The 72,089-nt window shown below is 37.1% G+C and overlaps 1 protein-coding gene and 2 long non-coding RNA genes across 3 annotated transcripts in view; 1 reads left to right on the top strand and 2 right to left on the bottom strand.

Moving 5' to 3' along the window:
• Nucleotides 1–14,783, bottom strand: part of LOC120862868 — a 29,065-nt gene extending 14,282 nt beyond the window's left edge. Inside the window, exons 1-2 of the long non-coding RNA XR_005720867.1 lie at nucleotides 14,224–14,783; nucleotides 13,274–13,281 (exon numbers count right to left, since the gene is read on the bottom strand). This is a non-coding gene — a long non-coding RNA (uncharacterized LOC120862868). The remainder of the gene's footprint in view (nucleotides 1–13,273; nucleotides 13,282–14,223) is intronic.
• LOC120862864 (triadin-like) overlaps nucleotides 1–21,195 on the bottom strand; it is a 72,323-nt gene extending 51,128 nt beyond the window's left edge. Inside the window, exon 1 of the mRNA XM_040239002.1 lies at nucleotides 21,093–21,195. Within this exon, the coding sequence (XP_040094936.1) occupies nucleotides 21,093–21,135 (43 nt within the window). The 5' untranslated portion in view covers nucleotides 21,136–21,195. The remainder of the gene's footprint in view (nucleotides 1–21,092) is intronic.
• Nucleotides 21,196–23,909: 2,714 nt separating this feature from the next.
• LOC120862867 lies at nucleotides 23,910–67,652 on the top strand. Its single transcript, XR_005720866.1, has 3 exons — nucleotides 23,910–24,015; nucleotides 40,209–40,314; nucleotides 67,580–67,652. It is a non-coding gene; the product is annotated as an uncharacterized LOC120862867 (long non-coding RNA).
• The last annotated feature ends 4,437 nt before the right edge of the window (nucleotides 67,653–72,089 follow it).

Below are 72,089 nucleotides of genomic sequence, written 5' to 3'. Positions count from 1 at the left end.
CCCCTTTATCTCTCACCAGCACTGTTTTAATAGACTTGAACTCTATAGTATTTATCAAGATTGTTTTCCAACTAGTATTTCTCTTGGTCTTTCCCCCGACAAAATATTAACAGGTTAATATTTATGTTATGTATACACATATTTATACACACACATATGATCACATCAACCCCTTGCTTTTATACTTCCAGCGGCTCTCCACTATCTGCCAAATGAAGTGTAAATCAGTCAGGTATACACTCAAAGCTAATAATCAGTTTCCATTGTAATCAGTACCTGGCTTCCCAGTTTTATCTCCCTCTCTTTCCCCTTCTACTCTTTGTCTATGCTCTACATGGACTTTTCTCTGTCTTCTTTCCACCTAATCCCTCTCATGGGACCTCAGCCATAGGAGGAAAAACACGTAACCCAGTTCTGCCTATGCATCTAGTATGTGACCCAAGTTTTGCTAATCAGTATATTTCTTGGGCATTTTGAGTTACATGATTTTCCTTGGGATTTAGTATTTAAAGGAAATGTAAGCCTGAAGCTTACAAAAATAATTTTGCAACAAGGTGTAGAGAGATTACATGAGACTACAGATAAGGGATAAAATGATGAGAGATGGCGGGGGGAAGAAATCAAGATGGAAAGCCATGATAATACCATTTATTCCTCCCTTTGGACTCCCAAGAAAGTAATCCAATAAATCTTTTTGTATAAATTAGTTTGAACAGAACTCATCATGATGAATCAGAATTCAAATGCTCCCTACAAAACAGTGGGCACTCTAAATATTTTTTAAATAATTGATGAAGTCCCCATGATCGCCACATGAATATTGTAATGGCAAATCATTGCTGCTCACAGTTTACACAAGGAGTAACTTAAGATATAATAGTTGAATAAAATTGTACAAGGTTATATAGCAAAAGTTATGCTTCACAAAAGCAGCATTTGGTATTCTCAGTACTTACTACCTAAAGCTAAATCTAGATTACAAACCCTTCTAATTTCCTCTGCTTATCTCAATAGTGACAATCATCATAGGTTTTAAAAACTTCCTGGATCTATAATAGATACTGAAGATTGTAATAGAGAGGATATGTGTTTTTAAGGGCTGTAGGACAAAAATAGTAAAAAAAAAAAAAAAAAAGGCATAACAGGAATAAAGTACATTTAAAACAGAAAGGATAGTGAGCTCTTTCTCCTATAGTTACTAGAGAAGCTAGTAAATATAACAGCATTATGAGATGTTGTATTATCTCTAATTTGTCTTCAGCTGACTCACGGTGTTTATTAATAGCTTGGAGAGATAAACGTTGTTAATTTCATACTCCAGTTATAAAATGACATCTTTTCAAATTAAAAGTCAAAAAGAAAGGCAGGTTTAAACTCAGAATAAAATTAAAAGAGTCATTTGGGTTTTATTTTCTACTATTCTTTATAAAATAATACAAATGATCACCCTTATTTTTAATAATAAAAATTTTTTACTATATTAACATAAATGTTTTCTGGCAAGCAAGTGCTGAATTGATGAATATAGTTTCCTTTCTAGGTCTGATTAAAAATATATATATTTCTTCCATTCTCTAAAGCAGACTACCATTTAACAAGCACCTATGAACAAATATCAGAGAATTCTTTCCTATTTTAAGGCTTCATGTAGCAACACAAGATTCATCAAACACAAAATTCTTGATATAGTTTATCTACCTGCATGATTTGAGTTTTTAGAATGTTGTAACTATTCTAAACTTGCATGGAAGTTTCATTTGGTAATGAATATTTAGGTTGGAAACGACAGAATCCCAGCGTAAACTAACTTGAAAAAATGGAAGAATTAACAAGATGATGTAACCTAATGGCAGGAGGTCAGGAAAAGGCAGTTTCCAAGGACACCAGGACCATAGGTTTGAAATATCTTTAAAATTCTACCTTCATTCTTTGTGTGTCAGCATTATTTTCAAGACTGTCACAACAAGAGTGTAAATGTAACCAGTGACATGCCCTGGACTCACGTTACCTAGTTTCACCACCTTAAAGGAAGAGATCATCTTTCTTTTGTCCTTTGTAAAATATCCATAGACAAACTCTGGACCAGCTTGGGCCATGCATCCACACTCTTGGGTAGTATGGTAGGTACATTGGTGATGACAATTTGAGCTACATGGTCAGAGTTAAAGAGGACAACCATTCACCAAAGAGCATGATGACAAGAGAAGAGAAATCAGAGGGAAAAATTAACTGCCTGCTGCCAGATTTTGTTGATATAATATTTCACCAGGCAAGAATACTGAGAGGTTTTTTTTTTTTGGTCATTGTTCAGTTGCTAAGTCATGTTCGACTCTTTGCAACCCCATGATGCTGAGAAAGATTGAGGGCAGGTGGAGAAGAGGGCAACAGAGAATGAGATGATTGGATAGCATCACCACCTCTATGGACATGAGTTTGAGCAAACTCTGGGAGATAGTGAAGGACAGGGAAGACTGGCATGCTTTTAATTCATCTTATTTATAAACCTTCCATAACTGGATTCCATGGCATCTAAGGTTACTTTATGCCTAGGGTTACCAATCCACCGTTTAAATGCAACAGCATATTAAAAAGCAGAGACATAACTTTGCCAACAAAGGTCCATCTAGTCAAAGCTATGGTTTTTCCAGTAGTCATGTATGGATGTGAGAGTCAGACTATAAAGAAAGCTGAGTGCTGAAGAACTGATGCTTTTGAACTGGAGTGCTGCAGAACACTCTTGAGAATCCCTTGGACTGTAAGAAGATCCAACCAGTCCATCCTAAAGGAAATCAGTCCTGAATATTCATTGGAAGGACTGATGCTGAAGCTGAAACTCCAATACTTTAGCCACCTGATGCGAAGAACTGACTCATTGGAAAAGACCCTGATGCTAGGAAGGATTGAGGGCAGGAAGAGAAGGGGATGACAGAGGATGAGATGGTTGGATGGCATCACTGACTTGATGGACATGAGTTTGAGCAAGCTCTGGGAGTTGGTGATGGACAGGTAAGTCTGGTGTGCTGCAGTCCATGGTGTCGCAGAGTCAGACATGATTGAGTGACTAAACTGAGCTAACCAAAGCATCAAACTGGATGAAAGCTGTCTCTTAGCTCACAGTCTTTAATTCCTTCCTGACTTACCTCCCCTTCCCATTCCTAATTGGTTATTCTGGCCTACTTCTTTCACAGTGACTTTCACACATTTACGCTTTCTTACCAAGACTAAATCTTTCACAGCGACCATTTTATAATAAGGTTGAAATGCTGGTTTTTTCATCTGCATTATATTTTTACGGCTCGCTACAAGTAAGGAAGAATAACTCATACATTAATTAGCTTTCTGTCTGTGATTTTATTAAAACCACTTGCTAGCTAAAAGATCTCACTTTAACTGTAGCTGTCTTTTTGATAAAAACTTGAGTGAAGCTAAAATTCATTTGAAACAGCAAATTAAAATTTACACATACTTGTGAGTCCCAAATGCTGAAACTATTGGAAATAAAAGAAATATATTCAAAAAAACAAATGCTTAGAAATGGTGAGAACATATGGCTAGAATCTCAAGTTAATGACCTTGGCATACATAAGTGCTACCCTGGATTTATCTGGAGCCCTCAGCTCATGAAGCCTTTTACAGCTCTGTGGAAATTAGATTTTACTCGGAGTGAGATGGAAGCCTCAACAGAGGGAGAAGTAGATGGAGATAGGTCTCCATTGTCCTGGAGTCTCTACAACTATAATGAGTAGAGTCTCTTTTTAACATGTAGCATGAACAAGAAATAAATTTTGTCAAAACTGCTGAAATTTTTAGGTTTTCTGTTGTTATGTTGTTACAGTATGACTTTGCCTACAGAAACAGATGATGGTACCTGAATGAGGGTAGTTCCTAAAGACAGTGAGGAAGGGTCCTCTATGTCAAAGGTAAAATTTACAGGATTTAACATGGAACAACAGACTGGTTCCAAATAGGAAAAGGAGTATATCAAGGCTGTATATTGTCACCCTCCTTGTTTAACTTATATGCAGAGTACATCATGAGAAATGCTGGACTGGAAGAAACACAAGCTGGAATCAAGATTGCCAGGAGAAATATCAATAACCTCAGATATGCAGATGACACCACCCTTATGGCAGAAATTGAAGAGGAACTAAAAAGCCTCTTGATGAAAGTGAAAGTGGAGAGCGAAAAAGTTGGCTTAAAGCTCAACATGCAGAAAATGAAGATCATGGCATCCAGTCCCATCACTTCATGGGAAATAGATGGGGAAACAGTGGAAACAGTGTCAGACTTTATTTTTGGGGGCTCCAAAATCACTGCAGATGGTGACTGCAGCCATGAAATTAAAAGATGCTTGCTCCTTGGAAGAAAGGTTATGACCAACCTAGACAGTATATTCAAAAGCAGAGACATTACTTTGCCAACTAAGGTCCGTCTAGTCAAGGCTATGGTTTTTCCAGTGGTCATGTATGGATGTGAGATTTGGACTGTGAAGAAGGCTGAGCACCGAAGAATTGATGCTTTTGAACTGTGGTGTTGGAGAAGACTCTTGAGAGTCCCTTGGACTGCAAGGAGATCCAACCAGTCCATTCTGAAGGAGATCAGCCCTGGGATTTCCTTGGAGGGAATGATGCTAAAGCTGAAACTCCAGTACTTTGGCCACCTCGTGCGAAGAGTTGACTCATTGGAAAAGACTGTGATGCTGGGAGGGATTGGGGGTAGGAGGAGAAGGGGATGACAGAGAATGAGATGGCTGGATGGCATCACTGACTCGATGGACGTGAGTATGAGTGAACTCCGGGAGTTGGTGATGGACAGGGAGGCCTGGCGTGCTGCGATTCATGGGGTCGCAAAAAGTTGGACACGACTGAGCAACTGAACTGAACTGAACTGATGGAATAGGAAAGTGGATAGGTGAGTGTGGATCTGAGGGAGATATCAGAGCTGGAGACATACATTTGAGACTCATTATCCTCAAGACAGTATTAAAACCATGGAACTGTATGAGGTCATATAAAAAGTGAGTACAGAGAAAGAGACATAGGATTGAGCCCTGGGTTGCTTCCACTTTTCAATGCCAGAAAGAAAGGAAGGAAACCAGCAAAAATAGACCTAGAAGGAGTGACCAGAATGTTAAAAGGAGAAAATATTGTCCAAGAGGCTGAGTGAAGAAAGAGGGATCAGCTATTAAATGCTCTTGAGAACTGAGAACTCACATTTGGATGTGGTAATGTGGAGGTCAGTAGTGCCCTTAATGAGAATTGTGTAAGTTCAAAAGCCTGCATACAGTGAGTACATCCAAGACTGGAAGAAGAGTGTGGACAACCCATAACAAGTTTAGTTTCTAAAGGGGATTTGAGAAATGGGACAATGATCTGAGACAAATTGCTATCAACAACAGGATGTGTGTTTTAATGTATAAGAGATGTTATAGCACATTAAAGGCTGCTGGGAATGACCAGTAGAAGTCAAAATGAATTTTCAGAGCAAAGAATTGCTGGAGAAACATTCCTGAGCTAGCAGACCAAAATAGCTTATTGTGCACAAGTGCAAAAGTTGTTCTTGTATGAACATTTTACTGTATTGTATTGTGTTGCATTGCATTGAATTCAGCCAAGAAGGCAGAAGCTGTAAGGAGATGGATGAAGTATGTTAGTGGATTCCATGGTCAGAGTTCATGAAATCTCTCTTCTAATTTTTATTTTCTAAGGGAACTAGGAAACTAGATGTTCAGCTGATAGAGAAAAAGGGTGAAAGGGTGAAGAATGATTGAAAAGGGGAGAAAAGCTTGGAAATAGTAGCCTCAGAAAGTAGACAGTGAATTCTTAGGCTTCCGTTCCTAAAAAGGTAACAGAATCACTTGGCAGCACCATTTCAAAAGATTCAGTATTTACTTGAAAAATGTCCACTGAACCACTGGATGTGAGACATAATAGAGCAATAATAGGTAATATAAATTTCTAATCATATAAATATAATGAATATACTTATTTTTAGGAAGAAGAAGGTCCAAGTATTTCAGCTATTCTTTTAATAGACATATTTCACATATTTTATATTGCCCTTTTGGTTTTCTTTTTTTTTTCCTCTGTCCTTTGATTTGTGTAACTTGAGTATGTACCCAACTCTACATCAGCACAGTATATTTCAGGATAATTATTTTTATCTGCCTCTGATTCTGAGGTATTTTAGCAATAGCCTTTTCATTTGTTCATTTTTTTGACTTTTTGTTCTCTGGTAAGATAGCTAACAGGACTATGATTGACTTACATAATTGCTAACTTTTTCTCCTAAAACTGAAATTGCTTCGAGGAAAAAATATTTTTTTTTATTACAGAAGCATTATATATGCTCCACCATGTCTTCTTTATAAGTAACAGGCAAACTTCCTAAAGCATAATCACACTTCATATTTTCCAGCTTGAAAACTCTTGTTGTCTGAAAGCTTTATTTCCCCTGTCTTTTGCATCACAATTGTTATACTATCCTTTCTACTTTAAGTTCATTCTCATTGGAGTTTTCCTTCTGAGATGTTTCAAGATATTTCTTTACCCTGAGGGCAATTAATCATTTTTCCATATATGTTGCATATTTTACTTCCTTTTTTCATAGTGTCCTGGGTTTATGCAGACATTAATAAAACATACTCTGATTAGATTCAGAATAATGTTTTATGCTATAGCAGACAGACAGGAAAAAGAGTCTGAATTTAGGTTATATACAGTGAACATTTACTATGACCTCATTTCCTAGAATCAACTCTTGGCCAGTATTTTTTTTTTTTTAAATAATAATCAGCTTGGAGTTTGACAAACGGTCAAATTAAAATCGTTTAAAAAAAAATACTGCATTTCAAAAGTTAATTCAGACATGAGTTTAATTTAGCCTGATATTTAATTGTGAAAAAATACAATCTTATGAGTCTCCTTAAATTTAACATAATTATTCTCCTTGTACGATTAACCTCCACAAATCACAGAGACATACCCATTCTTCTGCTTGAACACGGAATGTTAGACTTCACTGACTGAAAAGACTTCTTATATTATCTTGAACATCCCACAGTATCTTCTTTTAATTTCAACCATTGAGTCCTAACCCTCAGGGGTAGTAAAGAGAAAATACACCTAAATAGGAGAGCACATTAAAGTTCTAAACATGGTGATGCCCACTCTGGTTTCTTGTTTCCATATTAAATGCCTACATTCCCAAAGTAGTCCAATATGAATATAATCCAGTTTATTTTTTTTAATCTTTTCTAAAATTAAAGACCCTTATCCAAGGAAGGTTCTAATATGATAAGATACAGTGGAAAGATTTCATTCTTTACTCTAGACCATAATGTTCTGATTTATGAAAACTGCCATTTCATTTGCTTTTGGGGGGCTACATTATATTACATTAGTCTGTTTTGAGTTGCTTTCTAAAACACTTAAGTATTTTCTTCATGGATGGTAGCTAAAAAAATTCCTTATACTATTATGTAAATAAATTAAAAAATAAAATAAAATTATCCATATTTCCACTAGCTAGAAATAGCTTCTTGAAGGGAATTCTTATGTTGTTGGGTTTTTTCCTCATGTAGTAACTATTCCATTTCATTGTGGTGTTATTATCCTAATTTAGCTTTGAAGGAATCAACTTCATCCTTCCAATCTCAGTCCAAATATCTTGGACAAGTTATTTAATTGTTCTGATTAAGGGATAGGACCTATGGTCTAAGCTAAAATAATCAGATTATTCCTTCACTCTCATCACAAAGGTTAGCTCAGGAACAAATCCATAAGGACCAATATGACTCAATTCAGGTTTTCTGTTTGAGCTCTCAGGAAGCCAGTCTATTCTTTTATAAGAGAGGATGCAGGGCAGGCCATATCTGATACGGCCAATTTGCAACCACATGGGCCAACGTCAAGGAAACAGAGTCTAAAAATGAAGCGAGATAAACCTCCTTCTAATGATATCATTTGACCCCTAGGTCAAGATGAACTCAAAGACACTTTTCTCTGAAACTGTATTTGCAAAAACCAATAAATTCTCTATTTCAGAGGGTCTGCCATTTGTGAAAGTAAGTATCTCTAGTGATAAACCACTATTAAAATTTTATGAGTTCCAGTCTCCTGGCTGTTTAAAAATATGATAAATGCATCTAGGTTATTACATAAGCCTGTGGCATCCCTGTTCTAAATCTCTAATGGGTACCAACATATTAAAAGAGGCACAATTTCTATACTTATACTCAGTGTGAGCTCTTATATTTGCCCTACTGTGACAGCGTTCACAAACCCTTATAAATATCTATCTGCCTCTTTTCTAAGGTCTTTGAGAACAAGTAACATTCAGAAAACGAAGATCATGGCATGGCATCCGGTCCCATCACTTCATGGGAAATAGATGGGGAAACAGTGGAAACAGTGTCAGACTTTATTTTGGGGGGGCTCCAAAATCACTGCAGATGGTGACTGCAGCCATGAAATTAAAAGATGCTTACTCCTTGGAAGAAAAGTTATGACCAACCTAGATAGTATATTCAAAAGCAGAGACATTACTTTGCCGACTAAGGTCCGTCTAGTCAAGCCTATGGTTTTTCCTGTGGTCATGTATGGATGTGAGTTGGACTGTGAAGAAGGCTGAGTGCCGAAGAATTGATGCTTTTGAACTGTGGTGTTGGAGAAGACTCTTGAGAGTCCCTTGGACTGCAAGGAGATCCAACCAGTCCATTCTGAAGGAGATCAGCCCTGGGATTTCTTTGGAAGGAATGATGCTAAAGCTGAAACTCCAGTACTTGGCCACCTCATGCGAAGAGTTGACTCACTGGAAAAGACTCTGATGCTGGGAGGGATTGGGGGCAGGAGGAGAAGGGGACGACCGAGGATGAGATGGCTGGATGGCATCACGGACTCAATGGACGTGAGTCTGAGTGAACTCTGGGAGTTGGTGATGGACAGGGAGGCCTGGCGTGCTGCGATTCATGGGGTCGCAAAGAGTTGGACACGACTGAGCGACTGAACTGAACTGAACTGAACCATGTCTTTTGGGGCTTCCTGGGTGGCTCAGTGGTAAAGAAACTGCTTGCCAATGTAGGATGCATGGGTTCTATCCCTGGGTCAGGAAGACCCCCTGGAGGAGGAAATGGCAACCTACTTCAATATTCTTGCCTGGGAAATCTCCTGGTCAGAGAAACCTGAGAGGCTACAGTCCATAGACTCGCAAAGAGTCGGATACGACTGAGCATGCACACACCACATCTTTTATATTTCTGTCTCCAATAGTTAGCAAATTTCCCTTGCAGATGTTATGCACTGATTAAATATTTGTTGAGTGAAAGAAGGAAAGAAGACATAACTTCTACAAGAAAAAAGAATCAGACTTACATCTTCTTTATTTCCTCCTTTCTTAATGCCTAGCTGCAATGTGATCTCAAGAGAATTAGGATTAAAAAAAAAAAAGAACAGGAAGAAGAAAGAAAAAAAAGTAAAAGACACTAAGGAAATCTACAATCAGCATTTCCTAGAGTTGGAAAAGATGTCAAGTGGTTATTAAAGACAGTGAGTTTTATCTGGTGAACTTCTTAGTGCCTTTAGTCTATTACTAACTAGTAAGCCCAGCGAAGATACTCAACTGCTCCAGCCCTGAGTTCTCTTTCTATAATACAGGTTTTATAATACCTACCTCAAGGGTTGTAAGGATTAAATGAGAGCACAGTGAATAAATGTAACTGTTATTACTATCATTTTAAAATGTTTTGATAAAAATAACTCATATTGGCTGTGCTAAGTCACTTCAGTCATGTTCAACTCTGCGATCCTATGGACATTAGCCAGCCAGGCTCCTCTGTCCATGGAATTCTCCAGACAAGAAGATTGGAGTGGGTTGCCATGCCCTGCTGAGGATCTTTCCACCCCAGGGATCAAACCCGCATTTCTTACATCTGTATTGGCAGGCGTGTTCTTTACCACTAGTGCCATCTGGGAAGCCCTTTATATACAGTATGTATATGTTAATCCCAAATGCCTAATTTATTCCTTCCAGGATTATTATTCAGAGTACTCTGTCTTCCATGGCTTCTTCCATTAATGTGACCTGATCATTCATGAGAACACTTGTGATGGGCAAGATCCTAAGAGGGTCTCCAAGATTTTCTGCTTCCTTGGTGTTCAGGCTTTGCATAGTCCCTCAGTTGGCATATATTGTAAATTTCCTACCGTGGTTATGTTACATGGCACATGCATGCATGTTTAGTTGCTCAGTTGTGACACCATGGACTGTAGCCCGCAGGTTCCTCTGTCTATGGGATTGTCCCGGCAAGATTATCGGAGCGGATTGCCATTTCCTACTCTAGGGGGTCTTCCACACCCAAGGATCAAACCCACATGTCCTGTGGCTCCAGCATTAGAGATGAATTCTTTACCACTGAGCTACCTGGAAAGCCCTCATATTGGCACAGCTTACTAAGTTATTTTGAATATCTGCTTTTGGAATTCCAAGAGAGATGGAATTGAGTAAGATATCATTTTGAAATGTTTTAAGCTTTACTTTTACTGAAAGAAAAATCTTGAGGATTTTTAGGATGCATGATACAAAAAAAATTACTGGGCATTTTGCATCTATATGCTAAAATCACAAGGGAAACTCAGGCTATATAATTTTCCAATAAACTGGTCAAAATCGTCCCATGTAAAAGAAACTGTTTCTAATATTTCACTTCCTGTTCCACTCCGTATAATCTCATTAAAATTTAATTTATGGTGTTTAGAAGAGAAAATGTTTTAATGTTAAGTTTTGTTTTTGTTTCTTGTTTCTTCACAAAATAATTCATTCTGAATATAAACTGTGATCAAAATAATTTACCTAATATGGGTACAGGAAATACTTAAATATCATGATATGGATGCATACAGGGAAGAAATAGTCTATTTATTTATTCTTTTTCTTATGTATTTCAATCCTTCTTGAAAAAACTTCACAGATCAGAACACAATTCCCTCATATTCAAGTTTAGAGTTGATTTTATTTCTGTCTTCATTGAGAGGGTAGTCTGGATTCTTCATAAGAAACATTTAAAAGATTTAAAAAATAGTCTCTTTGTATACTAGTTTACTTTTTCCAGGCCTGAATAACATTTTTTCCTGAATAATTTTTAATATGAACTTTTTCCCTTTCTGAGTTTTAAAAATTTATTTTAAAATTCTTTTTTTTTAAACCGAAACTCCTTTATGTCCTCTCTGCTTTGAGCCCAAGCACACTTTTGTACTGTTCAAACGAAAGCTAGAACATGGGGGATTATCTCAGAGATCCCACAGCATGTCATGACGTTAAATCCCTCTGAAGTATTTTAGCTTCTATCCAGCTAATCCAGATGTGATATAAGAGGCAATCTAGGATCATCAGAGGTAACAAGTCAGCTGACTTTCCAGTACAAAACTTTTCAGTTTTGACTTTTCAGTACAAAACTCATCCTCAAAAGAATGAGCAACTATTGTCTTACATGATTTCTGTGATTACAAAACACTGGAAAATAGATTCTCTTGACTTCAAAGCAATTCAAGCATTGTAAATGTTTTAAATATAGTCAAGCTGCCATCATCTGAACTCAGACTTGCAACCTAATCTATCTGGGAATGAAAAGCTTACTTAAAAGTCATCTACTGTTGCCCTATAATTTTGGAGCAACCTGAAATCAAGGCTTGGAATTACTAATTAGATTAGGTCCTATTTATGCCAGAGTCCCAATTATTTACTTGTCTGAACAGTTTTTAAAATAAGTTCATCTAGAACATTCAGTTCAGTTCAGTCGCTCAGTTGTGTCTGACTCTTTGTGATACCATGAACCCACAGCATGCCAGGCCTCCCTGTCCATCACCAACTCCAGGAGTTCACTCAAACTCATGTCCATTGAGTTGGGAATGCCATCCAACCATTTCATCCTCTGTCCTCCCCTTCTCCTCCCACCTTCAATCTTTCCCAGCAGTAGGGTCTTTTCAAATGAGTCAGCTCTTCACATCAGGTGGCCAAAGTATTGGAGTTTCAGCTTCTTTCCAATGTACACCCAGGACTGATCTCCTTTAGGATGGACTGGTTAGATCTCCTTGCAGTTTAATATAATTGTTCCAATATCACTCATAAGTGTGTGAAGTTATCTGTATAACTGATATTAACTGGTAAATCACCACAGAATACATAGAACCCTAAAAAAAAACGATTCTAGATTTCAAATTGTCTAACAAATAATGACAAGCTGATGCATTTGTCAAATCTTGCCCAAGTGGGTATGTACAACATACAAAATTCAAATACAAGATAACTTTCTACAATCAAGTGCGTTTCAAATATAAAAAAGATGGAGTAAACACAAAAGCTATAATCTTCTCAAAATACAAGTTTGGAAAATAGAAGGTTGCCCTTTTTAACTGAAACTTAACAGTGAACACATATGAAAGATATCATATATTATCTGGCCAACGATATCTATATCTACGTACAAAAATATTTTAAAATTGTTTTTAATTAAAAATAAATATGTTGTCACAGTCTGTAAATTATTTTGAGCTCTGGTAGGTAGAAAAACATATTACAAAAATTTCTTAAAGTAAAATGTGATAGCCTACATTTGGTAAGCATAGTTTTTAACACTATGTTCAAAGCAATAAGGTTCTATCAAGTATTTTCTGCAGCTTGTCAATGATAAAGGAAAATCCTCTATGGAGAAATCAAATAGCTAAAGGTTTTAGTTTGTTCAGAATTTAATAGCATCTGCCTCATGGGGCTTCCCTGGTGGCTCATATGGTAAAGTGTCTGCCTGCAATGTGGAAGAGCCGGGTTCAATCCCTGGGTCAGGAGGATACCCTGCAGAAGGAAATGTCAACCCACTTCAGTAGTCTTTCCTGGAAAATTCCATGGATGGAGGAGCCTAGTAGGCTACAGTCCATGTGGAAGCAAAGAGTCAGACATGACTGAGCGACTTCACTTTCTTTCTTTCTTTTTTATATAGTAACTGAAAATATTCTATGGAAATAGATTTGATTGTTTCATTTAAACAGCACAAGTTTGATTAATCAGATCTAGTTAACTTACCACAAAGGTATTTTAATGTAAGTTCTAATGGAGTAATATAACTGAATGATTGTTTAAAATTTATTTATTTTTAATTGAAGGATAATTGCTTTATAGTATTATGTTGGTTTCTACCAAAGATCAACATCAATCAGCCATATGTCTACCCATGTCCCCTCCCACTTGAAATGAATGATTCTTTAAATACATTGCTGTATTTCACAAACTTACCTTTTGCCATTTGGTCATGACCAACCTAGATAGCATATTCAAAAGCAGAGATATTACTTTGCCAACAGAGGTCCATCTAGTCAAGGCTATGGTTTTTCCAGTGGTCATGTATGGATGTGAGAGTTGGACTGTGAAGAAGGCTGAGCACCGAAGAATTGATGCTTTTGAACTGTGGTGTTGGAGAAGACTCTTGAGAGTCCCTTGGACTGCAAGGAGATCCAACCAGTCCATTCTGAAGGAGATCAGCCCTGGGATTTCCTTGGAGGGAATGATGCTAAAGCTGAAACTCCAGTACTTTGGCCACCTCATGCAAAGAGCTGACTCATTGGAAAAGACCCTGATGCTAGGAGGGATTGGGGGCAGGAGGAGAAGGGGACGACAGAGGATGAGATGGCTGGATGGCATCACCTACTCAATGGACATGAGTTTGAGTGAACTCCGGGAGTTGGTGATGGACAGGGAGGCCTGGTGTGCTGTGACTCATGGGGTTGCACAAAGTCGGACACAACTGAGCAACTGAACTGAACTGAACTGAAGCATCAAGGACACAAATTTTCTAAAACTGAGTCTTTCAATTCAGAGTGTATTACTATCGGAGTTTTAGTTTTAACACAACAGCCTCCTAATCTTAAAATTGTATATCTTGTAAATGTGTACCTTTCTTCCTAAGGCAATCTAGATGAATGCTTCTTCATAATTTGAAAATAGCAACTTTTTACTACTGGAGTGTCTGTGGTGCTATCTCTAAAAATGGCAGATTGTTTTTCTTTCCTATGAGCTTATCAAACAATTAATTCTAAATTATCTATCTCTAATGTTTTCAGTTATACCTCATCCCTTTAAGCATCAGTCTCTCACAAATCTGTTTATCAGGCACTAAATTCACCTCCGAAAGCAAAACTGAGGACTCTTTACTCCTTATACAGTCACACACACTCATACCACTTTCTTCTTGTTTTTGCATCTCCATTCCAATCTGGATTTATCCTTTCACTCCTCTTGTCTTTTCTGTCATCACATCACAACTTCTAAGTAACATTCGCCAAGTTGATAATTTTTAACTTCTTGAAACATCCATTTCTGAAATGTCTCTATTCCCAAACCCTTCTGCTCTTCTTTTAACCTCTCCAGCAATTCCTTTTAGTCCCTATTACTTTATTTTCCATTTTCTAATGTCTAGATGTTGGGAATTCCCCAGGTCTTGATTCTGTATTCTATTCTCTTCTTTTGACACAGTCTCTCCAGGTGATCTCATGTGTTCCCAGGACAATAATTGTGATCTATATGGATTGCTGTTTTTATAGTTTCACTTCAGTATCTGCTCTGAATTCCAGACCCAGCTCTCTGATTGTTTGGAGTATATGGGCTGTGGAGCCACACTGCCAGAGTTAATGTTCTAGTCCTGACATTTACTAACTGTGTGTCTGAAGCAAGTTACTTAATCTTTTTGTGTCTTGCTGTGCTGTGCTTAGTAGCTCAGTCAATTCCCAATCTTTGCAACCCCCATGAATGGTAGCCCACCAGACTCCTCTGTCCAAAGAATTTTCCAGGCAAAAATATTGGAGCAGGTTGCCATTTCCTACTTCAGGGGATGTTCCTGTCCTACGGATCAAACCCATGTCTCTAGAACCTCCCGCTTTAACAGGTGGATTCTTTACCACTGCACCACCTGGAAAGCCCCTCTGTGTCTTCACTGCCTCAATTTTATAAGGACTATTATAAGAGTTTGTTTATTTCTCATAAAGATTGAGTGAGTTAGTATGTATGCTGCTGCTGCTGCTAAGTCACTTCAGTCGTGTCTGACTCTGTACGACCCCACAGATGGCAGTCCACCAGGCTCCTCTGTCCCTGGGATTCTCCAGGCAAGAATACTGGAGTGGGTTGCTATTTTCTTCTCCAGAGTTAGCATGTATAAAGTACTTAAAATAGTTCCTGATACAAAAGTTGAGAAAATGAAAGAAATTTGGGGGGATTTCCTGGTGGTCCAGTGCCTAGGGCTCATCACCTTCAATGCCAGGACTAGTTCAATCCCTGGTCAGGGAAGTAAGATTCTTCATGCTGCATGGTGTGGCCAAAAATACATTAATAAAATTTTTAAAAATGAATGATGCTGTGTCACATATACCTGAAACAACACACTTGAATTCTAGTTTTTTTTCCATCACAGCTGTTTTCATATAGGCTTCCCCATTTCAATAAATAACACCATCTTTTCATTGGTGCACCTCTTCTCTTTTCTCCCTCTAACCCTATTATCTAAATGGGAAAGTACCTGTATTAAATACAAATCAAAACATTTCTCTCCACTGTAAACCCCCTTCAAGAGTTTCCTATTACACTTTTAATAAATTCAAACACCTATGCATGTCCCAAGGTAGTGCAAGTAGTAAAGAATCTGCCTTCCAGTGCAGGAAACTCAAGAGACATGGGTTTGACCCCTGGGTCAGGAAGATGCCCTGGAGAAGGAAATGGCAATCCACTCTAGTATTTCTTGCCTGGAAAATTCCACGAACAGAGGAGCCTGGCAGGCTACACTCCATGGGCTTGCAAAGAGTCAGACAGGACTGAGCACACACGTATACATGTCCCTGCATATTCTGACCCATTGTACATCCTCTCACACAAATCATACATATACACACTATCATATACACACCACGTGCACACATCACACATGGATGTTCTCATCAATGGCTGGGCCCTTCCAGTACACTGGATTACAAACAAATGTCTCTGAGAGAGGCCGGTGAACCCACTGTAACCGTTGTTATTGCCCCAGATTTGTTTCCTCCAAGTCACTTACCCTGTGTTGTACATGTGGACATTATGCTTTCTTAGTCAATGTATGCCTCCCATATCAAACTGTAAGCTCCATTAGGCCAGGGCTTAATTGGTTTATCCACCTTTAGGTATACTAAGCCCTTGGTACCATACAGGCATTTAATGACTATTTCCTGTAGGAATGCCTGTTAAGAATAAATGAGTGAATTCATCCTTTTCTAGTGGCTTATTTCAGAAAACTTAGTCTGGTTTTTCAGGATCCTTTTTATTATTTATACTTTTATTCAGATAATTCTTGAGGAAAAAATCATGTTGCTACAGTTTATGTAAAGAACAAACTACATTTGTGTGACTCGTGAGCACATTAAATTGCCCAGTTTTATTATGTTGTTTGATTGAGCCATCTTTTGTAGCTTTTAGGGGAACTCAAAGACAGGTTTAGTCATTGTACAATTCGGGTCTTCAAAACCACTTCATATATGAATTTTATCTTCTACAAAATTTCTGAAAGAATCTTTATTACAGACACATTGGATAGCCTCTTTCAACTTCCATTCTTCCCTCCTTCTAATTGGAAAAATTGGAATGCAAAAAAACAACAACAACAACAACAACAACAAAAAAAAAACACCTGTCTTCTGGACTCCCTTGCAGCATAATAAATTTTATAATTTAGATGCTCCTATAGGAGACTGAAAAAAGGCAGGAATGCTTCTGCAAACAAGGCCACTTTTGATGTGAGTAAGTGGCTGAGTCTGGCCTCAACACTTTCAGTATCTAGTCTGTGGGTGTGAAAAGACAGGCCTCGAGGCAGCTTTGAAGAACAAAGCAGTTTCCTGACCAAGTGATAATCCTTGTTGCTCCATAATCCAATGTAGTCTCTTGATACCAAGTTTTCCTGTCCTTACAACAATGTTTTGTGCATCCAGTTCCCTGTACATAACCCCTACCACTTCTATTAACTAGAGTGGTATGTATATCTAGCACTTAAGCCTGATACAAACATAAGGAAGATTTTAAGTTTTTACTTCCTTTCTTCTTTGCTTTTTTTTAAAAATAGTATTTCTTCAGGGTGAAACATATCTCATAACATTGAAAAAATATCTTGGTGATTTTTTTTTTCATTTCAGTTGATATTTTTAGAATGGCATATTTGGGTTTTTTCACTATGGACAATTTCAAATATATACAAACAAGAAATTATTATACTAAATCCCAATGTATCATTTATCCAGTTTCAATTCATGGACTGGCAACTTTATATCCTATAAAATCCCACCTATCTTTTCCCCAATAGATCACTAACAAAGTGTGATTTACCAGTTACATGCATTGGAAGCTCTCTTATGAAACAATAGAACTTAAGCCTTAAATTCATTTGCATCTATATAATAGTAAAATATAAATGTAATAAAATAAAATAACATATAAATATGCTATATAATCATACTAATATGAAAGTTAATAGAAATATTAAAAAATACTGTGATAAAACCCACATATTAAATAAGCCTCTAGGCATATTTTACATCTTGCAGATTTGCTACTATTTGGGACTAGAATAATGTTATCAGATGTTCTGCTGTGTTCTTCTAACTGTTTTAGGAAGAAATAACATATGAATTGCAGCTTTTTAAAATTTTAGGTTATTCTCAATTTCTCTCTTTATCTCTATAAATTTTTACTATTTTCATAATTAGCTTCAAACTGGTTATTTTTAAAGCATATTTCTCTCACATGAAAATCTAGTTGGAGAATTATTAAACTCTGAAAAGAAACATGGGCTTCCCTGATGGCTCAAACAGTAGAGAATCCACCTGCGATGTGGGAGACCTGGGTTGGGAAGACCCCCTGAAAGAGGGCATGGCAACCCACTCCAGTATTCTTGCCTGGAGAATCCCATGGACGGGGGGCCTGGGAGGCTACAGTCCATGCAGTCGCAAAGAGTCGGACACAACTGAGTGACTAAGAACAGCACAGCACAAAAAGAAACATGAGTTGAAGATCAACACTAACTGAATATCTCTATCTGTCTGTCTGTCTGTCTCTCTCATACACATACATACAAACACAGTTTTGAGTATGTAGAAGTTGTGTTACTGCTCAGTTGCTCAGTCACGTCTGACTCTTTGTCATCCCATGGACTGTAGCCCACCAGCTCCTCTGTCCATGGAATTTCCTAGGCAAGAATATTGGAGCAGGTTGCCATTTCCTCTTACAGGGCATCTTCTCAACCCAGGGATTGAACCTGGGTCTCCTGCGCTGGCAGGAGGATTCTTTCCCACTAAGCACCTGGGAAGCCATTTGGAGGTTAAGATCTTGCAAACAAATAACCTGTGCATATTTTAATCAGGAATTTGAACTGATTGGTAAAAGCCAATAGTATTTCATGTAATTAAATGTAAAAATGACATATAAACAAACTGAAAAATGATTCCAGGGACAAGCTTGATTTTTCCACACTTGCTGAACAGCCCTCCCCAGATACGCTGTGCAGTCACCTAGTTCAGTCCTTGCCTCAGAGGATGAGCACTGGCCTTGCAGGGAAGGGTACTGGCATAATTAGTTCTCCTGCCAGTGGTGTACAATCTCACTCTGACATGACTGCTGTGCTAAGAACACAGGTCTCCCATTAGCAGAGACGTATCAGATTTTCCCATCACTCTCTGAACAGAAAAGTGTGGTGCCTTTCCCTTCAAAAACAAAATTCAAATCAAAACTACCACCATATACACACCATTGCATTTTGCCGAAAGTATTTTTCAGGATTTTGCTTTTTCACACCTGTGATAAAGCCTTTGACAATTCTAATTCAAAACTTTCCTCTGCAAATACTTCAATAAAACTGATGGCCCAGGTAAAACCGCGTTTCTCTTTAGCACTCAATCATATAGCTGTCACAGATACAGTGATCCAAGCAATCAACTCTCAGTATCATCATGTGGTGAGAACTATGTTTCCCTTTCTTATGATAATGTTAGGGGAAGTTCACTGATTGAAATCACCTACCCTGGCCAGGCACCATAGTAACCATTTGCTTGAGTTGTTTTACAACAGGAGGTTCTGGTAAGGAACAGGGAACTAATAAGGCTCCACCAACCAGAAGAGTTCGGGAAAGGTCAAAAGGAGACACCACATGTCCAACTATCTCCCAGAATCCTTCTCTCTGGCATCCATCTTGGCTGTACCAACAGGAAGGACTTGAGTCAGAATGATTGGCTAAGGACAACCAGGAAACTAATCCCATCACCATAAAACCTGAGATTGTAAGCCATGTGGCAGAGTAGTTCTCCTGGATTCCCTTACCCTACTGCTCTCCAGCCGGGTGCCCTTACCCAATAAAATCTCTTGCTTTCTCAGCACAAGTGTCTCCTCGGACAACTCATTTCCCAGTGTTAGACAAGAGCCCAGTTTAGGGCCCTGGAAGGGGTCCCCCTTCCTGCAACAATAAGATATATATTTCACTAGAAGAATAAAGAATGCTTTAAACAAAACAAGATAAATGAATGTTCAATAATAAAATTAATATAATAATAATAATTGAAGTTCAAAGTAATTGGCACTCAAGTCTTCAAATCAGAGAACACATGACTATCTCTTCCTGGATTATTTCATAAGCCTAGCAGTCATGTATTTTACAACATTTTTACCCTACTTATAGCATGATGTAGAGGTTTTCTGTAATTTCTATTTACTACTTACTAAGAGTAATCAATGTCTAGTTTGTCATCCTATGATCTCCTTTTTCTCCTTTACCACATTTTTTTCCCCAACCAACGCTATTATTTCCTAAAAGAAGTCTTCACTAATGGCATCCAGCCCACTCTACTCTCCCAACACCATGTCTTACCTTGGAGCTCTCTTCAATTTCACCTTCATTTAAGCTTACCTACTGACTCATTTTCAATGGCATTGTTTTCAGCTTACTATCACACAGGGAAGATCAGAAAATCTCATTCGCTTTGTGTTAATATAGCTCAGAGGAATTCGTTTGCTACCCCATGCACAAAGGCCCTAAGAGATTTGCATTTTAATAGAGGACAATTCTTTCATAATTCAAACAAATGGAGTTTCTCAAATGGTGGAATTTCAAGCATCACTGACAGTAGTGGAGGAAATATTTGGGGTGAAAGTACTTACACCAAACAATAATGCTTGAGACTACTATCTTTTCCACCTAGACTTAAGCTTAACTGGAATAAAAGCAGATATTCATGTTTGAACAAGAGTAAAAGCAGAAATTTAAACCAAAAATCTACACTGTTGAACACTATTTCTTAATAGAATGCATTATTATCTTTGTGTTCTTCACTTCTCATCTTTGTAAAGTTATACTATGTAGCTCTTCTCAGTTTCGTTATGTCTTGACAAAGATGGCCTTAAAGTTCTCCTCAGCTTCACTAAACTTAGACAGGCACCTTTTGGTCCTTAGGCTCCTGACCTTTCTTTTCTTGCAGCATTTACTTTAGAAAACTTGTAATTGTAAATTTTTTCTCTACTTTTTCAAGACATAAATCTTCTTAAAAGCCTTCTTTCAGTTTTACAACCTAGAGTGCTTTTTTCAGAGATGTGGAAGCCACTTCTTTGAAATATAATCATCAAGAAAGATAGTACATCCATCTCCAGGTTCTGTAGGAGGGTAGGAACCTAATTCCCTTGGGAGCCTTGCTCCAAGTTGCAGAACTACTCTCTTGACTTGAAAAAAAGAAAAAGTTCACTCTGCTTCTGAGTAAGCTCAGTCAGCAAACACAGATGGCTTACAATCCTCCCACCCTTTTCCAGCTCTTAAAAACTCTCTTCCTTTGGTTTCAGTGAAATGGAGTTCAGAATGATTTCTGGTCTTTCTCTCCCATTGCAATAACTTTAAATAAAGTCCTATCTGTTTAACCTTGTACTGAGCATTTTTTGCTTTGACATCCTGTACGTGAACAGATTCAAGTACCTATATTAAATCTGTTTACACTGCCCCAAGATTCCGTCATTAACGAGCATCCTGAACATAATCCAAGGAAGCAAAGAAAGTGCAATACCTTTTTTTTTCACATCCATGGCAGTTTCCTTCTCAGTTTTCATTTTGACATCTTCTTTTTCTGGCAATAAAATGAGAAAATTATAAACATCTGTTTGCTAAGTTTGCTAAGTCGCTTCTGTTGTGTCCGACTCTGTGTGACCCCAGAGACAGCAGCCTACCAGGCTCCTCTGTCCCTGAGATTCTCCAGGCAAGAACACTGGAGTGGGTTGCCATTTCCTTCTCCAGTGCATGAGAGTGAAAAGTGAAAGTGAAGTCACTCAGTCGTGTCCAACTCTTCGAGACCCCATGGACTACAGCCCACCAGGCTCCTCCATTCATGGGATTTTTCCAGGCAAGAGTACTGGAGTGGGGTGCCATTGCCTTCTCCTATTTCAGGGCACATTTTACTGCTACTAACATCCAACATCCAATTTATCTCATATAGAGTGATTAGAGTCAATAGTCATGTCAAATATGAGTGAACTAGCATATTCAAAAGCAGAGACATTACTTTGCCGACTAAGGTCCGTCTAGTCAAGGCTATGGTTTTTCCAGTAGTCATGTATGGATGTGAGAGTTGGACTGTGAAGAAGGCTGAGCGCTGAAGAATTGATGCTTTTGAACTGTGGTGTTGGAGAAGACTCTTGAGAGTCCCTTGGACTGCAAGGAGATCCAACCAGTCCATTCTGAAGGAGATCAGCCCTGGGATTTCTTTGGAAGGAATGATGCTAAAGCTGAAACTCCAGTACTTTGGCCACCTCATGTGAAGAGTTGACTCATTGGAAAAGACTCTGATGCTGGGAGGGATTGGGGGCAGGAGGAGAAGGGAACAACAGAGGATGAGATGGTTGGATGGTGTCACTGACTTGATGGACGGGAGTCTGAGTGAACTCTGGGAGTTGGTGATGCAATGCTGCGATTCATGGGGTCGCAAAGAGTCGGACACAACTGAGCGACTGAACTGAACTGAACTGAGCACTGTAACAGAACAGTAGTTTTGGTGTGCTTTCCTTTCAGGGAAGGAACAAGTTTTCATTAAGTCAAAAAAATAATCTCTCATGATTGTACGGATATTAGATAGCATTGTTAATTATTATATAATCCAACAGTTTTTCTAAAGGACATTAAAAGGGATATATTGAATGTTCTCTGGGTTATCAGGCCACCATAAGCATGTCAAAAGCTCAGAAAAGTCTTGAGATCACTTGGGACTTCAGATGCACTATCTGAAAAGGTCATTCAAAAAGAACAAAATAGCAAACCAATCAACTAGTTTCTTTCCCATATATTCAATAATTTGCTCTTTTGATAGACTGTTTTATTAAACTAAATTGAATAGTAATAGTGACATATATATATAATCAAGAAAAGTAATGAAGTAGAATTGAGTATCATTACTAAGGAAGGAAAAATAATCAGTAACACACTTTAAGAGTGTTTAGGCTTGAATTTTCTATTAAAAATTATCAATCTCAACTTTATTTGAAATATTTGTTAAAAACAATAACTAAAATTGTTAAGGGAATTTCTTTCCTAGAAAACAACAGCTTTAACAGTAACATTACAAATGGATACTAATTAAGATATGTTAGCTTTAAAATTGGAGAAGGCAATGGCAACCCACTCTAGTACTCATGCCTGGAAAATCCCATAGACGGAGGAGCCTTGTAGGCTACAGTCCATGGGGTCACTAAAAGTCAGACAGGACTGAGCGACTTCACTTTCACGTTTCACTTTCATGCATTGGAGAAGGAAATGGCAACCCACTCCAGTGTTCTTGCCTGGAGAATCCCAGGGATGGCAGAGCCTGGTGGGCTGCCGTCTATGAGGTCGCACAGAGTTGGACACGACTGAAGTGACTTAGCAGCAGCAGCAGCTTTAAAATTGCTTACCTTTCTTTTTTGTTTCAGAAGTCACTTTCTTCTCAAGTTTCTTCTTTTCTTCTTCTTTTTCTAGAGAAGAAATTTAAAATATTCCCTTTAGGAAAATTTAGTACAAAAGGAAAATCAAGTTTTGAATGAAGGATTACTGTTAAAGTTAATTCTGCCTCCAGATAGTTTTGTGACTTTGAGCAAGTGATTTAATCTCACTAAGCCTTATTTTCCTCTTTTGTAAAATAATAGTACTTCCTTTAAAGTTATATAATGTTTACAAAACATTCTGCACAATGGCTGGCTCACAGCAAGTGCATGCAATGGTAGGCTGCTAATATTCTTTACAAAAAGTGAAAAAGATAGTTCAAGCTTTCTGAACCAAACAATTGTTTGTCTAGTGCCTAAAGTAAGATATTAATACTGGAAATTAAAATATAATTTCAGAGGAATGATTTTGCAGATAGGCTAAAAGAATTATTTTGTTTTCATATGTTCAGTCTCCTTAGAAATTATACATTAGGCTGTTGTGTGTGTGTTAGTTGCTCAGTTGTGTCTGATTCTTTGCGACCCCATGGACTGTAGCTCACCAGGCTCTTCATACTGGGGTGGGTAGCCATTCCCTTCTCCAGGGGATCTTTCCAACCCAGAGATTGAACCCAGGTCACCTGCATTGTGGGCAAATTCTTTACTGCCTGAGTCACCAGGGAAGCCCACAGTAGGCCATTAATGATATCTATTTTGATTTTACTGTTTTTCAAATCTGCCTCTTGTCAATAGACATTTGGAGTCTGGTGACATTTGTCTGGCACTGTACTGGGGACATAACTTCCACTGCCCTTTTTGAGTGGCTCTATCAATCAGTGTGCTCAGACTATCTTTTCACCCAGAGGTTGCAGTAAAACTGACTGACACATAGAATGGTTTGACAGTTTGTGGGGCCTCTAGACTTCTTCATGGAGGATTTCTCTTTCAGATATTTGAGAAAACCTTGGTCTGAGGGGCAGAGGAAACTCAAATGGTGGCCAGTGATAGCCATGTAACAACTAGACATCCCTGGACATTTTTCTGGTAAGTGATCTCATTTCAAATAACAAAGTCATGTAGAAGTACACAGTTTTTAAAATGGTATATCAGTACTTTTAGGTGTGAGGCAGCTATAAGCACAGTTAATGTCGGAAACTGACTGATTTTTATCTTCAGTTAGTAGTACGATTTACCTTATATTTGAAATACCTTTCTGTTTGTGATTTGTCTCCTCAACTCAAGTATAAATTCCAGGCATTCAAAGATTTTTATTACCCAGAACTATTATGAGATTGTTACTATGCTGAAGAAATTCAATGTGTAGTTCTAGTATGAATGCTTAAGTTGCCTACTAATGACTGCATCTTATTAAATACAGGAATTAATTCATTCCCTTAGGTATAGAGATTTTTTTACCTACAAGATCAAACACAACCCTTTCTTTCAGTGTCAGAAGTATAATTTATAAAGAACCTCTTTTCATGACTCTTAGAGATAAGTTAGTGTGGTAGGGAGAAATATATTCACACTCTGTCTAAATGTATCTACAGTGTACCATTACAGCTCATCTAATCAGAAGTAGAAAGTCAAGAAGTCAGATTTTGATAGTTCTAGAGTCAGAAATAAACCAAGTGAATTCTACTTTGCTTTTTCCTAAAGGTTTATCCATATTAAATATGTAAATCATGTTTAAAATTCTGAATAAATATACTTTTGATTTAAGTATCAGTATTTTCAGCTTCTCTGGGGAAAATTTTATGTTGCAGGAAATTTTCCATCTTATCTAAATAGATACATATGCCAGACAATTGAATTGGCATTTGCTAATAAACATTACCATCGGAAGCCACGTGTCAGAAAAGGAGTTAATTAACACAGAGACTAACTGTAAATATTTCTTAGCCTATCTTAAAAATCAATGCCATAGTCATGATGAGATCACAATTTAGTATCCAACTTAGTATCTGAGTCTCTAAGTTTCATAATGTAGATGAATAAATATTTTATTAAAAAGTTCATGACAATTAGTTCATCTTATATTAAACTTGGGAATGAAAGTAGGTATTTGAGGCCATAAGATGGAAGACATTCTTTTCATTTTTTTTTAAAGAGAATTACCTTGTGTAATAAATTCTACCCTTTATATTAATATAGCTGGGATTTTATTGTGGTGATACAGTATCCTTGCTTTAGTTCAGATTGATTAATGCTTCCATTATACACTCTTCCTATGATTATGGCTATACACTGAAAGAGTCATGAATAAGAACAGAAATCCACAAAAAGCAGGTATAAATAATGTACTTTAATAACATTTTTATGAATTAGACCTTTAAGCTGTCATTATGGGACTTACTTTATTCATGGTTAATTTATTTAAAATATCAACTTCTGAAGATCCCTGCATTTCTTCAAGTACTACCATCTATTCTCTATGTGATCTGGCAGCAGAGAAATTAAGTTTTTCATTTATAAAAGGTACAACAATTTAATTATCTCCTTCTTGGATATAAAAGTAATCCATGTTTCTTATATGAAGACTCTCCTTCCCTTGACATTTTTCTCCTTCAGTAGTCAACAACACTCCTTTCTTTCCACCTGACTATGCACCCACATATCCAATTTCCTCCTCATGCTCTCCTCCAATTTGTTTGCTGTTTTGTTAGTAACAGCTAGAGAAGAGTTAGGACATTTTATATCATCGGTTCTCAGAGGGTTAGCAATTAAGTGTGTCCATAGAGTGTGAACTTATCAGTATAGTGCCTTTCTCTGAGAAAGTGTCATAGGCTGGGAAATGATGGCTCTATCTGGTAGGGATCACAGGAAAGACTGGCTGAGAGAGAAATCCTCTCCACAATAAGCAGCTCTGAGCCACAAATATGTTATTAGCTTCTGCATAAATTAACATCAGATGAAAGAAAAATTAAATGACTTACTTTTTACTTCCTAAGCCCTTACAATGGGCTTTTCTCTTGCTTTTAAATGTTTTTATGCCATCTCAAAGCCAGAGAATGCACAATAGTTAATTATAATTGTAAAGCTTTTGAAGATGCCTGTTCCTAGCAAAACGAGCAAACAAATGCAAATGCTTCATTTTCATCTTATGTTTTGTTCTCCCCACTCATGCCTTTCTTGTGTAGAGATTATCCAAAATTTACATGCTTTTGTAACTCTCTGTGGCCAGGATTGATGTATTCTTGGTCCCAGTTAAATAAATGACATGCTTCTTTCATAACAATGCATTCCAACACACCTCGTCACTGTCACCTTGTTTCTTTAGAGTGGCAGAGGTTGACCTGGAGCCCCAGTCACAGTACAGCATGGAAAACTTCACATAAACAGATAAGTTCAGTTACACTAATGACTATCAGAGCTTTCCATTGTTATCTGCAGAGAGGAATGAAACAAGGGACGATGGAAGGGTGCTAGCACGGCTGACTTTGGTCTGAATTCTGTCTCTGACCCCTTCTGGTTGTGACATTGCAACGTGCCGTAACACACTGAATTCCATTTACCTCATTTGAAAAAGGGAACTAGTAAAATCTACCTCGCCAACTTATTGTGAAGAAACTGAGCCAAAGTGCTTGGACAAGAGTGGACGTTCAAAAAAAATACTGATAGCATATATTCCTATATTTTTGAAACAATCAAAATCTGACTACATAAAATCTTCAGTTTTTCTAAGTGTGACATTTGTTGATCTGAGTAAATGCACATTAATTCTGATTTTTCTGTGTTGAGGGAGACTATATCAGGAATATTATATATTGTGAAACTTTAAGAAACAAATAGGAATTAACATGCTATGAAGGGGCATTGTGTTGGAATGAAGAAGTGGATTCCAGTTATTCTATAAATAGTAGTTTCTGCATAATGCAACTGTAACAAATCTTCTGTCTTCAACCATAAAAGGCAGGGGGAATGAGTAGAATATACTCAAGTCTCTCTTCACTTGTCTATTCCTTTATTTCTCCAAAGGAAGTATGTCTCATCTTGCATCTATTTCCTAATTTTTCTGAGAATAGTTAACTTAAAAAGCTTTCAATTTGTAAATAGCTGCTTATGTTCTCTGATTGCTATGGCTTAAAATATTTTAAGGCTAGAGAAAAGTCCATTTTTAAGTCTTAATGAATATGTTTATATGTATGCATTATATATGAATACATATATACATGTATATAAAGTCATATGATAATAAGGGTCAGAAAAAATACAAATCTAGGTTTAGAGGATTAGAGTATGAGGGAATGGGAAGTGGCTTTTTTTTTTTTTTTTTTTTAAGAGGAATAGGGTTATACCTTTTTGAATGAGCACCATTTGAAAAGATGCTTGAACAAAAGTAGGCTCCTAGGGAGAACAATCTTCCTGCAGAGGAAACATATGTGCCAAGACCTTCAAAGAGGAGCATTCTAGCTATATTCAAAGAAGAGCATGGGGACCAGAGTGGCTGGAGCAGCAGATGTAGGAGGAGAGTGGGAAGAGAAATGGTCAGAGATGTAGCTGGGACAATCACATCGAATCTTGTTCACAATAATTTTCCATTTTATTCTGAGTAAGGTAGGAAGTCACTGACAGGTTTCAAGCAGAGTAACTGTATTGTGATGAGTCATGTTTTACGAGGAATTTTGGCTGCTGCTGAGTGGTGGGTGCCAGTGTCCCACTAGATTGTGTGACCATGTTGCAAGACTAAGAAAGTAAAAGGATTCAGTAATAATACTCTTCTTCATGTTTTCCTTTTTTTTCCCCCAAAAAAATTGCCTTCTAATTTTGTCTGGGATTCTTGAAGGAATGCAACACTATAGACACATGGTGGGAGTACCTCTCTTTACATTGTAATTAGGTTACTGTAATAGCAAAACTCTTCACTTGAGTTATATGGAGTAAAGGAAACTGGCTTTTCAGAAAAGAATCCAGTCTTTCCCTTGACTTTTCCTTTAGTGAATGCTGAATTTTTCTTAGAGGTCAGTTTTTCTCGTTATCAGCTACTAACAACAATTCACAACCAGAAATTCTAGAGCATTTTCCAGTGACTGCCCAGAGCCTTATATAAACAGTTGGTTTATGTCAACAAATCAATAAATGATCAGGTAACCTTAAGTCAAATCCTTTGCCAGGGTTTAAATCTTAAACTATTCCTTCAAGGAATTTTGGGTTTGATATTAACAAGGGATAAAGTTTACAGTTACAACATGGATTTAGGGGCATTATGGGTGGAGACAGGGTGGCTCAGATTGTAAAAAATCTGCCTGCAATGTGGGAGACCTGGGTTCAATCCCTGGGTCAGGAAGATACCCTGAGAAGGGAATGGCTAACCACTCCTGTATTCTTGCCTGGAAAATTCCACGGACAGAGGATTCTTGTGGGCTATAGTTCATGGGGTTGCAAAGAGTTGGACCTGACTGAGAGACTAACACTTCACTTTCATTAAGGGACGTAGTTCAGTTCAGTTCAGTTCAGTTCAGTTCAGTCACTCAGTTCTGTCCGACTCTGCGATCCCATGGACTTCAGCATGCCAGGCCTCCCTGTCCATCACCAACTCCCAGAGTCCACCCAAACCCATGTTCATTGAGTTGGTGATGCCATCCAACCATCTCATCCTCTGTCATCCCCTTCTCCTCCTGCCTTCAATCTTTCCCAGTATCAGGGTCTTTTCAAATGAGTCAGTTCTTCGCATCAGGTGGCCAAAGTATTGGAGTTTCAGCTTCAGCATCAGTCCTTCCAATGAATATTCAGGACTGATTTCCTTGAGGATGAACTGGTTGGATCTCCTTGCAGTCCAAGGGACTCTCAAGAGTCTTCAACACCACAGTTCCAAAGCATCAACTCTTCAGCACTCAGCTTTCTTTATAGATCAACTCTCATATCCATATGTGACTACTGGAAAAACCATAGCCTTGACTAGATGGACCTTTTTTGGCAAAGTAATATTTCTGCTTTTTAATATGCTGTCTAGGTTGGTCATAACTTTTCTTCCAAGGAGCAAGTATCTTTTAATTTCATGGCTGCAATCACCATCTGCAGTGATTTTGGAGCCCAGAAAAATAAAGTCAGATACTGTTTCCACTTTAATCCCATCTATTTGCCATGAAGTGATGGGACTGATGCCATGATCTTAGTTTTCTGAATGTTGAGCTTTAAGCGAAGTTTTTCACTCTCCTCTTTCACTTTCATCAAGAGGCTCTTTAGTTCTGCTTCACTTTCTGCCTGAGGTTATTGATATTTCTGAGGTTATTATCAATCTGAGGTTATTGATATTTCTCCTGGCAACCTTGATTCCAGTTTGTACTTCATCCAGCATTTCTCATGATGTACTCTGCATATAATGGAGGCAGCAGAGGCCCAAATCCAAGAGCACCACATGAAAGTGCAAAAGCTGCTCCTGGGAAAATGGTATGTGAATTCTGAGATGAGTATGCAAGTTACTCTCAATTCCAGCCGAAGGAGGTGCCTGCTGAGTGCCTACTCCTGTCCAGTAGGTAAAGGCTGACAACTCTTTGTGAAACAGTACCATTCATGAAGTAGATGTCCAAAGGCATGCAGAGCTAATTAGTGTAAATCCAAACATTTTCAAGATACCAGATTATGGACACTTCTTTAAGCTTCAAAAAAGACTGTGGAAACGTGTTCTCCATGTTGCAAGGAAGAGCCAATTCTGACTCCATGATGGATATATTTCTTTGATTTTAACCTTTGCTTTTTTTGCTTTTATTACTGTAGTCATACGTAATGCCAGCCTCAGGGAATTCTACTCCTCTGCCTGATTATTAAACTAAAAGTGCCTTTGTTCAGCCTTTGTTCAGCTCATAGGAAGATAATATGACTCTGTTATCGTTGTTCAGTCACAAAGTCCTGTTGGACGTTTTGTGATTTCGTGGACTCCAGCATGCCAGATTTCTCTATCCTCCACTATCTCTCAGAGTTTGCTGAAATTCATTTTCATTGAGTCAGTGATGTCTTTAATCATCTCATTCTTTGCTGCCCCCTTCTTTTGCCTCAATCTTTCTCAGCATCAGGGTCTTTTCCAATGGGTAGGTTCTACCCATCAGGTGGCCGAAGTATTGGAACGTCAGCATGAGTCCTTCCAATGAGCATTTAGGGTTGATTCCTTTAGGATTGACTGGTTTGATCTCCTTGCTGTTCAAAGGACTCTCAAGAGTCTTCTCCAGCACCATAATTCAAAAGTATCAATTCTTAGGTTTTTAGTCTTCTTTATGGTCCAACTCTCATACCAGTACATGACTACTGGAAAAACCGTAGCTTTGACTATATGGATCTCTGTTGGCAAAGTGATGTCTCTGCTTTTTAATATGCTGTCTGACCCTGCTCACCTGTGAATGGCTCGAAGAGTAAGTTCAGTCGCTCAGTCGTGTCCAACTCTTTGAGACCCCATGAATCACAGCACGCCAGGCCTCCCTGTCCATCACCAACTCCCGGAGTTCACTCGGACTCACGTCCATCGAGTCCATGATGCCATCCAGCCATCTCATCCTCGGTCATCCCCTTCTCCTCCTGCCCCCAATCCCTCCCAGCATCAGAGTCTTTTCCAATGAGTCAACTCTTCACATGAGGTGGCCAAAGTACTGGAGCTTCAGCTTTAGCATCATTCCTTCCAAAGAAATCCCAGGGTTGATCTCCTTCAGAATGGACTGGTTGGATCTCCTTGCAGTCCAAGGAACTCTCAAGAGTCTTCTCCAACACCACAGTTCAAAAGCATCAATTCTTCGGCGCTCAGCCTTCTTCACAGTCCAACTCTCACATCCATACATGACCACAGGAAAAACCATAGCCTTGACTAGATGGACCTTAGTCGGCAAAGTAATGTCTCTGCTTTTGAATATACTATCTCGGTTGGTCATAACTTTTCTTCCAAGGAGTAAGCGTCTTTTAATTTCATGGCTGCAGTCACCATCTGCAGTGATTTTGGAGCCCAAAAAAATAAAGTCTGACACTGTTTCCACTGTTTCCCCATCTATTTCCCATGAAGTAATGGGACCAGATGCCATGATCTTCATTTTCTGAATGTTCGGCTTTAAGCCAACTTTTTCACTCTCCTCTTTCACTTTCATCAAGAGGCTTTTGAGTTCCTCTTCACTTTCTGCCATAAGGGTGGTGTCATCTGCATATCTGAGGTTATTGATATTTCTCCCAGCAATCTTGATTCCAGCTTGTGTTTCTTCCAACCCAGCGTTTCTCATGATGTACTCTGCATAGAAGTTAAATAAGCAGGGTGACAATATACAGCGTTGATGTACTCCTTTTCTTATTTGGAACCAGTCTGTTGTTCCATGTCCAGTTCTAACTGTTGCTTCCTGACTTGCATATGGATTTCTCAAGAGGCAGGTTAGGTGGTCTGGTATTCCCATCTCTTTCAGAATTTTCCACAGTTTATTGTGAACCAAACAGTCAAAGGCTTTGGCATAGTCAATAAAGCAGAAATAGATGTTTTTCTGGTAGTCTCTTGCTTTTTCCATGATCCAGCAGATGTTGGCAATCTGATCTCTGGTTCTTCTGCCTTTTCGAAAACCAGCTTGAACATCAGGGAGTTCGCGATTCACGTATTGCTGAAGTCTGGCTTGGAGAATTTTGAGCATTGCTTTTTAGCGTGTGAGATGAGTGCAATTGAGCAGTAGTTTGAGCATTCTTTTGCATTGCCTTTCTTTGGAATTGGAATGAAAAGTGACCTTTTCCAGTCCTGTGGCCACTGCTGAGTTTTCCAAATTTGCTGGCATATTGAGTGCAGCACTTTCACAGCATCATCTTTCAGGATTTGAAACAGCTCAACTGGAATCCCATCACCTCCACTAGCTTTGTTCGTAGTGATGCTTTCTAAGGCCAAAGAGGTTATCATATCCCCTCCCTGAGGTTGGCCATTCCAGGAGATATTTGCAAGATAATGGCATTTTACTTTACTTCCTCAACTTCTCTGGCTCTCTGTTCTATAAAAGAACCTGGCATCCAGACCCTGACAAGATAGTTATTTTGAGACATTAACCTGCTATCTTCTCAATCAGCTGGCTTTCCTAATAAAGTTGTATTCCTTGCCTCAATGTCTTGTCTCTCGGGTATATTGGCTTGTTGTGCGGTGAGCAGAGTGTGCTTGGATTCGGTAACATAAATAGCTATTTTATATGATCAGAACAAGGCCAAAATATTGTGTTAGTTTGGTTTAATGAAACTGATTTTAAGGTGATATAAAATTACACTGCAGTAGAATACTATAACAGAATACAGCACATGACCTTATATGTGTTAGAGTATATACTTAGTTCCCAGATGAAAGTCTACATATCCTTTGTGGGATAAAACAGGCTTAGGAAAGATGAGTAACTTGCACAAATTCACAAATCATGTAAGTGACACAACAAGGATTTAAAACTAAGGATCACTGAAAACTCTGTTCTTTCCCCTACAATATGGAATATGAAGTTTGCAGTAGACTGACCCTAACAAAAACTTACAAATGAACTAAGGTGTGGGAAGAAAAGAAGTGCCAGCTTCTAACCTATCTTTGTGAAGCTTGTCTTTTAGGTCTCTCACATCCAAAGTTCTCTGACATAATGACAATTTTTTTGTTTTGTTGTTTCTGAATTTAGTATGCAAAAGAGAATGCAAAGGGAAAGATTATTTTATATATTTCAAATTGCAAAAAAAATTTGTTAATTAAAATTCACATTTGAAATGGATAGACTGCACCCAAACCTTTCAAAAATGAAAAAAACCTTTATAAACAATAAAATGATTGCATTATTTTTGAATGGATTATGTTTATATAGATAAAGATTGCCACATCTGTTCTTTTTCCTTCTGTATTTATTTTCCCTCTCAATGCTTTTACATTCTCAGAAGCAAATGCTCAATTAAAGTTTTTTGAGTCTTAGACTCAAATGAGAAGCTCTCGATCCACACACTCATCTCTGAATAGCTTCAAAGAGAGTATTTTGCATTTTCTTTTTTGTTCTTTTTTATTTTATTTATTTATTTTCTTGGTGCTACAATTATTTGGAGTTTATCTAAAAACTTTTTAACCCTTTTAAAATGTAGTTTTTATGCAGAATCATTGCTTGCTGAAGATATTTTAGGTATAAATTTTCTATTGCATCTTTCTACAAGGTAAGGAAAATATAAATATAAGATTCATTTCTAGTAACTGTCAATTTTCAAAATCATATTATTTACATATAATTACCTTTTCCATATTTTTATCTATATACATTTCCTACATTTGTCTGTAGCTAGAAATGAATTGCAAAAGCACTTTGTTGCCTTTAAAATGTCAAAAATACCTAAAAACATCATAGAATTGAGTTTTTCCTGTATGTGACTAAATTATTGATATTTAAGAAAAAAGTTGGTTATCATTTAAAATCAAAGTATACATTACTCTAAAGTATTATTTCAAAGATATGGCTATTTTTATAACAGATCCTTGAAAATTTAGGGCTTCAGTTACTAAATAAATTAGAAAGACTCAATAGTTATTTTGAAATAAAATTTGACTTTAACATTACCAAAAGTTACCGGTTATTGGGTACATTTATAAATGTGATTTTTAATTGAAGCCTTTTAATTACTGACATTAAGCTTAATGCATGAGAGTGAAAGTCGATCAGTCCTGTCCGACTCTTTGTGACCCCATGGACGTCCATGGAATTCTCTAGGCCAGAATACTAGAGTGGGTAGCTTTTCCCTTCTCCAGTGGATCTTCCCAACCCAGGGATTGAACCCAGATCTGCCGCATTGCAGGTGAATTCTTTACCAGCTGAGCACAAGGGAAGCCCAAGAATACTGGAGTGGGTTACATAGCCCTTCTCCAGCAGATCTTCCTGATGCCGGAACTGAACCAGAGTCTCCTGCATTGCATGCAGATTCTTTACCAACTGAGCTATCAGGGAAGCCCAAGCATAATACATATCAATATTTATAAAGGAAATAAGTACCCTTTCAACGAATGCAAATTTTCTAGTTGTAATTAATATATGGAATTCAACTTTATTTCAAATGATAGACCACATAAGTTTCATCATCATTCATAAATTATATGAAACCATTAACGCAATTTTGGTCTTCTTCCTAATATAAGGAAGGTCTAGTCTAGTAGATCAAATTTTTTTACACAAAATTCTTACATAATTTAAGCAAGTATCTGTCACCATTTATCATATGAACAATTGCCAAGACTCCTTACTCCATTTGGGTAAAACAGACCTGGCTTTGAGAGTGTAGCCAGTTTTTCCATCAGTACTAGAGAGAATGAATAATCTCAATGGGGATTCTAAGAAGTTTATAAAACAAAAAGAAACATTTAGGTTAAGCTGAAACAAATAGCAAATAAATGTTTTATGATGAAAAAATGGTACTTATAAACTAGAGCTTTGGAGGGAACCTGGCTCTTTCTTGTAAAATGCTTTCTAGGAGAAATTTGCTGGCACAAGAAGGTTCCAATTAAAATTTCATAATAAGGAAGCTATAAAAATCACATTCACTCTTATTCACAAAACTTCTCATCCCTAATTTTCTCTTTGGTCAAAATATAGGGAAAAAAATCTCATTCTTAATATCAGCATGAAAGTTATGAAAGATCTCTGAGCCAAAAAGCTGGCCTTCATCAACAGAAAGCCCCTTACTCTTCCCTGATTTTTGGTTGTCATCTCTTGATTTTTTAATTTTTTATTCTGGGGTTCTCCAGAATAAAAATATTGCTACTGGACTGTCAAATCAGATGACATTCCTTGCTATATTGTCAGATGTATGGGGGAAGAAAAACATAATTTCTTTATCTTATTATGGGTAAAGTTAATGATTTTCACAAAAAACATTTTCAATCAATAATGGGAAATCAAGACTATTATAACAAGATAGAAAAGTTTTAACTTTGGAGATGTAAGTTTCTTAAGAATATTTAATGTGTACTAAAAGACAAACCCAAGGAGCATATTAAAAAGCAGAGATATCACTTTGCCTAAAAAGGTCCATGTAGTCAAAGCTGTGGTTTTTCCAGTAGCCATGTATGGATGTGAGAGTTAGACCATATAGAAGGCTGAGTGCCCAAGAACTGATATTTTCAAACTGGTGCTAGAGAAGACTCTTGAGAATCCCTTGGACAGCAAGGAATTCAAACCAGTCAATTCTAAAGGAAATCAACTCTGAATACTCACTGGAAGGACTGATGCTAAAGCTGAAGCTCCAATGCTTTGGCCACCTGATGGTGAAGAGCCAACTCTGGAAAAGACCCTGATACTGGGAAAGACTGAGAGCAGGAACAGAATGGGGGTGGCAGAGAACAAAATGGTTGGATAGCATCATCCACTCAATGGACATGAGTTTGAGCAAATTTCAGGAGACAGTGAATGACAGGGAAGCCTGTCATGCTGCAGTCCATGGGGTTGAAAAGAGTTGGACAACTGAGAGATTGAACAACAACAAAAATGCAGATTTGTATTTCATGAAAATGAAAGTGAAGTCACTCAGTCATGTCTGACTCTTTGTGACCCCATGCACTATAGCCTGCCAGACTCTTCCGTTCATAGTATTTTCCAGGCAAGAATACTGGAGTGGGCTGCCATTTCCTTCTCCAAAGGATCTTCCCAACCCAGGGATTGAATCCGGGTCTTCTGCATTGCAGGCAGACTCTTTACCATCTGAGCCATTAGGCTATTATATTTCATATACGGAATATGTCCTTACATTTCCTTTTTCTTGACACTCTTCCACCTATTTGTTTTTTGTGTTTCTATTTTTTCCCCTTAATTTAGTCAAGTCAGTTGTTATGGCTTACCTACTTTTCCTTGATACTAAGCTGAATTATACTTGTTCCAGCATATTAGCTCCACATAACTGTGTTACCCCATGCCTAGCCCTGTACAGTGCTGCAATCAAAAGAAATGGCAGTTTAAAATTCAAGGAAGAGTTGAAGATACATTTAAATCTTTCTTTCCTGAGGTCTCTCAAAATAGCTAATGTTGTATGACCCAAAGCAAAACGTTAAAGGTTCTCTCTTTTTGGATTCCCCAGTCCTCTCTCATCATAGCAGCTCTTCCAAAAACCTTCTCTCTCTGGAAGTGTTAGTTGCTCAGCTGTGTTCGACTCTTTGGGACCCCATGGACCGCAGCCCACCAGGCTTCTCTATCTATGGGATTGCCCAGGCAAGAATACTGGAGTGGGTTGCCATTTTCTTCTCTAGGGGATCTTCCCAACTCAGGGATCGAACTCAGGCCTTCTGCATTGAGGGCAGACTCCTTACCATCTGAACCACCAAGGAAGCCTCTCTTTCTGGAAAGCACACTAAAAACTTACTCCAGCCCATGCTGACTCTCCTATTCCCTTCTCGAGTTCTTTTCTCACTGTCCAAATTTTATGTTTTCTTCTGGGGACTATCCCTTGTTCAAACATGAATTAATTTAATTATTTGAGCTTTTTCCAATTTTTTTTTTCTCAGCTAACATATCCTGAGTCCTAAGTATAATATAAGCACTCAGGAGCTGCCCAGGCATATCTAGAATATTCCTTCAGCATTAAGGTGGTGGGGAAAAGCTATGAATACTTCTGTTAATATTTGTGTCCTCATCACACATGTAAGAAAGAATAATTTAAATTATTTTTTACAAATAATTGAAAGGTGAAAGGTGAATTCAGTCTGTAGTTCAGTGACTAGTGTACCAAAGTTTATTTCTTAGTCTTGGTAGGTGAATCATGGTTATGTAAAATGAAAACATTAGAGGAAAAATATATTTGAAATCTGTATATTATCTTTACAATTATTCTGTTAATCTAAAATCATCTGAAAATAAAGAGTTTAAAAACAACAAAATGTTGGAAAAATTTTAAGACTGAAATAGATGGTTCATTTTTCCCTCAGAAGTAGGGATTAGCCCTTGTGTAACACAAAGGAAATGAAATAAATATGTAGGGAGGAAAATGAATGAAATAAAAGCCTCAAGCATGATAAAATTGTGGAGATGAAACAGAATTTGGAGATTATTATGTTGAAAATAAAACTTTTTAGATGAGGAAGCTGAGTCATTTCAGAGAGTTAAGAAACTAATATGAACCAGTGGATCTTTAGTTCAGACTCCTGATTGCTATACCCTCATTTATGGGTAGGGTATAGCAGTAGGTCACCAAGATCTTCTAATCAACAAATCTAAAGGACCCTGGCCAATTTTTGTCATATCCATCTCTCTGGGGCTCTTGGCTTTGTTGTACCCTTTCTTTTCTCATTATTTTTTCATATTTGGCTTTCTAGTCTGTCTTCTGCTGATGTTTTTGATGGTTAATCTTATGTGATGACATTTGGTAAGGTTCATTTTGACTAGGCCATAGTAACAGTTACTTGGTCAAAACCATTCTAATTGTTGCTCTAAGGTATTTTTTAGATGTGATTAATATTTAAATCAGTAGACTTTGAGTAAAGTAGATTGCCAATCAGTTGAAGGCATTAAGAGAAAAGAATGACATTTTCTAAAAAGAAGGAATTCTGCCTCTAGTCTGCCTTTGGACTTGAGAAAACAATATTAACTGTTCCCAGACATGCCCGATGCACTTCAGACTCACCAGCACCCCAAATCACATGATTGCATGAACGAATTTATTAGAATAACTGTCTATTTCTCCCCTCTCCCTGCCCTGCTGGGTGTGTGTGTTTGTGTGTGTGTGAATAGGGGGGCAGTATGTGTGTGCCCATGTATTGACTCTATTTCTCTGGAGAACTCCAAGACAATGTTATTCCCACATTTTCCTTCTTGGATGCCCTAAACCTCACTCAAACTCATGACTGGCCTGCCATTTAGTTATATTCAAAATGAAAGTTTACATGACATAGGATATTTTTAAGATCTCCTGTTCCTTGGGAGCTCAATAAGTATTACTGGGAACAGTAATGCTTCTTCGATCACAAATTGTGAGCATCACTGAGGTTAAAAATAATTAAATAGTTTTCTAATAAGAATTTCATGGTTCTTTTTAATATAATTGTATACATTGAAATGAAGTGAGGTGAAAGTCGCTCAGTCGTGTCCGACTCTTTGTGACCCCAAGGACTGTATAGTCCAAGGAATTCTCCAGGCCAGAATACTGGAGTGGGTAGCCTTTCCCTTCTCCAGGGGATCTTCCCAACCCAGGGATCGAACCCAGGTCTCCCACATTGCAGGCAGATTCTTTACCAGCTGAGCCACAAGGGAAGCCCAATTATATACATTAAGACTGTCCAAAAAGGAAAACAACACATTATGCAGACCCAAAGCATTACACTATGATTCTTTTTCACCAAGAATAACATGGAACTAGAATTCCCCCTGACATGCTTCCAGAAATGCTATGCTCAGATTAAGTTTATGACTGCAGTGTCTGTAGCTCTCTCATTTTTGAACTCCAGACTCCTAGCTTAAGTTGTCTGCTGGAGATGACCACTTATGTGAATCCCACTTAACATGCTGCTCAACACATGGCAGAGTCTTCATTTTCTCTCCAGGTCCAAAATCCACCCTCATCTTTATGGATTGTGTTAACCAAGGATTAATACAATCTCTGGATTCAGGTTAGTTTGGCCAATAGGACGGAGAAGGCAATGGCACCCACACCAGTACTCTTGCCTGGAAAATCCCATGGACAGAGGAGCCTGGTAGGCTGCAGTCCATGGGGTCGCTACTAGTTGGACACGACTGACTTCACTTTCACTTTTCACTTTCATGCATTGGAGAAGGAAATGGCAACCCACTCCAGTGTTCTTGCCTGGAGAATCCCAGGGACGGGGGAGTCTGGTGGGCTGCCGTCTATGGGGTCGCACAGAGTCAGACACGACTGAAGCGACTTAGCAGCAGTAGCAGTAGTGGCCAATAAGAACAATATCAAGAGATAATAGAACAGGAAAAAAAAAAGAGATAGTTGAATATTTATTCTCCAACTACCTCCCTGGCTCACTGAGAATATTATATACATAATTTTACAAATTGTCAATGATATGTTCTTCTACTAAAGGACATAGTTCTGGCTGGGCATATCTCTCTTAGAGTTACAATGTTTGGGGATTTGTAAACCTCTCCATTTCCATGACTCCTCAGGCCTGGGACTGATAAAGGCATCCTGAGTTGGTCAGGCTTGGGGTGCTTCACTATAACTCTGCTCAAACCTTTATAAACACTACATTCATTAAACACTCTTAATCATCCATTTTGAATGTTCCAGGGACCCTGATGCACTAAGCAAGTCTGAAACTGAACGCCTTATTGTCTCCCCAAACCTGTTCTTATTATTAAGTGCCATTCATTTACCCAGGTCAGATAAGACTTTAGCAATTATGCTCAGCCCTAACTTTTAATTGCTAGCTCTAGATAATGGAATAGACTGATCCTGGGCATGAGACATTTGAATTTCAATTCCAATTATACCATTGTTAGGATGGCGTTATCTTAGGCAATTTATTTGATTCCTCTGATCTTCTCTTGAAATGATATAAATCATATTCACGCTTGAAATTGTTTTGAGGGTTCAATGTGATTGTTTATAACAAAAGTAGCATGATTTTTCCTCATAAACAGTAGCCTCCTACATTTTTCTTACCTTTAAACCTTCAAGCTCTACCCTTTGTCATCCTCCCTTACTATCGCCTTACTTATTGATGACTCAGTGATCTAAAATGCAAATCTAATTGTACTACTCCTCTGCTCAGTTGTTTTAGCAGGCTCATGCAGTCTATGGGTGGGGGCGGCGGGGGGGTGGGCCCGGGGAAGGTAAATGATTCAGTTTTGTGTACAAAATTCTTCAGGATATGACCAGAGTCCTATATTAAGAAATTTTATAGAGTTTCACAATTGCTGACTAATGACATTAATGCAGTTACCATATTAATTTCTACAGATATCAATAAAAATCTACCATGAAAATTAATTATTTACTATATGTACAAATTTGCTGATTAAAAAAATGATAATGATAATAGGAACTAATAGCTAAGTACCTAATTGTGCTAAGTTGCTAAATACATTATTTCAAGCAGTCCTCATAGCAACTTTCTAAGTAAAAGAGGCCTCAAAAGTAGTATGGTTTACCTATGTTATCAAAATTTACAACTAGAGGTCAATTACATTAAAAACTGCACAAAGATATGAGTTAAGTTCACCTCAAAGCAAAGGAAAATATTGTATTGCCCAAAAGTTCAACAAGATTTACTGTGTCATAGAGTTAATGGAATGAGAACCTGGGCCAAATTTCTATTTTATTATTTTATGCTTTTTGCTTCTCAGGATCTATCTCAATGAAGAGCAAAGATGATAAAGTTCCCAGTTTAATAGAACTGTAAATAAAATGTAACTAGCTCCTGTAGAACACTGTCCTCGAATGCATCCTACGGTAAGAAATTATCTCATAATAAGTTTCTTATATTGCTCCTTTCTCCTCCATACAAATACTACCAACTTACTCTTTATGGCCCAATGCAAGCCTTGTGATTTGACCACATAGCCTTGCCTCAATCATATTTCATCTTCCTCTTAACTTTCACAGCCTTTATGACCTGTACAACTCACTTTTGAACTTCAGAAAATAATGCTTCATAGTATTATCCATTTCACGGGGACATGCCTGGTTGCCCCCAGTGTGACATCTGTATCCAGACCATGGTCACAACCTTACACATCTACAGCAGCTATTTAAACACTGGGCCAAACCATGGAGTCTTCACTCTGCTCTTAATTCAGCTTACTACCAATCCACCAGCCTGAAAAAAATAAGCTTGAGATCTCTCGGCGTGAAAGCAAATTATCTCTGAGATTATTTAAGTTCAGTCTCCACAGTTGACAGTAGAAGAAATGGAGGCCCTATAAAGTCAATCCATTTGTCATAGATAATATAACTGATTAGTGTCAAAGCTGCAATTGGAAGCTGGGACTTTAGTCTTCTCCTGAGAGTTCTCTTGCCCACTTTTGTGTGATTGCATTTATAATATTATTCACAACTGCAGTACTAAGTTAGTACCAGTTATACGTTTATTCAAGAAGAAGATAGGGTATATAGTAGTAGTTCACCTTACTTTATTTGGTTCCATTACTGCAAATTATGTTTGTAATGGAATATTAAAAGTAATTTAAGTATAAGACATATACCCAGTAAGAGATCATATAACATCTTCTTTCCACATCTTTGCCAGAATAGATGCAGTGCGGCCAGTTTACATTAAATATCCAGTAATCAATCATGTGGATTGAAGTCTTTAATTCTTCAGAGATCATTGAGAACATAAAACATGATTTTTGGTAGTGGTGGAGGGGGTTGTGTTGAATAGGAGGAGAGAAAATAATATCCAGCAATGTTGATTAAAGAATCAATTCAGTTCAGTCGCTCAGTCATGTCTGACTCTTTGCAACCCCATGGACTGTAGCACACCAGGCTTCCCTGTCCATCACCAACTTCCAGAGTTTACTCAAACTCATGTCCATTGAGTCGGGAATGCCATCCAACCATCTTATCCTCTGTTGTCCCCTTCTCCTCCTGCGTTCAATCTTTCCCAGCATCAAGGTCTTTTCAAATGAGTCAGTTCTTCACATCAGGTGGCCAAAGTACTGGAGTTTCAGCTTTAGCATCAGACCTTCTAATGAATATTCAGGACTGATTTCTTTTAGGATGGATGGGTTGGATCTTCTTGCAGTCCAAGGGACTTTCAAGAATCTTCTCCAACACCACAGTTGAAAAGCATCAGTTCTTCAGCGCTCAGCTTTCTTTATAGTGAAACTCTCACATCCATACATGACTACTGGAAAAACTGTAGCTTTGACTAGATCAACCTTTGTAGGCAAAGTAATGTCTCTGCTTTTTAATATGCTGTCTAGGTTGGTCAGAACTTTTCTTCCAAAGAGCAAGCATCTTTTTATCTCATGGTTGCAGTCATGATCTGCAGTGATTTTGGAACACAAAAATATAAAGTCTGTCACTGCTTCCACAGTGGAAACAGTGATTAAAGAATAACAGGATCATATCCAGCAATTGTACTAATATAAAGATTTAATGAAGCAGATTTTTTTGATGCTTGGAAGGGGATGGAAAATGTTGCTTGAAGCTCTTTTGTTTCATCACTGAGGACTCTCTCTTAGAGCAGTCGGACTAATCTCTCCTAAGAAAAACAGCTCTGACAAACATGATAAATGGGCTCTCATGTTAAGGGTTAAAACCACCTGTGATGTTAATATAATAAGGAACCATTTGGTGAAGCAGGCGAGGTACTCACATAGACCTGTCCCACTTGTGGAATGTATGGGTAACTACAGTAGCTTGAACTTGCAAGCCTTTCAGCAGCAATGAGAGCTCACAGTTGATAGGAAAACTAATTCATCGCAAAATTTAACACTGTTTGAAAAATCATAAGAATTAATACTACATTGAACATGGTTTTCTGTTTAAGTTAGTTCCAGGTAAATTGTGTCCAAAATTAAATGCAAATTGACAACAATGACTGAAATGATTGCATAAGATTGCCATTATACAAGATCTTTTCAATGATGCTTATAGTTAATTTTCCTGGACAAAGGCCAAATGTATTCTAAAACATATAGTGGTAAGGGCTTTCCTGGTAGTTCAGAAGGTAAAGAATCTGCCTGCAATGCAGGAGACCCTCATTTGATCTCTGGCTCAGGATAATCCCCTGGAAGAGGGAATGGTGACCCACTAGAGTATTCTTGCCTGGAGAATCCCACGGTTGGTTTTTGTTCAGTTGTAAATCATGTCTGACTCTTTGTGATCCCATGGACCCTCTAGGCTTCTCTGTCCATGAGGTTCTCCAGGCAAGAATACTGGAGTGGGCTGCAATTTCCTTCAGGATTCAAAGAAAACAACTGATTTAATATATGGTTAGTTTTTACATCTGAAGATTCAAAGCAATATAATTTCATTATGGTGTACAAAGTGTGTGGTGTGGGGAGAGGCTGAAATTCTAGGAAGACCAGAGACACCTTCGGGCCTTAGAGAAGTGACCCAAGATAAGAAATGAACAGATACTTCACAGAATGAGAAGCAAGTGTTGTGAGAAATTCATTGCTTTAAGCGCTATGAAAGCACAAAGGAAGCATTTAAGGGCTTCATGGATGTGCAGAATGCTCTCGCCCGTAACAAGGTCTTTTTTTTTTTTCGATTTCGACTGATAAAACCCTAAATTGTTTCCAATCTTCTGTGAGCAAACTTAATAATCTAGTCTATATATAATCCCTCCTCTTTTAAACATTAAAATGCAAATATGTTTAAGCTCCTACATTTTGACCTGTTTTAACTGTATTCTCCAAATCGAAGAGCATAGGTTAGTGTCACATGTAAGTTCCTTTTTACATAATACCATTTTCTTGCAACTTGGTCCTAAGGAAGTTCCAGACTAAAATAGTGCATCAAGGACTGTGCATAATCAGCCTCACTAAAAACAGCTTGATTAATACTAAATATGTCCTAGTTCCTAATCAATTATGTTAATGAAGTCCCAGGCAGCACATCTGCAAGCGCTGACAAAGCCCATGATCTCAGCGTTGCCTGATAATGTGGGCTCCTTGGGAAGTTGCTCAGTGGCAGCATGCTCAGGGCAAAGACTGCCTTTCTGTAGACAAAAAGTGGATACTACTAACAAAAGTCTTGGAATCCTGCAATATTGCTAGATTATTCACTTAAACTGTATTGGGCTCCAGGATGAAATGTCAAATAATATTTCTCTTTAAATGTAATAGCAGAACCTAAGCTTCCCATTTAACAAATGACATGTTCCTTTCCAAGTGACAGACTGATAGGCAAAACATTTGCTACATGATGGTTTATGAGCCTCTTCCAGGAGCTAAGGTGGAGTCAAACATTTGAATAATATGCCTATCAGAAACTGCCTTAGATTAGGGAATTGGAGTCCCCAGATTTATGTCCATCTCACAACAGTAGAATTAGAATCTGATGAAACATAAAGGCGACAGTATTATTTACAGGCTATCTCTCGCTCTGTGAACATTTGGACAGTGAGATGGTTACTTGTCTGTTTTTGTCTAATTATCTCAAGTCACATAAGCTATTATAGTCCAAATGTCAGAAGAAATATAACTCTAATCTCCCTCCCTTGCTTTTGGACTATAAATTTCTTCTTTCTTACTAGCTAGGTAAATTGATATATATCTATAACCAAAAATGAGAGTGATTTTTTGTTGTTTTATTACCTTCAGTATAAACTCAGTTATATTTGAGTTCAGTTAAGAAAAATTTTTGAAAATATTTAACTCTTATCAGTTATAAGCATGTATAGAAGATGATGCAAGTTAGGGATTTATGGTGTTAGGAAGACATATATGATAGAAATGAAAAAGGGAAAATCATTGATTGCTAAAAAAGAAATACTTAAAGAACTTATTAAACTGAACAAATTATATGAGGTAAACATTCAAGTTGCTTTACATTAACTAAACTTAAAGGTTACCAACTGCTATGGACTGAACTGAGTCCTTCCAAAGCTTGTATGTTGAAGCCCTAACCCTCCATGTAACTAGATTGGAGACAGGGGCTTTAGCAGGTAATGAAACTTAAATGAGATCACAAGGGTGGAACCCTGATCTAATAGAAGTTTCTTTGCTAAGAAGAGGAAGAGACGGCAGCGCGTGCTCTCTGCCATGTGACAGCACAGCAAGAAGGAGACCATATAAAGCCAGGAAACAGGCTCTCACTGGAATCCAATCTCAGGCACCCTGACCTGAGACTCCCAGTTTCCAGAACTGTGAGAAAATACATTTCTGTTGTTTAAGCCATCCAGTCTGCAGTATTTTGCTATAGCAGCCCTTGCAGACTAAGACACTAAGGCTGATAGGGAATTTAAGAAATGATCATATCAAGAAGCTGTCCTCACCTAATTGTCTCAGACACAAAGGAAATCTGGACCCAAATGAGTGATGGGAGAGGAGATGTGAAAGTCAAGGGAGGCAGTGAGACCATCACCCTATCAAAATGATCACATTTAAAGATTAACAAATAAAAGACTTATGTGGACCAAATAAATTTGTCTTTAGCTTGGTTGGATGAGACAAAAGTTTCAAACCTTGGACTATATCTGGATCATTCTCTAAATATTCAAGAAGTGTTGCTTATTTGGACTCTTGGAGTAAGACTTTACATGAACTTTTCATTAAATCATGGTCTCAAATAACCAAATTCTTTTCTTCAGATTGGTACTGATACAGTACTGACTTACAGATTGTATTTTTATTTGAAATTTGCAACTGCTAATTCATTCAATTTGTAGCTGACCAACTCAAAATATCTTGCATACAATACCTAATAGGTTGTTATAATTTACAAGTATAATGTAACCTTTTCCTCAATCCCAATGGCATTTCTCTTGCTCTCTTGCCTTTCTCCAATGCTTAGGTATGTGGCTTGAAACCTTTTGCTTTTCCCCCACACAACTAGCAATCAAAATTTTTCCATGTGTGCCATTCCAGTTATTCTGAAGGACATTTGGCCAGTAGTAGGTCATTTAGGTGATTACTACCAAGTTGAAAGTATTTTGGGGAATATTCAATTGCTCTCTACCTGCCTCCTAAATCAGGTGGGACTTTACTACTCAGATGAAGTACTGAAGAAGCAGCAGCAATATTTGGGAGCTTGGTAAAAATGCAGAATCTCAGGCCTTACCCTTGACCTAGCCAATCAGAATTTTCATTGTCAAAGATCCCCAGGTGATCTCTGTGTATATTTAAATATTGATACACATTGCTAGGGTACTCTTGATTGACATCAGAAGATGATACATCTATCATAGAACTGCCTGAAATCTGAAGCACAAAATGTTATGCCTTCATGTTACCAAAGCTGTTGATGTCTCAGAAAATATTAAGTTATAATCTTCAAACTTCAAAGTCTGCATAGTAATGTGATAGAAAGATCCTTGGCTATAGATCTAGAAAGTCAGGGCTAGAATCCAAGTCCTTCTGTTTACTAGTTAAAAAAAATAAACTCCAAGTCTAAATTTGTTAATCATTGATAATAATATCTACAGGGTTTTGAGACATCGAATAAGAAATGCATATACCCACAGCCAACATAAAAATATTATAAGTAAATGTGAGTTGAATACAGCATAGCCACAGGCATGATTTGGTCAGAATCTGACCAGAAAAGTACATAGAACATGCTGGTATTTCAATCTAAACCTAGGAAAACTACACCTGCTCAGCTACTCAAATCCTCCCCTGGCTACTGACTGTAACATAAATAAATGTATTGACTGAAATAGAAATGTATAGCCAAATGACTTCTGGGTCTGTGGTCAAATAGACAATGTATCTTTCACCAAGGCATTCAGATTTTATTAAAAAATAAAAATAAATTTAAAAACTATTTGAAGCAGGCTACTAACTTTATGTGTTTGGTGTAAAATAATTACTTGGATTTGTAGTCATTTTTACACAAAACATAAGTCAAAGGCTCTTAAAACTTAATGTATATAAGACTCAACTGAGGAGTTTGTTAAAAATACAGATTTTCCTCTCTGAATTGCCAGAGAATCTGATTTACTAGATCTAAGATGTGGTAGGAATATGTATTTTTTTAATGAGCTTTACAATTGACCTTGATGCTGGTGATCTACAAACTATTCTTTGTGGACAGTTGTAGTAAGCCAATAAAATGAAGTTAAAGAAACTCCTAAGTTTATCACTGTCAAATACAAAAATAAAATTTTTGCAATTGTTACAGTTTTATTCTACCTTTACAACACTTTCTGTGGTAGTATTACTATTATGAGCATCAGTATTTTACTAATAAAATGTCTGAAGTTTAGGTATCACATTTAAGGTCATCCAGGTAGAAAAGGGCAGAACCAGAGTCTGGACCCAGGTCTGTGCGATTGTAGAACACAGGCTATTAATCACTATATTATTTTCTAAGGCACAAAGTTAACTACCGTCTTTCTAAGTAACAAGAGGTTATCAATAGGGCCTGGGTCATCTTTGTAGGAGGGGCTTGGAGGATACATGAGATGAACTGAAAACCTCCATCACTTTCTCCTAATTACTGGAAATTTATTTGGGAGTGGATTTAGGGGATAGAATATAAATAAGGTATAGAGGAGAGAATAGGCTAACATGAGTGTATAATTCCTGATAATGAGCATACAATGTTTTCTTGAGTTTCCTATTCAAGAATTACAAGGTATTATCTGTCCCTTTAACCGTATACTTCCTGGCTTGATTTCTAGAGTATGAAGCTGGTTATCCTTCTGGAAGCTGATGGCTACCAATGTATAATCTTAGGAGGAAATTTTTGGTGTTCTAAATAGGAGCAAATTGTACTTTTAGGAAGAGTAAACTGTAGCTTAGACATACTAAAACTATGAGAAAAAATGGATTTTGTTGTTGCTGCAACAACTATTTTGCTTTGTTTCTCTATATTCTACCTACAATAGAGATGATCTTTGGAAAAATAAAATACTTGCCTTCAAGAGTAGGTGATGCCAGAGTGGGTCTGGAAGCTTGTTCTGTTGGTAACGGAGGTGGTATGGCTGGGCTCTGCCCTGTGCACACAATGCAGGAATACGTATTGAAAAAAAGTATTAGTAAATTTAATATACACAAATAAAATAGCTAGATCTGTCCCCAACATGCATAATTCATAATCCAAAGTATAAATTCATATTATTATGCAATATGAAAATTGATATTAGGTGAGATCTTTAAGTAGATACATACAAAGATTCAGTTATCTTCAGAGTCATTTCTGAATATATTTCTTTTCTTAGATATATATACAATGTCAAATATATCTACTGGAATTTATTGATGAAAAACCTACATGTATTCAAATAAAGCAATTTATTTCAATATGCACTTCAAATTATCGAAACTGAAATCACAGAAGCTAAGAGGAACCCTAATACATAGAAAAATCAATATTTTCTTCTTTTAACTAAAAATTCTCAAGTGATATAATAAGGCAATAAAGGAAAATTAAAATTCATAGGCCTTTTGATATTGAACAGGTATATTTTCTCCTGCCAAAATAAATGACCTGCGTTAAGTAAATAATGGGCCAAAGGGAAAATATATTCAGTTTTATAGAAACTAAGAAGCCTCCCTCATCTCTGGCTTATTGTGAACCGTAAAAATCTCACAATTGTTCTGAGTACTTTCTTATCCCAAGTGATTTCTTTAATTAAACAAAACCATCCAGGCCATGATCTGTAAACATTAACTAACGTATGATCCCATATGAAATGCTTGCAAAATCTTTTATCATTCATTTTCATTTCATAAACTCCTGCTTGTGTCTCTTTTAAATCTAAGAATCAACACGGGCATATATATCCACTTTCTAAAATTTCACGGACAACTAGATATTATCGAATGCTAGCAGACCTGCCTGCTTACTGGAAGTCTTCCTTTTTTAGAATTTGTCAAAATTAGTTTGCTCTGGTGAATTGTGGATTAGCAGCCAGAGCTGGACACACAACATCTTCTGTGGTGGCAAGAAGGGAGGAACTCCAGGCCCTCAAGCTGAGTAGAAGAGGTTAGTCGCTATTTATTGAAGGATTTACTTTTAGCTGTTAAACCCATCCAGATGGATTACTGATCATGCCCATATGCACAAAAGCAAAGCATATTTTCATGCAGGCCATGCTATATATCTAGAAAAGTATACATCCATATTAGTACTGATTATTTTCCTAACGAAAGCAAAGATGGAAACACAATGTAACACGGAATTTCATTTTTTAGTAAGCAAGGACAAGGTAAGGATGGGGGGGCACATTAAAAATGGAGTGTGTCCCACATTGATTTTCCCTAGCTAATATTTATACAGTGCTTACTATACCTATGCCTACAATGATCCCAAACAGTTTTGACGTATGAAGTCATTGATGCTTAGAATGCAGGGATAATTTTCATTTTGCAGTTTAAACTGAAGTGAACAGGGATTCAGGGGCTCAGCTCCTAAGAAGTGGACTTGAGGTGCTGAAACTTCCTCTCAGACTACCTAAGGCAGGTAAAGACAGTCACATGTAAAGGGCCATCACATGCAAGGATGAAGAGAGACAGAGGAGTGGAGTTTCCACCCTGACTTTCCACCATCTTTGTAAGCCAAAGGGATGTACACTAGGGAGTATTCTCTCCCAAATTTTGCTTGAGAGCTGTTCTTGAAAAAATGTTTCTAAAATAGGATGGTATTTTGTAGCTTTTAAAATCTACAGAGAATCTAGACTGAGGAAGGAGTCAATTAAATAACTAAAGCTTAAATACAAGTGACCATGAACATCCATGAATCAATTATTTCTAAATAATAAGGCTTTCAAAAATATCTTCAAGGGATCTTGCTTGTTCAAACTAAACTGATTTCTCTGCTGTCAACTACTTCCTTGAACAGCAGTAATGTATGATCATAGTTTTGATCAGCCATTTAGGAATTTATTTTTGAACATATTCAATTCTTTCCATAGGGAATAGTTTATCATTTAGACTACAAAATCTTCGTATATTTTCCTGGTGGAACTCTGAAGTCATTATTTTATTTTTTAACCTAGTGAGTTAACTTATAAGATATAATAAGTTAACTTATTATATCTCAGCATATAAAAACCATTAATCTCCAACTCTGCTTGTAAGAAGTTCCCAATATCATGGCTAAAACGGATTTACAGACAGATTATTATAACATAGTGTGATGATGGGAAATAACATATACAGAGGAGATGTCACAGAATGATTCTTGCATTTAAAAGCCTGAAGAGAGTTTCTCAAGTAAAGAATGGAGGAGGAGAGGGAGGGATAGCAGACAGCGATTATCTCTAGTGAAAAAAAAAGCCTGGATGCCAAGATACATAGAACTATTAAAACAATCAAACAGGTACTTCTGCAGCATAAAGTACAAAGTGCAGTTTATATCAGAAATTCTCTACAACTGTAATAAATGATATCATACTCTCTAGAATGGACAACCACATGATGGTGAGACAGTGGACCTAATAGGAAAGTAGCACCAACAGAAAAAGAAAAAAAAATTTTTTTTTCTTTTTTTTTGCCTCTAGAGTGACAGAGTTAGGTAGTTCTGGCAGGGGAATTATTAGCTCAGGGCAAGTTTTTGTTTTGTTAAGGGTCACCAAAACAAATCAGGCATGTCATAATTGAGAATGACACCTGACTCTCTGGTACTGACTTACAGAAAAGGCCTTTTTTATGCTCAAATAATGTAAGAAAATGCTATTGAAATTACAGGCTATTTTTTCTATATGAATGAATATAAAATTATATGAATATAATACATTATGGATATATTAATGATATTTATAATAAAAGCAAGCTGTTTATTACAAAGGCTACATGGTTGGAATCAAATAAATATGAGAGTTTCAGCTCCATTGCCTCCTCCACTCACATAATCTGTGTGAATTTGAAAATGTCATGAAGTATCGAAGCTTCATGGCCTTTATGAAATGAGGAGAGTTTCTGTCGGCTGTTGTGAGGATTAAGAAATGAAACATCTAACACACAGTAAATACTCAAAATATTCTTTCTCCTACAATGTATTTACAATTTGTATCCCACCTAATTACACAAGAGGACTTGAAACAGACTTTTGAAGTAAGACAACAAAGACATAATAACAGATAAAATTAAACGTGACAGACATAGCAGAACTCATTTACAGGAAAGAGGCTTATCATTTTATTAGGAATATATTTCTTGGGAATTTCTGAGGATTGTTACTCTCTAAAGGAAGAATTTACGTTGTTGAAATTTACATTGGATCTCTAAAGGTGCCCTTCATTTTACAAGCTATTACCTGAAAATCCCTCTGACATTCAAACACAGTGAATTGGCTTTATTTTTGTTCCGTGAGTGATTTTGACTGGCTTATTTCCATAATACCTGAATCTCATGTTTGTAAGCTGCCAATATTTTATTGTTCTGAGTTTTTTCTCCCTCAAGTCAATATGATTGCTTTCAGTTTAGTCAAATTCCACTGGGGATGACATACAGTATGCATTCCTCCTAATGATCTAAGTTACTGATGTTTTCTTTACTTTACTAGAAATAATGAATGGAATTACTCAGAATCTCAAATCAAGAAGGAGGCTATGAGCAGAATTCAGGTAATGTAAAGGAAAAAGCAATTTGCAATACTGAAGCTTAATTTATCTAGTTTTTTAATCAAAGGAGATTTCCTAGTTCTAAACCATCTCTAGATAACAAAAATCTACCTCCTAAATCTTGAAACAAATACTGAGGATATTTTTTACTCTAATGATTGATAGCTATTTTTTTTCCCCTTGGGCCCCCACTGCATTTTCAAGGAGGTACCCAGTACATCCAGGAGACTACAGACTTTGAAAGGCCTCCTGTGCCACAATGAAGTGATAGATCTCATGCCGGAAGGAGTGTCACTCCTGTAAATGACCACTGAGCTAAAATTCATTTACATCTTGAAAAAGTACAAAATGTGATTAATTACAAACACCTATCCCAATTCATTCTGTCAATAGTATTTAAAGTATTTGCGCATCTATTGTTGTCTGCTAGGTTGCTAAGTCGTGTCTGACCCTTTTGTAACCCTGGAGCCTGCTAGGCTCCTCTGTTTACGGGATTTCCCAGGCAAGAAAACTGCAGGGCTTTGCCATCTCCTGCCTTCTTCAGGAGATCTTTCTGACCCAGGGATTGAACTTGTGTCTCCTGCATTGGCAGGCGGATTCTTTACCACTGAGACACCTGGGGATCTATGATGAACACAAAATAGGAAAATTTGAAATTAGTTAAGAAAACGATTGCCAAGTAGGTTAAAGCAATAGTATTGCTTTTATTTGTTGGCACAAGTTTCCTAGACTATTTCTGTAACATATAGAATAATATTTTCAAAGTTTAGAATTGAACAAATATTAAAATTAAATGAAAATATGGTTTATATTTTAGGCTGAGACATGTAGTAATTGTGTACCTCCAAAATGGAGGGAATGGAGTAGAGGTGTTTAGAGTGTCAGTCACTCGTCCCTTTTCCACCCTACTTATTTAAAAAATTAAGATATCACTCATACAATAATCCCAGACTTGGTGAATTTGCCTATGAAATGAAGAATAAGGAATCTGAAGCTCAAGAGTTTGTATGAGGTGGACAGATCCAAGGTTTTTACTTCCGCCATAGGTATCTTTATAACTCCCACTTGTGTATCGCTAAATTCTACATATATAACTTTGCATCCCTTGTACTTGATCTTGTGAGGATACATGTAAACAGGCAATTACTACTTAACTGAGGACTCAGATGTTTCAGGGTGAAACAAGAACAGTAATGTCTCTTCCAGCTGGGTTGTTGTGAGGGTTCCTGGGCATAACAGTACAAATAAAATCAGTGAGGGACCACAGGGAAGATAGGGAAGGGCTGTGTTGTTATAAAGTTTACATTAAAGATGAAGGGAGACAGGCAGCAAACAAGCAAGACTGATAATTTCAGATCTCAGAAATGGAGGGACATCAAAACAGAGTGGTGAGGCAGACAATGACTGTGAGAAAGAGATGACACTAAATTGGTTAGAAAAGGAAGAACTGGGTTAGCACTGAGCAGAACTCCACTAACCTATGGCGCTTTGCTCAAATTGTCTCCTTTCTATGTGTGTGCTGTCCAAGGTGGTCAGGTTTGAGGAGGAGGGCTTACTTAGTGCAAAATTAGGAAGCAGCTCTTCCCAACGGGTCAGGTCACTTGCCATTGCAGTCCAGATCTTGAGATGACAGAAGAGCAGGGGGCCTTTGTGTAAGTACACAAACTGCAGGACAATTACACAATGTATCAGGGATCTCTGTCTCCAAATGGGAGACACAAGTTCTGACTTGAATACAAAAGAAGAGGCCGGATGAAAGGATTCCTGGCAGGGAAAGGCAAGCTAAAATGTCTATGCTAGGAACAGCTTGGATTACAGCTTGGATTACTCAAGGTCACTGGTGCTAGAGAGCAGTGACAGGCTCCTATCAGAGCATTCTGGGCTGTTCTTATGAGTTTGGATATGTTCTATGGGTAATGGTAAACTTTGAAGTGTTTTAGTATGACATATAGGGTTTTAAAAACTCACTGGCTGCTGTGTGAACAAAAATAATGTTTGCAGAGGAAAAGATATGAGAAGCAGCAGAAGATCAGTTGGAAACTGTTTGAAAAACCCAGGTGAGAGATGACATGAGCTTGGTCTAGGTGTTGCAGTAGAGATGTAGTTGTTCCTGCAAAAAATGCGCCTGAGTGCCTATTCAGTTCTAGGCACTTTCCTAGGATATGGAGTTAAACAGTACCAATACAGATAAAATCACCTGTTTCACAGAGCTGAGATTCTACTGGTCAGAGAGAAAAAATATCAACTAAATAAGTAAAATGAAAATAAGCATCTTACTTAAAATGTATCAAGGAAGAGTAATAAAGAGTGTTATTTAGAATAATAGATGGGACTTGTAAAGATATGGTCAATGAAAAACTTAGAAACTGTAGATAAATGGATGGATTTAGAGTGTATTTTCATACAAACTCAGTAGGATTTTTTTAAATGAATTTGATACGGTAAGTGCAGGAAAGACATCAAAGATGACTGACAGTTTGGCTTGAGCATCTGGGAATGAATGAGAAATATTCAGATAAGAGCAGGAAATTTCCTGTTTACACAGCTAGATGCTATTTATGGACTAATTGCTTAGTCATTGCTGTCACTTGAATTACATAGTTTTCCATTTTGCCAAAGGATTTATATAGAAGACATTGAGGTATAAGTCATAGTTGCTTTGTTGGATTATTCTAAAAGGACAGCATATTGGTAATTAATTTTCAAGATTTTTTTATGATTTTAGAAAACTTTTAAGCAAATGGATTATTTAGTATAATTTGGTAATGCAACCCTACTATAAGGGTGTTTAAAACACCAAAAGCTTCAACTACTTAGATCAAAGAACATCCTCCAGGCCAAAATGTTTCTACTGGAAAGGTTTCTTTGCATCCTGATAAAAAGTTTCCCTAATATTTCCATGTGCTATTACATATTTGCATATTTGCTTTGATGGAAAGCAAGGAATAGAAGTCAAATACATATTTCATAATTCCTTTGATTAAAAATGATAAAGGTAATATTAGTGTGTTTTCGTCTTCATCTCCAGTTTATAAGTTAGAAATAATTCTGCCATGGAAAGGCCAACTAAAAAGGGAAATGAGATTCATTCAAGATCATATCATTGTTTCATGTATTCTTATACCTTGTTATGACAGAATACCTGATATCCAGGATTTAATAAAAATAGATGCGTGGAATCACAATCATAGAATTTAGGGTATGGAAGAGACCTTTGAAATCAGTTATTTCAACACCCTAATGCTTCAGGTGGACAAAAATAGTCTCTAGACAGAAAAGTGGCCTAATCAAGGTTATACTTCAAAAGTATTTAAGATCAACATTTTTCACTTCATTTTATTTTTCTATTTATTTAATATTTATTTGGAAGGTCAAGATAAATGACAATTATTTTACCCATTGTCATCAATGACTAATAACTCTTAGAGGATCTTTAAAGATTCACTTCCTAAGATTAAAAGTCTCACAGTTTTCTACATTGGTCATATTCTACTTAACATTAGATATTAAATTGATCTCAAGTACCCATCTTGGTCCCTGATCTCATTTTGACAATTCTAGATAGACTGTCAACTTGGAGGTTTTCAAAACTTACAAAATCACTATTTCTTCACTTTTCTTAAATATTTCCTTCTAAGCTATCCAAATTATATATCTGTCAACCCCAGAGCAAATCATATTTATACATAAGATGAGGCAAAAGGCAGACAGTAAAGATGGAAAAAATAGACAAATAGGTAATATGAACTGCAAATTTTTCTTTTAGTACAAAGGTCAGAGCTAATATGAAAAGAGATTATGAGGCATATTAGATAGAGTACAGTCTCAATTTACAAAAATAAAAACTATCTCATGTACTTAGGATACAATTATCCTACTTGCCTTGGAGTCATCCAATTAAATGCCTTTAATCTCTTCCTTGATTCCCTTCCAGCCACACCCTTCACAACTTTTATGTTCCCAGAATAACCAGTGTATACTTATCTTCTGATTCTCAATACATTTGTTTATTTACAAATCTGTGCTGGGATTTTTTGTTATTGCTATTGTTTCTGTTTTTAATCCTCATTTGACTATGAGAAACTTGGGAACAGAGTCTGGAATATCCATACATATTTAGTTAAGAGAAATGAATACCTACAAGAGAAAATGATCCCATGAATAAGTGAATAAATGAATGTTACTACATGCTATTCTGTTACTCTGTTTCTAGAGTGTTTGAATATGAACAAACCAAGTTAAGTTAAAGTCACTCAGTCCTATCTGACTCTTTGTGACCCCGTGGACTGCAGCCCACCAGGCTCCTCAGTCCATGGGATTCTCCAGGCAAGAATACTGGAGTGGGTTGCCATTTCCTTCTCCAGGGGATCTTCCCAACCCAGTGATCAAACCCGGGTCTCCTGCATTGGAGGCAGACGCTTTAACCTCTGAGTCACCAGGGAATACAGTATTTTTAGATCTCAATAGAGTACAGAATGCTTCCAACAAAACACATGATAAAATTTATTTTTTGCTTTCTATTTTTCAGTTATTTACAGTTCCAGGCCAAAGTATTCATTTCTTTCTGTCAGAACTTTTACCAATTTATTTATGAGTACCAATCTTTCCATGAAAGTGAAACTTTAATAGTTTTATCCATTAGTGGGAAAAATTGAGCTTAAAGTTCAAAGGTAAAGAAAACTAGCTTCATTAGCCCAATCAAGATATAACACATGCAATATATTCTGAATCTACAGTTACCCTCAAGTGCAAAATCTATGTAAATTACCCATTGCGGTATGCTTCAAGCCTAAAGAATTACACACCTACACATGTAACTTGAAAAGAATATTAGTACCAGAAGAAACTTAAGAATTTACTGAGAACCCTGAAATTCAAAGAAGCTAAACAACTTGCTACATTGACCTAAGTGACACATAAGTATGATACATGAATGCAGATTCTCAACTCAGTGTTCTTCACAGCAAAATGTTGTCTGTTTGCATTTATTTTAGAGACAGCAATGAGGCACAAGGAACAAATAAAATAAAAGATGAAATCCAGAATAATGGTAAACAATTTCAACTCAGTACAAATGCTTTTTTGTTAGGCTTTAGAATTCTATAGCCAATGATACTCATAATAACTGAGAAAAAAATAGATCTTAAGTGCAGTATCCTATAGTTCAGCATAATGATATTTGTAATGGATATGTTAATTCTTGTTTCACTTGAAGATGATTTGAAATACAAATAGTACATGCTTTTGACCATCAGTTATGTCAATTCAATTTTCAAAGTTATAATTAATTCAAATTAGGTCTCTGAAATGCTGCTCTCCAATGTGAAACATAGTTTTATCAAAACGGAATCGCCTATTCTCTAAGGAGTTGAGTGATAGAAATATAACAGTGACTTATTTTATTGGAAATCAATTTTTTCAAATATGATAAATGCTTAAAATATTATATTTATGCTTAAAACTTTAAGGTATAATTCAATAGAATTAAAAAGGGATAATTTTTAAGAAAAACTACAAAATTTCAATACAATTTTGAGTTAAAAATCTCAAATTTTATTTACATCCCTAGGCATGGCCCTCCTCCTGGCACATGCTAACTTACTGACTAATAAGTGATGAGCTATTATTCATTTAGTTTAACTGATCATTGCTACTGAAATAGAAGTATCAGTTGTAACAAGGCTGTTGTTTACCAACCTGGTCATTGTAACATGGTATATCCCTGAATACATTATTGTTGTTGTTTAGTTGCTCAGTTGTGTCTGACTCTTTTGCCACCCCATAGACTGTAGTCAGGCTCCCCTCTCCATGGGATTTCCCAGACAAGAATATTGGAGTAGGCTGTCATTTTCTACTCCAGAGAATCTTCATGACCCACAGATCAAACCCGAATCTCCTGCAAGTTTCCTGAGCTTCAGGCAGATTTCTTACCACTGAGCCACCAAGGAAACCCCCCTAAAAATGAGTACATTTAATATATCATAGACCATCCCCAAGAAAAAGAAGTACAAAAAGGCAAAATGATTGTCTGAGGAGGACTTACAAATAGCTGAGAAAAGAAGAGAAGCTAAAGGCAAAGAAGGAAAGGAAAGATATACCCATCTGAATGCAGAGTTCCAAAGAATGGCAAGGAGAAAGAAGAAAGCCTTCCTCAGTGATCCATGCAAAGAAGTAGAGGAAAACAATAAAATGTGAAAGATTAGAGAGCTCTTTAAGAAAATTAGATACCAAGGGAACATTTTCATGCTGTTTATGGGGTTCTCAAGGCAAGAATATGAAGTGGTTTGCCATTCCCTTCTCCATTGCATCACGTTTTGTCAGAACTCTCCAACAGGACCTGTTCGATTTGGGTGGCCCTACATGGCAAGGCTCATAGTTTCGCTGAGTTAGACAAGGTTGGGGTCCCTGTGATCAGTTTGGTTTTCTATGATTGTGGTTTTCATTCTGTCTGCCCTCTGATGGATAAGGATAAGAGGCTTATGGAAGCTTCCTGATGGGAGAGACTGACTGAGGAGATACCTGGGTCTTGTTCTGATGGGCGGGGCCATGCTCAGGAAATCTTTAATCCAATTTTCTGTTGATGGGCGGGGCTGTGTTCCCTCCCTGTTGTTTGACCTGAGGTGGAGGTTATGAAGATGATGGGGACCTCCTTCATAGGTCCCATGCACACACTGTTGCACCCAGTGTCCCCAGCCCTGCAGCAGGCCACCACTGACCCACGCCTCCACCGGAGACTCCTGCACACTCCCGGGCAAGTCTGGCTCAGTCTCCTGTGAGCTGACTGCTCCTTTCTCCTGGGTCCTGGTGCACACAAGGTTCTGTTTGTGCCCTCCAAGAGTCCGTTTCCCCAGTCCTGTGTAAGTTCCGGTGGCTCTATGGAGGGGTTAAAGGTGACCTCCTCCAAGAGGGCTTATGCCTTACCCAGGTCTGCTGCACCGAGAGCCCCTGCCCTTGCAGCAGTCCACTGCAGACCTGTACCTCCATAGGAGACACTCAAACACAATTCTGGTTCAGTCTCTGTGGGGTCTCCTGGTCCTGGTGCGCCCAAAGTTTGTTTGATCCTTTTGAGCATCTCTGGTGGGTATGCAGCTTGATTCTAAATGCACTTTTACCCCTGCTACAGTCTGGCTGGGGCTTCTTCTTTGCCCTTGGATGTGGGGTATCTTTTTTTGGTGAGATCTAACATTCTGCAGTTGACAGTTGTTCAGCAGCAAGTTGTAGTGAAATGTGAAAGTGCTGCACTCAATATGCCAGCAAATTTGGAAAACTCAGCAGTGGCCACAGGACTGGAAAAGATCAGTTTTCATTCCAATCCCAAAGAAAGGCAACGCCAAAGAATGTTCAAACTACTGCACAACTGCACTCATCTCACACTCTAGCAAAGTAATGCTCAAAATTCTACAAGCCAGGCTTCAAAAGTATGTGAACTGTGAACTTCTATATGTTCAAGATGGATTTAGAAAAGGCAGAGAAACCAGAGATCAAATTGCCAACAGCCACTGGATCATTGAAAAAGCAAGTGAGTTCCAGAAAAACATCTATTTCTGCTTTATTGACTATGCCAAAGCCTTTCACTGTGTGGATCACAGCAAACTGTGGAAATTTCTTCAAGAGATGGGAATACCAGACCATCTTACCTGCCTCCTGAGAAATTTGTATGCAGGTCAAGAAGCAACAGTTAGAACGGGACATGGAAAAACAGACTGGTTCCAAATTGGGAAAGGAGTTTATATTGTCACCCTGTTATTTAACTTATAGGCAGAGTCATCATGCAAAACACCAGGCTGCTGGGATCAAAATTGCCAAGAGAAGTATCAATAACCTCAGATACACAGATGATACCACCCTTATGGCAGAAAGTGAAGAGAAACTAAAGAATCTCTTGACGAAAGTGAAAGAGGAGAATGGAAAAGCTGGCTTAAAACTCAACATTCAAAAGACAAACATCATGGCATCCAGTCCCATCACTTCATGACAAATAGATGGGAAAACAATGGAAACAGTGAGAGACTTTATTTTCTTGGTCTCCAAAGTCACTGCAGATGGTAACTGCAGCGATGAAATTAAAAGACACTTGCTCCTTGGAAGAAAAGCTATGACCAACATATTAAAAAGCAGAGACATCACTTTACCATCAAAGGTCAGTCTAGTCAAAGCTATGGTTTTCCAGTAGTCATGTATGGATGTGAAAACTGGACTACAAAGAAAGCTGAACGCCAAAGAATTGATGCTTTTGAACTGTGGTATTGGTGAAGATTATTGAGAATCTCTTGGACTGCAAGGAGATCAAACCAGTCCATCCTAAAGGAAATCAGTCCTGAGTATTCATTAGAAGGACTGATGCTGAAGCTGAAACTCCAATACTTTGGCCACCTGATATGAAGAACGGACTCATTGGAAAAGACCCTTATGCTGGAAAAGATTAAATTGGGAGGAGAAGGGGATGACAGAGGATGAAATGATTGGATGGCATCACTTTCTCAATGGGCATGAGTTTGAGCAAGCTCTGGGAGATGGTGATGGACAGGGAAGCCTGGTGTGCTACAGTCCATTGGGTTGAAAAGAGTCAGACACAACTGAGTGACTGAAATTACTGACTGAATATATCATAACTCTTGAGTCATAATTTAATACTTTAGGTTTTATATTCAGGTTTACTTTTCAGAGATCCAATGCACTTTATTAATCTATTCAAAGACTGAAAATCAAGTCACAATAAATTACTGACAATTAGAAATGTGAGTAGCAAGTTGAGAAATTGAGAGAAAAAAGAAGGCTCCCAAAATACTTGCAAAAGTTCATTTGCAAAATGCATTAGAACAGCTTTCAAGCAGAATAACAAATTCCCTTCTTAAGAGGTAAGAGACTAGACATTTTTTTAAACTATCTGAACATGGAGAATAAATAATGTCTCCTTCTGTCTCAAATCTTTTCTGGCTTTTTGACTTGTAGATTCTACCAAAGAGGTTTTTGACAGAGAACAGCTGGCATAGTCAATTGCCAAATCAATTCCTAAACTACTAGAATCTGTTATTTTCATTCTCAATAACTTCAGGAGCGACCAACAACCTTAGAGATAAACCTACTCTATGTTCTCCTCTATCTCAATTTGCTATTACTCTCACTACTAAGAATAAAATTCGCCTAAAAATCTAATGATGGAACTGGGTGATCTTTTATCAGGACTTAGGGGCAGCTTAATAGATACCCAGGAAATTTAAAAGTAAACCATATTCTAATATTCCTCCAGTAATTTTGGTGAGAAGTCATTCATGCCTCTGAGTATAGAATCTCAGTTCACTCTGCTTGTACTTTCTATACCGGATTCCTTTCACTGACAAAACCATCAAGGGCAGCTAAAAGTTATCAGCAAATTGCTTGCTTTCTTTGGCAGTTGTACTGGCAAGATTTAGGAGTGTGTGTCAAGTGTAAACTATAATGGAAATAGAGATTGTGAGTTTGTTTTAAATTGTACCACTCAAATCAGAGTGAAGAAAAGGAAGGGAAAAGAAAACCTAAGACACAGTGACCCCCTTTTCAGAAAACATAATTCTCCCTACAGTGCTGGAGACAATATCTATCTCAGCAAATTCTGCAACTTCCTCTAGGTTCAATTTCCTAGTCTCCGAGGTGGGAAACATATAACCCACCTCTGAGGGTTTAGTGTGAATTCAGTGAGATGATCCATGAGCAGCAACTCGCCACAGTGCCTGGTACACTGCTGCTGTTGCTGCTGCTGCTGCTGCTAAGTCGCTTCAGTCGTGTCCGACTCTGCGACCCCATAGACAGCAGCTCTCAGTAGAGTGGTGAATGTTTTCCATCATCAATGTTGTCATGACCATCTCTAACAACCTTCCGAAATCTTTTAAGGGTAGACACAGAATAACGTCTGGATGACCTCCTGAGTTTTTCTCCAGCTCTAGGCAAGCCATTGTTTTCAAGCTTCACTGTATCTTTCCTTTATCCTTATCCTCAAATACAGGGAGGTACGTTTTTAAGCTATTTTATCGAATTTGAAAGACAGCATGGATTCTCTTTTATACAGAGATTTCATTAAAACAGAATAGAATCAGTCTGATATCTTTCAACCACCCCCAAGTCCACACCACACAGGACTTGGCAAAGGGAAGGGATACTGCCATTATCCTATCCTTTATATATATCTGTAGGAAAATTTCTTTCCTGTCCCCCAATATTTTCTCTGACACATGAAACCATTCCATATTTAAAAGCATTTCAAAGAAATATGAAAAGCCTAAAGAAGAACCATAGAACCAATTAATAAGGAATATCCTGGTTTTGGAATTTACCTTAGGAAGAGAAAAGAAGGGATTAGCATTTTGTTTTAGTAAAGAGTTTTCTAATGGTTGCTTTAATGAAGATTATAAAACTCCTTATCTTTTCAACTACAAGCACATAATACAAATTTAAATATTTCAGTGCTTGTGCTTAATAGATAAAGGATAAAATGGGAACATGTTAATAATTATTATGTAATAGGATTAAAGCACAATTAAATTCACAAACACATTCTCACTTGAATGACACATTTGGAAATCATCCAACTTTTCCTCCTGTTTTAAATTGTGTATAATTGATATTGTGTCATTTAAAACAATGCACACTGCTTTTCCAATGTCTGCCAGGAGGCTATTTATAATTTACACAAAAAATATCCCTCTGGAGTAAAAATCATTATTAATGTAATCATGGTCATGAATAACAGAAAATGGAAAAGGTTTACATCTTAGGTAACCTCCATCTAAGAGAAGATGAAATCATCAGTTTGTTTCTCACTGGATGTTTCAATATGACAATGTTGGTGCTTTTCTATGTCTATTTTCCTCAATTTGTATCAGAGATTTCAATTATTAGAAACCCTGTCTACTAAACATGTGCCTGTTACATAAACAGCGTGAGTAGCTGCAAAAGTGGTGATTTATACATGACAGTTTTTTCTTCAGGAGGTCACCATATCAACCACAAAGCCATAATATTGAATAAAATAGAGTAATGGGGATTTAAGAAATGCAACATAAATAATTAAGTGTGAATGACAAAGGACAGACGCTAAAGTATTGTCGTTCAGTCACTAAGTTACATCTGAATCTTTGCAATCCCATAGACTGCAGCACATCAGGCTTCCCTATCCTTCACTATCTCCCAGTGTTTGCTCAAACTCATGTCCATTGAGTCAGTGATGTTATTTAATCATTTCATCTTCTGTCTCAAGGAAAACTCTTGCCCTCAAATCTTTCCCAGCATCAGGGTCTTTTACAATATGGGGTCTAATTTGGAAGGACACACTTGTATAGATAGTAACTATACTTGTTCAGTTTTTCTCCTGCATTGACTTTTCATTTGGTATTGTAAATAAAAAAGTTCATCTAATTATACCACTACATTTCCCCACCTTAGACTGAAAAAAATTGACCACCTGAATAAGAATTGGGCTTCCCCAGTGGCTCAGTGAAGAATCTGCCTGCAATGCAGGAGACCTGACTTGGATCATTGGGTTGGGAAGATCCCCTGGAGAAGGAAATGGAACCCAACCCAGTATTCTTGCCTGGAGAATCCCATGGACAGAAGAGCCTGGTGGACTATGGTCCAAAGGGTTGCAAATAGTTGGATATAAGGATAAATACTTAATTCATTGTAAGCAATTAATATTAACAATTAGAATAAAGCTGAAGTTAAACATTGGCAAAACACTAGGACTTCACCTTTATCAAGCCTGTCCGAGGTTCTGTGGCTCTTTTTTCTCTAGATTCTACTCTAGTGATCATATGGTTTAGTTGTCAGTAGTATGAAGAAAGAAAGTGAAGTCACTCAGTCATGTCTGACTCTTTGTGACCCTGTGGACTGTAGCCTACCAAGCTCCTCTGTCCATGGGATTCTCCAGGCAAGAATACTGGAGTGGGCTGCCATTTCCTTCTCCAGGAGATCTCCCCGTCCCAGTGATCGAACCTGGGTTTCTGCACTGGAGGCAGACACTTTAACCTCTGAGCCACCAGGGAAGCCCAATACGGTTTAGTTGCTAGTAGTACTTTCTTCCATTTTCTCCCCAAGCTTTCTTAATACTATTCATTGTTTGATTTGTAATAATTTCTGAAAAGATTGTAGCTTCCTTTGCTTTGAAAATCATGTTACCACCACTAGCACTGAATGCATACTAGGGGTCTGTACTAGGCTTCCCTGGTAGCTCAGCTAGTAAAGAATCTGCCTGCAAAGCAGAAGTCGCCAGTTCAATTCCTGAGTTGGGAAAATCCCCTGGAGAAGGGATAGGCTACCCACTCCAGTATTCTTGGCCTTCCCTGGTGCCTCAGATGGTAAAGAATCCTCCTGCAATGCAGGAGATCTGGGTTCGATCCCTGGGTTGGGAAGATCCCTTGGAGAAGGGAATGGCAACCCACTCCAGTATTCTAGACTGGAGAATCCCCACGGACAGAGGAGCCTAATGGGCTAGAGTCCATGGGGTTGCAAAGAGTTGGACACAACTGAGTGATTCAGCACATACAGGGGTCCAGTAACTGCTGGGAGATGATAGGATGACTTCAACATGTCAACCTAGATATTGAGAAGGAGATAGACAAAATGTATTATCTTCAAATGTGGAATAATTATTACTACTATGTGGGAATAACAGTATCATTGCCTCAACACAGAATATTTTAGAGAACCAAAATGTAAAATACAGTAGGCTAGACCAGCAGTCATGTGTGTACTGTACGTCACAGAATTGATCCAAAAACCCAGAGCAACTGGTTCAACAATCTACAACCTGTAAAGTTAGTATTGAAAAATTCATTATTGTCTTCATCTTGCCCAAACATTCTATACAAGAATAAAGCTATGGACAAGGAATATTTGGTTGCCAAATTAGGTCTCTCTGAAAGTAGCTATATCAAACTACTTAGTTTATAATTACTTATATCAAAATAGGTATGGGATATATTTATTTCTGTCTATGAATAAAATAAGGGCTTCTTTTAAAATAAGAAAATAAAATAAGACCTGCTTAAGAAAAAAGGGTTAAGAATTATGCATTTATTTGAATGGTTAGAAAATCCTAGATTCCCTGTTCTTTATCTACTGGGCCACCCAAATGAACCTTGGAAAAGCACGAGGAGAATATATTCACATAATCACTAGAATGCTTTTTTCATCTACGCTCTTGCATATAAATGACAGATAAGATTATTACAAGACATGACACATTAATAAATAACACCTAATTAGTTTGATAATTCTTTGATTAAGCTCTAATTTTCCTTGCTTCTCATGCAGCAATTCAAATTACTCTGTATTATTTGTTCCTTTTCAGACTATTTTAGAACATGCTTTGAATAGTCCCAGTAGGCTACCTGAGCAGGAATTTATTCTTATTTGACAGCAGGTCCATGCCATTAATAGTGACAAGGTAAGACCAAAACAGACACTGTAATAAAAGTTTCTGCACAGCAAAGACATTCCTCTAGAATCTGACACCTCTTTCAAAAGGGAAGGAGACAAAATTCTGAGAACATGAGAAAATGAAATGTTAGGGCTTCAGTGCAAAGAGAAAGTAATATGAACATTATATTGTGGGGAGAATACTTACTTACTTACCTGCCTTCCTCCCAAACCTAACGCCCTTAATCACAATGACACTGACTGAGAGCAGTACCAGTGCCCGAGGAATTGTGGCTACTCAGAAGCGCCTGGATCTATTTCTGCGCATTCTAGTTAGTTCTAAGGACTACAATGTTTAATGGGTTGATTGAGACAACTGTGAAAATTGGATACATTTATTTTAAACTGATTCCCCATACTTCAAGTAATCACAAAACAAATCTCATGGAGCCAAATCTGGGAACTATGCTCACCAGTGATGAGGTGTAGGCTCTCTCTGTTTTTTTTCTCACTTCTGTTTAATTCTATATGTTGTCTGCAGTTTACTGACACACACAGCAAACCCAGCTTTGTTAATTCTGAGACTCTGTCTCTAGAGGTACTATCAATAATTCCTTTAAGAATCTTTACATAAGGCCTATTTGCAATGCTTAGAAACCTGTCATCTTTCTAAATAACAGGATTATTTCCAGGAATGAATTAAAAGGGCTGCTCTGAGATGATCATCAATAATTTTTTTCAGCAAGATAAATATTATACATCATGAATTCAATTCAGTAAACATAGCATGTATCTGGCAAGGTATGAGGCAACAGGGATTTAAAGGTAAATTTTTATTGAAGGTGTATATAAGGCAGTAAAGGAAGACTTGCTAGAAAGTGAATGATAATAATATGTGATAATTAAATTGGAAAGATAATAAGTGGTGAGCAGAAAATCATAATTTTGCTATATTTGGGCACCATTGCTACCATTATACATTCAAATAGTACATATTATGGTTAGGTAGTGTTCTAAGCATACGCATCTATGCATAAACTATTCTGTACCTTAACCCAGTAAAATAATATCAATTTTCCTATTTTAAAGGAGAAATAGGCATCATGCATATTTTTGTTTACTGCTCTATCCATAGAATCTGGATAGATGGATATTCATAGAACTCATCTAGAAGACATTTAAACCAAACTCATTAATGCATATAAGGCAGGATTTTTATATGGACCTCAATTTAACACTATAATTACATATTATTACACCCATATTATATAATTAGCAGAACCAAGGAGAGAAGACATAGGATGACTAGAACAGGCAAAACTGGTCTAGTATGCTATCTGTTGATGTGGTTCTAAAAAATATTTCCCCCTCCCTATCAAACAACCTTGGATATGTGTTCAGTTAGTAAAGAAGAGTCAACAGTTGAAAAGCGTTGGATTCTTAGTGCGATTTGACCATCTGCTCATGTGTTCTGCAACAGTTCCATTGTTAGCCTCATCTGACAGAGGAGCAAACAGAGACTTAACGAGATTGAGTAACTTGACTAAAGTTATCATTTCAAGCAAGTGGCAGAGCCTTGATTTGAAATGAAGTAGACTGGATCTGGAGTCTGTGTGCTTAACCATGTGTCCTCACTCCCTGTCATGTCCATGCACTACATGGCTACTGCTGAAGAATAAAAATAAAATGATGCAAAACAACAGAAATCAGCCAAAGAAAAAAAAGGAAGCTATTGCTCTCCTTTAGGTTATGAACAGGTCCGGTTCCAGCACTTTACTATTGGTTTTGGTCAACAGTCATACATATCTCAATTTTCTTATTTATATCAATACCTCATTTAAGTTTCTACCTCTTGTGTGAACTTAAATTGTCAGATAGTTTGTAGCATTTTGAGTTGCAATATTAATTTCTTAAGTCACTTATACACAGTTGCCATCACCCGTGGGAAATGGCTTGTGAATTGTGACTCTCCTTCCAAATTATATTTTAAACTCAACAGCTTTAGCAATATTCCACACACTTTCTTCTGTTTCTAATACCTTAAGCAGAGGACTGCCTGATCATATCTCTGAAATGCTGGTTTTGCGTCACTGTCCTGCTTTAAATCTTTTAAAGGTTCTCGCCCGTGACAAAAATCAGCTGTGCCTGACTGACCACGTGTCTGTAATCTATCACCACAAACATCACTTCTTACGCCCTAATGTTTTCTAATCTTAATTTATCCTCTTTCCAGTCTGGTATCATCATCGCCACACAAACACATCGATGTCACACACACTGCTATGTTCTCATTCACTTTCTCTTTCTTTCATACACAAAGCAAGCCCTATTATTCTTCAACAGTGAGTCAAATTTATCCATCTCTCAAGTTTTAGATGCATATTACCTCCTCTGAAACTTGTAATATTTAGTGTCTGTATTATGAAATTTCTCAAGTTTAACCTTTTTCTTTATTAGTTCTTATTCACTCTTTCAAACAATCATATGCCATACTTCTTAAAAGAGAGATCATTTTAAGTATTCTTATGTCCTTTATTGTGCTCACTTTGGGACCGCTGAGCATGCAGAAGATACTCAGCGTTTATATTCTGACTTATTTCACTCACTGTCTTGGCAACTCTATCTCCACAACCGACCTCTCACTGGAAGTCCACAACTGATCCTCTAACAGCCTCCTCGTTCAGAATTTGCTGTGAGAGTTAAATGAGTGTGTGAAGGCACCCAGATTGAACTTTAGTATTTAGCATATGGATGATTATAAAATGACATTTGGATTGGAATTTTCACATATTCCTCTTTGGCAACTGACTACTATTTGTGGCTTTAAGAATAAGTGAATTCAAAGTCTTCTCCAGCTCTGCCCACTCCAGTGGGCACTCTCTTCCTTTACTTCCTATTTAGGGCATCTTTTGGGGTTTTCAGGCCAACAATCTCTGAATAAGCTTTCACTTTCCTCTCTTATGGTATCAGTATTGATAAATCCTATGAGTTTACCTTTGTGATATTTCTAAAATCAACTTAGTTATCGTCATACCACCTGAGGTCAAGCTTTACTTCCTCTCTTTGGACATACTTGTCCTTCCAATTTCATTCTGTCTGAACCATCTTGCATAACGTTTCCAATTTCATTTCTCTTTCTAGGTCCTTTCATGACAATCAAAGTGAACCACTAGCAGTTCCTTGTCTATGTCTGGGATGCTGAGAGATTTGGTCTTACTCCGGAGGGCTTGAAGATTAGGCAGACCTGAGTTTAAATTCTCTGTCCATGCAGTGTGTGACCTGGACAAAACACTTGAACTCTCTGTGCCTCAGTTCTCTCATCTATTTATATAAAACAGGGATAATAAAACACTACACTCAAAGTTATATAAGGATTAAATAAGATTATTTTAAGAGCCTGTGTGCTGAGTCACTCAGTCAAGTCTGACTCTTTGCGACACTTTGGACTATAACTCTGTCAGGCTCCTCTGTCCATGGAATTTTTCAAGACAAGAATATTGGGGTGGGTTGCCATTTCTTTCTCCAAAGGATCTTCCTGACCCAGGCATTTCCTGCGTCTCTGCATTACAGACAGATTCTTTACTGCTGAGCCATCAGGGAAGACCATTTTAAGAACCTGGCAAAATTAAATACTCAGTAATTGATAGTCACAAAAGAACATTTCAAGATATTGTAATTCTGTGCTTTAATTATTATCCCTTCAGCCTTAAATATTTTTAGCCTTAAGTTGACATAGGCATATCCTACCCATTTTTCAAAGTGCATTTCAATTTTTACCTCTTTCACAAGATTTTCTCTGAACGTTCATACTAGAAGCACTATCCTTTTGCAGTAAACTTCCATAGTAAAAGGAAAGCAAAATAGCTTGGGAAAGGACATGTGTACATATTACTTAATCATTTTAAGAATCTTAAGAAATGAATTTTATAAAAAAATTCTCAAGACGAAAAGCTAAAACAAATAAACAAACCCCACAAGAAAAGTATTTAAATCCTATTTTAATAGAAATATGGCCCTCACCTTTCTATTCTCTCCATTGGTTCCCAGTGTATTATCTGGGTCCACTGAAGCCAATCTTGGTTTTTTTTGTTTCTTTTTTGGAGCTATTCTCACTATTCACAAAGACTAATATTCCATGCCTTATTTTTATAGATCTTCCAAGGAACTAAGAAAAATGAATTATTTTTAAACAATAAAACTCATTCTATCTTGTAATTATCATGTGACATTACTGGTCAGTTTTAAAAAGTCAGGACACATTATGGAATATTCCTGATCTTATTTTTCTTATATCTTGAACAATTTCTATTTTGTAAACTTAGGAATTATTTCATCATTAATCATTAATTATTCCCAACAATTTTTGTAAAAAGAAAAAAAAATTAAGAAGATAGAATAATGATGGGATTGCTTAGAAGGATGATGAAGTTGTAAAATAAATCATTATTTCATCATTCGGTTTTTTTCATTGTCTTGACTAAAGTTTTGTATCATCATTCAAGAAGTTACAAAAGTCTGGAGAAACTGTTATGGTCTATAATTTTTAGCTTCATTTAATACAGTTTGGAATTTAGAGTTTTTATTTCCCATCCATTATTGCAAAGAGAAGAATATTGACAAAGGAAGATATTTAAATTATTGGGTGAATCAGAAGATGAATGCGAAAAGACAGTTTGTAGTACACTAAACCTTAATGATTAGGATGAAATTGAAATTGACCATTCAAGTGAAATTTAAGACCATTTACCTTCATAAGAAAATGAATTATCTCAAATTCAAGAATCAGTGAGCAAACAACACATTCAAAAAGGGAATGTGGTATCCTCATCCTCAGCTTGGAATTTATCATGCAATAGTTTGTGACTAGAGTATAAAATATTTCATTTCATTGAAACGTTATGTTATAGTACTCTTTTGTGTTTCCATAAAATCTGTGTGCCAAAATTTATGCTTTTTTAAACCATACAAATGGCAAGGAATTCAGAAGGATTAATAATGTATAAATTTAAAGATTATTGGATTTATCATTCTAATCAATGCTTATAAATCTAAAAATAAAAATGTTTTTCAATTATGGAATAAAGATGACATCTTTTCAACAAAATTATGAGCCATTAAAAATTTCAAAAATTCATTTGCTGCATTCTGATGATGGACATTCTGAAAGAATTTGAAGTAATAATATCCCAGAATCTATTAAAGATGTTTGAAACATGGAACTGGTATCTACAAGGTGGATGCATTGTAAGTTCATGCATGATAGTTGATGAGCAGTTCAGTTCCTTTTGAAAGACGTTTCCCATTTGGTGTGTGTACACCTTCAAAACCAGGGAATTGATGAAATAAACATTTAACTTTGATATGTTTAAGTTTTTAATCACAATTTTCACCATTCCTTTAATCTTACTTCTGCAAACAATTTTTAAATGATTTAACCTATTAAAAATATTAAGAGGTCCAGATGATAAGTGAAGATAACTATTTATTCCTAATATCCTGAGATTAACATGTACATTTTCTGAACATCTATTGCATGTCTATCTAGTTATCCTCAGTTATAAAATTATTTGTACTGTGTCTTATCTCTTTTCTGGATTATCAGCTTAGAGAGGGGATTCAACAATTGCTTTTTGAATAAACATCAAAACTCCCAAAGCTTTTGCTTTGTAAAAATAATTAGATGTTTGGAACTAAAGTGAGTATATTTTTTAGGAGCAGGATTTTTTTAGAGAAGAGTACAGCAAGGCTAAATTTTACCTTGTCTTCTCCAATTGAGCTCTGAAATACATTAAATTAAACCATTAAATAACAGTGACTATAATACAATTACATTTGACCTCTTCTCAGCAGGATCAAACCAAAAATGCAGTTAAGCACCACTGAAGTTCAAGAAAAGGATCTTAATAAAATGAGCATACTAACTTATTCCTTGAGGCCCTTTCTAGCTATGGTCTTAAAACCCACAGAATTGGAATACCTTATTATAGTCAGAAAAGATTTTGGTAGGTGAATACCTTCAATTTTAAGAGAATAAATGGCACTGAAAGTAGAATAAATTACCTTGACATAAATTCTTGACTCAAGCAAAAGTCAGACAGCAGCTGGAATTTCAATGGTGGGATAACTTCTAAGGGATAAACTTTAACTTGTATTGAACTTTAATCATAATGGCTACAGAGATGAAAAGTTGGAAAAAAGTGTTAAAATTACTAAGTGAAAGCACATTAACCCTGGTCCTTGTACAGGACATTTAAATTGATTTATCTATACTGAGTATAAGACTCTCTAAGCCACGTGATTTCTTACCCATAGAAATGTGTCTCTTGTTTAACTTGGTTGATTCTGTCCAGCAATGCATGCAATTTATTCGGCCCAAGTGGAAGTTGATTAAGAGAGAGAATGAAAATGCCTAGCAAGATCATGATACTTCTTTTAAAGAGTCGGCCTAAATAATGAAACTACCAGTAGGCTGTCACGTAAGAAAAATATGCTTAGCCACAAAATATGGAAAAGGAAATTGGAGTTACTGGAAAGTTGATAAAGGTTAATAAATCTAAAGGCTTCTACCTTGAACATCTGTACTATGGATTTCTAAAAACAATAAAAGCAAAAAGACAAAAGACACTGTAAATTGAGTCTCAGTCTGGCAACCAATGTCTGCCTTGACCAGTTTTAATAGTTCTCTTACAACATTATTAATTTGTAAATATATATGTACTCCTATGTTCACTGAAGCACTATTTACAATAGCCAAGACATGAAAGCAACTTAAGTATCCATCAGTAGATACTGATAAAGAAGATGTGGTAGATATATATATATACACATATATATTTCAGTGGAATATTGTCCAGCCATAAAAAAGTATGAAATCTTTCCATCTGAGGCAAGATGGATGGTCCTGGAAGTTATTATACTTAAGCGAAATAAATCAGAAAGAAAAAAACAAATACCACATGATCTCACATATATGTAGAATATAAAAAAATAAAACAAATGAACAAACAAAATAAAAGAGAAACAAATGCTTAGACACAGAGAACAAACTGGTGGGTGCCAGAGAGGAGCAGATCAGGCAATGCACAAAATAGATGAAGGGGATTAAGAGGTAGAAACTCACAGCCACAAAATAAATACAACATGGGGATGTAATGTCCACATAGGAAATATAGTCAATAGTTTTGCAAAAACTTTGTATGGTGATGGATGGTAACTGGATTTATTGTGGTTATTTCATAATAATATTTCATAAAAATATCAAATCACTATGCTGTAAATCTGAAATTAATATAATAATACTCTATATTAATTATAGCAGAATAACAATTTTAAAATACAAAATAAATTGAAAAAAGAAAATGACAGCTAGACCCTCTAGCGCTACAGGGAAAGTAAAAGTCATCGGCTTCAGGACAGCCCTCATGGAAGAATGGGGTCTCTCTCTCTCTCTTCCTCTTCCCCTCCTTCCTCCCTAAAGAAGGTTAGGGGCTATTCAAAATGCATCTTGTTACATTGAACATCTACACATTTAGGAGATATCACGGTGGGGTTGCTATATCAGTGAAAGGCAGCAGCAAAAGTATTTATTTATATTTGATAGCAGTTTTATTCATCAGGAGCTCCAAACTGGAAATAACCCAGATATCCAACA

This window comes from Oryx dammah, unplaced genomic scaffold (assembly GCF_014754425.2).
Source record: "Oryx dammah isolate SB20612 unplaced genomic scaffold, SCBI_Odam_1.1 HiC_scaffold_4, whole genome shotgun sequence".
In the NCBI taxonomy this organism is placed as follows: Eukaryota; Metazoa; Chordata; class Mammalia; order Artiodactyla; family Bovidae; genus Oryx; species Oryx dammah.
Note: the sequence above shows the minus strand (reverse complement) of the source record. Positions and strands in the feature narration are given on the sequence as shown.